Source organism: Oncorhynchus mykiss, chromosome 8 (assembly GCF_013265735.2).
Source record: "Oncorhynchus mykiss isolate Arlee chromosome 8, USDA_OmykA_1.1, whole genome shotgun sequence".
Taxonomy (NCBI): Eukaryota; Metazoa; Chordata; class Actinopteri; order Salmoniformes; family Salmonidae; genus Oncorhynchus; species Oncorhynchus mykiss.
The window spans coordinates 68236629-68308717 of NC_048572.1; the positions used below are offsets into that span (position 1 = coordinate 68236629).

A 72089-nucleotide genomic window follows, 5' to 3' on the forward strand; every position below is an offset into this window, starting at 1 on the left:
GGTCTGCAGTTGTGAGGCCGGTTGGACGTACTGCCAAATTCTCTAAAACAACGTTGAGGGCGGCTTATGGTAGAGAAATAATCATTCAATTCTTTGGCAACAGCTCTGGTGGACATTCCTGCAGTCAACATGCCAAATGCATGCTCCCTTAAAACTTGAGACATATGTGGCATGGTGTTGTGTGACAAAGCGGCACATTTTAGAGTGCCTTTTATTGTCCCCATCACAAGGTGCACCTGTGTAATGATCATGTTGTTTAATAATTTAAGAGAAATAAGCTTTTGGTGCGTACGGAATATTTCTGGGATCTTTTATTTCAGCCCATGAAACATGGGACCAACACATTACATGTTGCGTTTATATTTTTGTTCAGTGTAGTGATGAATAAATTGGCAAAATGTCTTTAAATGGACAATTCTGTGAATTGTGTTTTGCAAGTTTTAAATTGACACAATACCTGTTATCAAAGATGTCAGCTAGAGATGACGTGCAGGAACTTGCAGGGATTTGTAGTCTTGCATGATATCTACTTTGATGCTAACTAGCATTTTCAAATCTGAAATTAAATAGAGACGAATATATTAATAAAAGTCACTTTGTCCGAGTGAGATATACATGGTTATCAAAACGTCATGCCAGGGAAAGCCTAGACGAAACACAGCCCTTATTTGAAGTGTTTCTAAAATCCCCTATGGGAAAAATATATGGTGTAAAAATGATTGGAACCATTTCCCTGTTTGACCGCTTGGTTTTATAGGTATTGTGACACCTCCACTGTGGGGCTGGATACTGTCGCCTAGATCCTTCTAATCCCGCTCCTACCCTCAATCCCATTCCACCTCCCTCTCCTCTCCTCCTCCCCAAACCTTTCCAGCAGTCATTTCCTCCTTGCTGAGGTTCATTATGACCTAAAGAAATGCAGCAAACCGAAGACCACCGGCAGATATGTCGCCAGAGTGATCTAAGATCTCCACTGGGAGTGTTAATGATTGATCAAGAAAACATTACTGTGTACTTTAGGCGTTATAAACTGGCGCCTGAAGTATGTGGCCAAATATCAATAAAAAAAAACTTTGTCTTTTAATTAAAGTGCCAAGCCTGCTCACTGTTGTTGATCTTGTATTTGAAAGCTTGACTGTGGGAAATCGTGTTGTCTTTGTCTTTCCTGTGTCCAGTCCATCAGCTATTGGTGACGGCGTTATTGGAAAGTGCACTTCATCAAATTCTGAGAAGATGTAAGAGCCCAGCAATTAGATTCCACACCGAACATACATACAACCCCCTGCAGATTTAAGGTTCCATTTGGTATATCTTTGTGTTGCTAAGCCCCATTATGATGCCCTCGTCACATGGAATCCAACCCCCACCCCCTCTGTCTCTGTGTATCCCCTCAGGCTCCTCTGTGTGTGACAGGGCTACTGAACCAAGAGGTCATTGTTTTTCTCCACTCAGTTTTTCCATACACACATACAAGTGTAGGTTCGTAATTTGATCACCCTGTTGCAGAGGAACTTTCCGCAATCTAGGAAATGTAAAACTTGTAGTGTATTTGAGGTTTAAAAATGCTTCTGAAGTTTCCACTTAAAAATGTCAGACTTGATTTTTCCTTATGAATAATGTATTAACTCCTACAAAAATGTTCACAAATTACAATCCACTTAATACTTCACATTTCCTGCTGTAGCAAACTTGCTCAAATTAAGATCCTACATCTGTAAAGTCAGATCCCAAATTGTTGGCATCCTTGATAAAGATGAGCAAAAGACTATAAAATAAATAATACAAATACTGAGCTATATTGTATGCTCCAATAAATGTTTGTTATATTGTGGAGTAATACATAATATAGAAATACTTTTTTTTAAAAAAGGTAACATATTTTTCTCTCTCTAAAAGATAGGGATAAAATTATTGGCACCTGTGTTTTCAAAGATCAAATACATTTTATTGGTTGCATACACATATTCAGCAGATGTTATTGCGGCTGTAGCAAAATGCTTGTGTGCTAACTATTCACAACAATACACACATATATAAAAGTAACAGAATGGAATTAAGAAATATATAAATATTAGGACGAGCAATGTCAGTATGCGATTGACTAGAATCCAGTAAAATACAGTATGTAAACATTATTAAAGTGACCAGTGATCCATCATTAAATTGACCATTGATTCCATATCTATGTACATACTGTAGGGTAGCTGTCCCATATTTGATGCACCTGTACTGACCTCGCCTTCTGGATGATAGCGGGGCGATCAGGCCGTGGCTTGGGTGCTGGATGTCCTTGATTATATTTTGTCCTTCCTGTGACATCGAGTACTGTAGGTGTCTTGGAGGGCAGGCAGTGTGCTCCCGGTGATGCGTTGGGCAGACCGCACCACACTCTAGAGAGCCCTGTGGTTGCGGGCGTTGCAGTTGCAGTACCAGGCGGTGATACAGCCTGGTACCACAGAATGCTCAATGGTGCATCTGTAAAAGTTTGTGAGGGTCTTAGGGGCCAAGCCAAATTTCTTTAGCCTCTGGAGGTTGAAGAAGCACTGTTGCACCTTCTTCACCATACTTTCTGTGTGGGTGGACCATTTCAGATTGTCAGTGATGTATACGCCAGGGAACTTGAAACTTTCACCTTTTCCAATGAGGTCCCGTAAATGTGGATGGGGGCGTGCTCCCTCTGCTGTCTCCTGAACTCCCTAATCAACCCCTTCATTTTGTTGACATTGAGGGAGAGGTTATTTTCCCTGGTACCACTCCGACAGTGCCCTGACCTCCTTGTAGGCTGTCTCGTCATTGTTGGCAATCAGGCCTACTACTGTTGTGTCGTCTCCAAACTTGATGATTGAGTTGGAGGCGTGCTTGGCCATGCAGTCATTGGTGAACAGGGAGGACAGGAAGGGGCTGAGCATGAGTAGTGTTGTTTCCTTCCTTCACCACCTGGCGGTGGACCGTCAGGAAGTCTGGGACTAAGTTGCACAGGTTGGGGTTCAGACTCACAGCCCAGAGCTTAATCATGAGCTTGGAGGGCTTGGAGGGTACTATGGTGTTGATGGCTGAGCTGTCGATGAACAGCATTCTTACATTGGTATTCCTCTTGTCCAGATGGGATTGTGTAGTGCAATGGCGATTGCATGGTCTGTAGATCTATTGGGGCAGTATGCAAATTGAAGTGGGTCTAGGGTGTCAGGTAAGGTGGAGGTGATATGATCCTTAAATTGCCTCTCAAAGCACTTTATGATGACAGAAGTGAGTCGTACGGGGCTATAGTCATTTAGTTCAGTTACCTTTGCCTTTTTGGGTGCAGGAACAATGGTGGACTTCTTGAAGCAAATGGGGACAGCAGACTGGGATAGGGAGAGATTGATTATGTACGTAAACACTCCAGCCAGCTGGTCTGCACATGCCCTGAGGACCAAGCTAGGGATGCCATCTGGGCCAGCAGCCTTGCGAGTGTTATACCTCTTAAATGTCTTACTCACGTTGGCCATGGAGAACGAGAGCCCACAGTCCTAGGGGGTGGGCCACGTCAGTGGCACTGTGTTATCCTCAAAGGAGGTGAAGAAGGTGTTTAGCTTGTCCGGGAGCAAGACATCGGTGTTTCCTTTTGTAACGCGTGATTGAGACGTTGAATTGGGAATCCACTTTGTGTCTGACTGATGTTTTGCCTGTTTGATTGCCTTACGGAAGGCATAACTGCCCTATTTATATTCAACCATATTCCCAGGCACCTTGCTGTGGTTAAATGCGATGTTCGTGCATTCAGTCTTGCGCGAATGTTGCCATCCATCCACGGTTTTTAGTTTGGGTAGGTTTTAATAGTCACAGTGGGAACAACATCCCCTATACACTTCCTGATGAACTCAGTCACCATGTCAGTGTATACGTTAATGTTATTCTCAGAGGCAACCCGGAACATACCCTAGTCCATGTAATCAAAACAATCTTGAAGCATGGATTCTGATTGGTCAGTCCAACATTGAATAGACCTTAGCACGGGTACATCCTGTTTGAGTTTCTCCCCATAGGAAGGGAAGTTCAGAAATCAAATCAAATCACATTTTGTTTGTCACATACACATGGTTAGCAGATGTTAATGCGAGTGTAGTGAAATGCTTGTGCTTCTAGTTCAGACAATGCAGTAATAACCAACGAGTAATCTAACCTAACAATTTCACAACAGCTACCGTATACACACAAGTGTAAAGGGATGAAGAATATGTTCATAAAGATATATGAATGAGTGATGGTACAGAGCGGCATAGGCAAGATGCAGTAGATGGTATCGAGTACAGTACATACATATGAGATGAGTAATGTAGGGTATGTAAACATGATATTAAGTGGCATTGTTTAAAGTGGCTAGTGATATTTTTTCCATGTATGGCAGAAGCCACTCAATGTTAGTGGTGGCTGTTTGACAGTCTGATGGCCTTGAAATAGAAGCTGTTTTTCAGTCTCTCGGTCCCTGCTTTGATGTACCTGTACTGACCTCGCCTTCTGGATGATAGCGGGGTGAACAGGCAGTTGCTCAGGTGGTTGTTGTCCTTAATGATCTTTATGGCCTTCCTGTGACATCGGGTGGTGTAGGTGTCCTGGAGGGCAGGTAGTTTTCCCCCGGTGATGCGTTGTGCAGACCTCACTACCCTCTGGAGAGCCTTACGGTTGTGGGCGGAGCAGTTGCCGTACCAGGCGGTGATACAGCCCGAGAGGATGCTCTCGATTGTGCATCTTGATGATTGGGTTGGGGGTGTGCATGGCCACGCAGTCGTGGGTGAACAGGGAGTACAGGAGAGGGCTCAGAACGCACCCTTGTCGTGCCCCAGTGTTGAGGATCAGCGGGGTGGAGATGTTGTTACCTACCCTCACCACCTGGGGGCGGCCCGTCAGGAAGTCCAGTGCCCAGTTGCACAGGGCGGGGTCAAGACCCAGGGTCTCGAGCTTGATGACGAGTTTGGAGGGTACTATGATGTTAAATGCTGAGCTGTAGTCGATGAACAGCATTCTCACATAGGTATTCCTCTTGTCCAGAGGGGTTAGGGCCGTGTGCAGTGTGGATGCGATTGCGTTGTCTGTGGACCTATTGGGGCGGTAAGCAAATTGGAGTGGGTCTAGGGTATCAGGTAGTGTGGAGGTGATATGATCCTTGACTAGTCTCTCAAAGCACTTAATGATGACGGAAGTGAGTGCTATGGGTCGGTAGTCGTTTAGCTCAGCTACCTTAGCTTTCTTGGGAACAGAAACAATGGTGGCCCTCTTGAAGCATGTGGGAACAGCAGACTGGGATAAGGATTGATTGAATATGTCCGTAAACACACCAGCCAACTGGTCTGCCCATGCTCTGAGGATGCGGCTGGGGATGCCGTCTGGGCCGGCAGCCTTGCGAGGGTTAACACGTTTAAATGTTTTACTCAAGTCGGTTGCAGTGAAGGAGAGTCCACAGGTTTTGGTAGCGGGCCGTGTAAGTGGCACTGTATTGTCCTCAAAGCGAGCAAAGAGGTTGTTTAGTCTGTCTGGGAACAAGACATTCTTGTCCGCGACGGGCCTGGTTTTCTTTTTGTAATCCGTGATAGACTGTAGACCCTGCAAACATTCCTCTCGTGTCTGAGCCGTTGAATTGCGACTCTACTTTGTCTCTATACTGACACTTAGCTTGTTTGATTGCCTTGCGGAGGGAATAGCTACACTGTTTGTATTTGGTCATGTTTTCGGTCACCTTGCCCTGGTTAAAATCAGTGGTTTGCGCTTTCAGTTTCGTGTGAATGCTGCCATCAATCCACGGTTTCTGGTTTGGGAATGTTTTAATAGTTGCTGTGGGTACGACATCGCCAATGCACTTGCTAATGAACTCGCTCACCGAATCAGCGTATTCGTCAATGCTGTTGTTTGACGCAATGCGGAACATATCCCAATCCACGTGATCAAAGCAATCTTGAAGAGTGGAATCAGATTGGTCGGACCCGTGTTGAACAGACCTGAGAGCGGGAGCTTCCTGTTTTAGTATCTGTCTATAGGCTGGAAGCAACAAATTGGAGCCATTATCTGATTTGCCAAAGGGAGGGTGGCGGAGGGCCTTGTAGCCATCCCAAGAGTTTTTGAAGCATAGGTACTACAGGCAACGTGTTGATATAACTTTGGTAGCGTTTGCCTTAAATTTGCTTTGTTAAAGTCCCCAGCTACAATAAATGTTGCCTCAGGATATGCAGTTTATACACAGGATATAAGTCCAGTGTAGTTCCTTGAGGGCCGTCATGGTATCGTCTTGAAGGGGAATATACACGGCTGTGACTATAACCGAAGATAATTATCTTGGGAGGTAAAACGGTCAGCATTTGTTTGTGAAATCTTCTAGGTCGGGTGAACAAAAGGACTTGAGTTCCTGTACGTTATCACAATCACACCATGAGTAGTTAATCATAAAACACACCTCCACCTTTCTTCTTCCCGGAGAGTTCTTTATTCCTGTCTGCGTGATGTACTGAGAACCCAGCTGGCTGTATGGACGGGGATAGTATATCCGGAGAGAACCATGATTCCGTGAGTACCTTTCAATACCTCACCTTGCGAGGATAACAGCACTGAGCCTTTTTCTAAAATGTTTTATGAGATTGAAGAACACATTAGGAGGGATCTTAGACCATTCCTCCTTACAATTCCAAATCCTTGATAATCTTCATCTGCACATATGGACTGCTGTCTTCAATTCAATCCACAGGTTTAAAATAGGGTTCAAATACGGAAACTGAGGTGTCCATTGCATATGTTGATTTTGTGGTCAATTAACAATTTCTTTGTGGATTTTAATGTGTGCTTGGGGTTATTGTCCTGGTGGAAGATCCACTTGTGGAAAAGATTCAGCCTCCTGGCAGAGGCAATCAGGTTTTTGGCTAAAATGTCCTGGTATTAGGTAAAGTTCATGATGCCATTGACCTTAACACGGGCCCTAGGACAAGCAGAAGCAAAATAGCCCCATAAGGTCAAAGATCCCCCACCAGATTTTACAGTAGGTATGTGGTTCTTTCCTATTTATGCATATTTCTTTCAACACCAAACACACCACTCGTGTTTGTGGCCAAAGAGCTCTATTTTCATGTCATCCAACAAATGTCAGTGCCTGGAATTTGCTAAAAGGCATTGGCACTTGGATTGGAACCGGTGCTATGGTCAGATGACATGAAAATAGAGTTCTTTGGCCACAAACACGAGTGGTGTGTTTGGTGTTGAAAGAAATATGCATAAATAGGAAAGAACCACATTGGTTTGGCAATGAATCCTGTTGTCATGTACCAGATATACAGTATCATGCTTCACTCAGTACAGCAGGGGGGTTTTCTCATACATTTTAGACATTTATCAGATGCTCTTATATAGAGCGAATTACAGTAGTGAGTGTATACATTTTTCATACTAGTTCCCTGTGGGAATCAAACCCACAACCCTGGCATTGCAAGTGCCATGCTCCACCAACTGAGGCACATGGGACCAGCAGTAAGCTGTATGGCTCCTTAATGCAAAGCCATTCATATCAAAGTAGATAAAATGCTAATATTTTGATTGGGCACTCTCCACAGGAGGTGTAGACAGAAGTCATGCTGCATTATTGCAGTGTGTGTGTGTGTGTGTGCATGTGTGTGTCTTTGTGTATGCGTACAGTATGTGGGTTTCTACATGCGTCTGCGTGCGTGCTTGTCTGTCAGTGCATTCGTGTGTGTGTGTGTGCATCTGTGTGTTTATTGGTATGTGTGTGTGTTCCTTAGCAAGTTGCACATGTGAGTGAAGAGGGGAGGAGAAAAGACAGCGGGCAGCAGGGACAGACCCGTCAGCCACTCAGATCACATCAGGTCTGTCGGGACACATTGAAGCACAGCAAGCCTGATGGGAGATGCCCCCCAGGGGTGCGAGGCAGGGAAGCAGGCAGGCCGCAAGATGACATACAGTCGAAGGAGCAGGGAGAAAAGAGGGAGAGAAAGGAGGGAGAGCAGAGAGGGAGGCAGATCGTCCCCATACACACTCAAACATACTACAGTTGCACAGTTTACATAATATGCAGATGCGAACACATATATTAGCATACACATTTATTTCTCTATTTTAATTATACACGTAGATACATACACAAACAGCAAACCCACAATGCCTTGAACAATCCATCCATCCACAATAACACTGATAACACCACAATCACACACGCACACGCACACGCACAAGCACAAGCACACGCACACTTGCACACACACACACACACACACACACACACACACACACACACACACACACACACACACACACACACACACACACAAACACACACCATATCCTCACAAACATATAGCCTGGATCTAGCACCAGATAACCTACATCACAAGCAAGGCACATATGCTAATGTGAAACGTGAAGGCATGATGTTTACGAGCTGCACACGATGCATATGCTCCTGCACAGACACGCTTGGGTACATATATCCGCAGGGCTCTAACAGGAAATAGACACTTCTCTTCATGTCTGTTCTTTAATTGGGGCATTTATTGTTTTGTGGCGGTGTTTACTTCATTAAATTAAGGCACATTTTAGAAATGCAGTGTTTCAAGGTTTATATAAGCAGAATTCGGCTTTCAGCTATAAAGTAGCAAATTAACATATCGTTATGACTGTGAGATATGCCGGTTGAAGACATTTTAGCATTTTCCTACTAATCAATTTGACGTTCACGTGTTGGATTTCTGTTTGATTTGCTTTCATCGGAAATATTGTTTTACTATCATGGCTGAATTTGTGTGTGTGTGTGTGTTTGTGTGGATGCAGTTAGTTTCTCCACATAGCTTCCATGTTTCTCCGACTGTTCTTCTCTTTAATAAATCAGAAAGTATACACAGGGTTTGGGGAGCATGTGGGGAGGATTACAAGGAACAAAATGCAACTAGTGTTGAATATTCTGTATTGGTTTTAGTGTAATTCTTTTCTAATTCTTGGTTTATTCAATTTTGTCTCCTTGAGGCTGGTAGGTATGGAAATTAGGTCTGAGTTTTATTTTTTTTTGCCTGTGTAAATTGCAGCGATCACCTCAAGCCTTCTGAACAAGATTACCCAGATGGCCTTGCATGTTGTGCCTGAAGTTCTATTTTTCTTCTCTCCCTGCTTTTCCTTCTTGGCTGCAGGGGGAGAGAGAGGGAGGCAGGGAAGCCTCCTGAAGCCTGGGGGCTAGGCCAGGGGGAGACAGCTGTGGCGGGGAGAGATCTGGAGTAAGGCGAAGAGGGAGATGGGGGAGGAGTGGGGGAGAAGGAGGAGGGTGGTGGGGGAAAGGGATGGAGGAGAAATGGGTGTAAACTTACATCCGTCCAATGCCAGCCAATGTCATCCCTCTATCCCCTACCTGGCTCTGCTGTCAAGTGTATGGAGAGGAGTGGGTGTTGGGTTTGGAGGGGAATGGGTAGGATTTGGGGTGTAAATGTGGGGGTACAGACTACAGAGTAGAGTACGTAAAGCATGAGCTGCACATATGGGGTGAGGTTAGTGCCACATGCCTGGATCACTTCAGCAATGTTGACAGTTCAAACCCAACACAGCTCCTGGTCAAATCAACAATGTTAGGGCTGAGTCTGTGAAAACATCCCATACCTGGTCAGTCAGGCTATCACTGTTGTTGTGTTGAATAGTGGGAGTTTCTGTCATTGAGTTTCCACTCACCACATGCTGGAGATAATCATAATCTGCCACTGGTTTCCATCCCTGAGGGGGAATAACATTTTAATACATTAGGATAGCTAACAGATAGATAGCAACTTATGCAGGGTTAAAATGCACAACTGTTTATTATTCTAACATGTGACAGCCCACCACTAATCTCCCTGCTAGCTAACAGCACAGCCCCCTCCCGGATCGCTGATCTTCACTGGGTGGTAACAGTGTTGGTGTCGGTGGGTAGAGATTCTCACCTGAGATGATTCTCATCAAAGCTGAGGAGAGGAGCAGCAGGCAATAGCAGTAAAGCATGATGAGATGCATATGTATCACAGTATCACCAAAAACATATCTCAAACAGGGGAAATAGACAGGAGGAAGTGTTATTCAACTGTTTCCTGTGTTTAAATACCCCTTTACAACAACTGAAACCATGTTATTACAGTTGATGCACACTCACAGGTGCAGAAATATGTATTCAGAGTCTTGGACACATCTTAACATCTTCCACATCAATGATAAGCTAGGGGGTCTGCAAACCATGTCTTCCACTTCAGAAGATGTTTCCTTAGTCTTTGCATTTTTAGTCTTCAGTAAACAACCTGTCACTCCTATGACCTTTATTGGTTTGGTAACTCAACATACTATAATACTCTTTGGATGTACCTCAAAAGTGTCAATTGTATTTATTTTTTATGTTTCTACTCCATTTGTTTGTTTTGTTAAGGTTCCGCTACTCTCCTCCATGATAATTAATTATTTCTTTCATCTTGTTCTTACTTATTCTTGTTGCTGGAGGTAGAATGCACTTGATGGTTGATGAGGGGGCTGAAATGAACTAAGCCTCATCCCGGGGCTAGCGCATATCTTAGCATAAGTGATGGCTGACCGGAGGGCTGGAGCCTGGCTGAGAGCGCCCCCAGGACAGCGGCTCTGACAGATCATGTATTTATAGGTCTGTTGAAAGACCTCTTATTGTGTCCCACATAGCCCCAGAGCACGTCTGTCCTCTGTATTATAATAAAGCCCCTGGCCTTACCACAATGATGGATGGGTGGCCCTCGAATGGCAAGCTCTCCCGAATCATTAGAGCACAACTGCTAACATGCAGGTCTGCCCATGTGGAAGGCAGGAAGGTAAGGGTAGGATTAGAGGGCTGGTGAGCAACGCAGTACGGTTTAGACCATTTAATCAAAGGCAGGGTATAGCTCTTATTAACTCTCAACTGAGAGAGAGGAAATGGAGTAAGTGAATGAGAGTGTGAGAGAGTAAGTGTGTGAGAGATAATTTTTACAATTATAAAATCCCCTTTATTTGGTCAAGACCTACAGTACATAAACATTCAACCCTCAGGAACTATGCACCACCGTTTAAGGGTTTAAGAGGACACCTCCAGATCCCCCTTGTCATCAACAGAGCACAATGACTCCTGGACACCCCATGTATGGATGAAAAGCCTAAGGTCTGCCACCAATCTGTAGTAAGCAAATACCACCTTCAGTCTTGCTGCCACTAAACACTTGCGCATGCCCACCACATACACAGATGCATGTCCCTGTATACAGTTTGGTCATTTATCACATACTCTTATCCAGAGCAACTTACAGAAGCAATTAGGGTTAAGTGCCTTGCTCAAAGACACAGACAGAGTTTTCACCTAGTCGGCTTGGGGAAAAAAGGCCTTCGGACTATTTCAATACAGGTTTGAGAGATACACCTGTAGTAACTATTCTCTGTTGTTCACACTTAACAACGCAATTAACTGCTTGGCTACCTGCCGCCAGTTCTTCCTGGTCCTCCAGATGGCTAGCTTGGCTACTCCTGACAGAAAGTTTAGCAGGACTACCACACCCCTCCCACTGGGCACAGACATCAGTTCAACATCTAGTTTTGATTTGGTTGTCAACTAATCTTAAATTCAATGTGAAATCAACAATGTCAAATAGACACATCACCATGTCATTGGATTTGGGAGAAAAAATGACAAAATTCCCTTACGTTGATTACTTTTTTCAAATCTAATCAGTTTTCCTCATTGATTCAACATTATCACATTGAGAGAGAAAAAACTGATGTGGAAAGAATGTTGATTCAACCCATCAACCCGTGCCTGAAACTGTACTTTGGTACTAGAATTATTAACAGCATGGAAGAATAAAACCACAGCCGAAAACCAGCTGGCAAGCAGAGTAAACATCCTAACCAGTCTTGGATTCAGAACAAAATGGACAACCCACCCCAATGCTTGGATCTATGTGCACCACATGTATGATCCTCCATTGGAGGTTAGCTGTCAGTTTGTCAATTGGCGGCTTGTACGGCGACCGCCAGCAGGCTTTTGGAGAAGTGCCTGGACCAAACAACTCAGCCCACCTCATTGACTTCACCTCTTCCAGAGAACGTACATGCGACACCTTCACAAATGTTGTGTACATTGCCTTCTTTCCAACTGCCTGCCAGTTCTTGGGCCTTGAATGACACAGCAGCAACGGTGACATTGAGAGTCGGGAGGACATATTCTTGGCCCTTAACATGTACTGCTGCTTTTCAACTTTAACACCAGTTTTCCACTAGTGTATACAGCCTTATGTTATACTAGGGAAATTGTGTTTCCATAGCTAGGACTGATAGTGAGGATTTGTGAAGAGCAGAATAAACAATGCTTTGTGAGAAGATGTTAAAGATCACAGTTAGCCAGTGTTATGTAAATGACACCTGAAAAGTACCAGTGACGCTTTGGCCCCAAGTAAGAGCAGGTCCGCCATGGACCAGTGAGACATGGGTGCCGGCCTGAGTAGATGGAAACAGAAAGGTCTGAGTCATTTGGGTAAAACACTGAGGTAAATCCTGTATGGAAATGCACTAGTCTGCTGGTTAGTCCACTGGTCAGAGTGTGTGTTGTGGGACAAAAAAAGCTTGATAGGTTGCTGGCAGGGACTCACAGACCATTTCATTTGCTTCAACAGATGTGATTTTTTATTTAACAATGAAGGCCTACCCCGACCAAACCCTAACCCGGACAATGCTGGGCCAATTGTGTGCTGCCCTATGGGACTCCCAGCCTGGAATCAAACCAAGGTCTGTAGTGACTCCTTTAGCGCTGAGATGTAGTGTCTTAGACCACTGCGCCACTCAGGATGACCAGATCCCCGCTCTCTCACTCCTCCTTCACTGATCTGCATGTGCTCTGCATCAGGTGGCCCAGCTTTGCACACCCTGCAGTCAGCGAGAGAGAGACGATTGTAAATACAACCCATATTTTTCTCTTTATTTATTTTCACTTTTGTACTTCAACTATTTACACATTGTTACAACACTGCACATAGCCATAATATAACATTTGAAATGGCTTGCAAGTATAATGTTTACTGTTCATTTCTCATAGTTAATTTTTTTATTATCTACTTCACTTGCTTTGGTAATGTAAACATATGTTTTGAGAGAGAGAGAGAGAGAGAGAGAGAGACTTGTTGGTGTCACGCCCTGATCTGTTTCACCTGTCCTTGTGATTGTCTCCACCCCCTCCGGGTGTCACTTATTTTACCGTCTATTTATCCCTGTGTTTCCTGTCTTTCTGTGTCAGGTTGTCTTGTATGTTTCCAAGTGAATCAGTGTTTTTTCCATTCGTCTTCTTTTTTGCATTCTCCTTTTTCTAGTCCTCCTGGTTTTCACCCTTGCCTTTTTCTGGACTTTGTACCTGCCCATGACCATTTTTGCCTGTCCATGACCATTCTCTTGCCTACCCCTTTGGATTAATAAACATTGTAAGACTCCGACCATCTGCCTCCTGTGTCTGCATTTGGATCTCGCCTTGTGCCTTGATAGTTGGTGGGGTTTTTTTGTTGCCAAAGGATACATTTGTAATTACTCAGTGGCTTAAAAAGGCCTGGGGGCTTTTTCAATACAGGTTTGGATCTCAGTGGCTCTCAATACATTGTTGAGGGAGGAGAGAGGTATCTCTAGTCAGGTCTGTTGGTCGGACTTCACCACTGGAAAAATACATCCAAAGTGAACATTCCAATACATAATAATCCAACCATATACCTTTCATTTAGTATGTGTGTCAGAATGAGAGGTGAGTGATTGTACCATACATATGGGTAGATTTGAGAAACCATACAAATTGAGAACAGAAAACTGCGTGAATATGCTCCTGCAACCTTAAATCTGCATGGCTTTTCTATGCCCTGAGCCACACACAGGCAGAGTGGAGTTTGGAGCTATTTCCCAATCTCATGTTCCTCTATTACCTCTGGAGTAGAACATAAATGATTCCCTCTCGGTGTTTAGTGGATGCCAAGCGGCCCGCAGCGACCATAGTCCAGCCTAAAATTCCTCACCGCAAATGCACCATAACTCAAGGCTAGACTGATATATAAACAATACCGAGCTCAGGCTAGTCACATCAAAGGGGTTTTCAAATATCATGAAAAACACTTAACTTTATCTTAAAAATCAAGGGACAAGATGTGTTATATGTACCAATTTTTAAGAATTATGGGCCTCTTATTCAATATTTCAGATGTAGTGACACGTCTCCTTTCAATAGGAGACGTAAGATTTGTCTTTCTGTAGTTCAAGTGAGGGCTAAGTCTGGGTCACATTATTATACTTCTTCTGAATGTTCAGTCGAGGACATTTAAGGCCCGAAAATACTATACCAGCATTCATCAAGTAAACGAACCACCACTTTTCCTGCTAGCAAAAAATGGATCGAAATGTGGCCATTATATTCTAATAAAGCTATTTATGAGACTTCAATCTCCCCTCTCAGTATGAATTTATTTCCTCAGGCTGAGAGAGAGAATGTGTGAGAGAGAGAGAGAGGCCGAGAGACATGCTTGTTTTTGCCAAAGGCTCCGTTTGTAATTATCATCGCACTGGCTTAATTAAAAAGCCTTCAAGGTTTTTTCAAAACAGGTTTAAGGCACCTGTACTATGTAAAGTAAGGGTCATACCGTTTCCAGAGAGAGAGAGGGAGAGGAGGGGAGAAATGAGAGGAGAGACAATAGAGACAATTATTAGGACAAAGTACATCCTCTCATTAGTGAGATACAGTATGCCAGGGCACTCATTAGCTGCCCGTCACAGTAGCTTGTATTACTGGCCACTGTAAGCAGCCGAGCCAGCGATGATTTGGAGGCGAGGTGAGAGAGTCCATACACTGACCTTCACTAGTTGTAAATAAGCAAGGCCTGGGGAGGGCCTGTGCCCTTAGCGGAGTGTCTACCGGCCACATTGCCCTTCCTTTGATGACTGGGAGTAATCACTAGAGTTAGAGACATGATCACAGATAGAGGAGACACCACGAGAGAGGACAAGCATCTCTCAAAATAGCCCCATCTTCCTTTTCAAAACCTGTCCTTCAGAAGATTAGGAGTCTAGTTTCTTAATTCCATTCATCTTTGTCCTCCAACAGGCAGTGTTTTGAGAGGAGGCCATCTGCAATTCCTTTTCAACTTAGTGTGAATTCAGAAAATTAAGAGATAGAGCTGGACAGGGTCTGATTACCAAGTCTAACGCCCCACAGGTACAAACTAAAAATCACATAGGGGTGAACTTAAAGTACCTCTGTCTGCCCAATGCTAGTTTGGAGTAGACTTCTGAAGTGAAAATTCACAACCTGAAATTTTGTCTCAGAAAGCCATCATTAATTCAGTAAGTCAGCTACCCCCATGGCAGCACTTCAGGTAGACTTAACATGGATTAGTTGATCGAGCATGGCGCTTGCAATGCCATTGTTCTGCGTTCGATTCCCACGGGGGACCAGTATGAAAATGTATGCACTCACTACTGTAAATCGCTCTGGATAAGAGCATCTGCTAAATGACTAAATTGTTACTTATGGAGCAAAACTGAATTTGTGATATGAACTTGGGGATGTGTGGTGGTATTTCCGTGACACTGGCAATTTCCTTAAACACATAGAACGTAATTACAATTTATTAACGAACCTGAAAATGACTAGAGTTGAAAGCATGAGGTGTGCCTGTTGTGCACAATAGGAGCAATTCATAGTATTACAACAATCACTCAGGAGAAAATCTGAAGACATACATTTAATTCGGAAAGTATTTAGAATCGTTTTTCCACATTTTATTACCATACAGATTTACAGCCTTATAAAATGTATTTTTTCCCCCTTCATCAATCTACACGCAATACCCCATAATGACAAAGCAAAAACAGGTTTTTAGAAATGTTTGCAAACATAACAAAAAAATAAAAAACTGAAATATTACATTTACATAAGTATTCAGAACCTTTAGTCAGTACTTTGTTGAAGCACCTTTGGCGGCGATTACAGCCATGAGTCTTGGGTATGACACTACAAGCTTAGCTCACCTGTATTTGGGGAGTTTATCCCATTCTTCTCTGTAGATCCTCTCAAGCTCTGTCAAGTTGGATGGGGAGCGTTGCTGCACAGCTATTTTCAGGTCTCTCCAGAGATGTTTGATCGGGTTCAAGTCCGGGCTCTGGCTGGGCCACTCAAAGACATTCAGAGACTTGTCCCAAAGCCACTCCTGCGTTATCTTGAATGTGTGCTTAGGATCATTGTCCTGTTGGAAGGTGAACCTTCACCCCAGTCTGAGGTCCTGAGAACTCTGGAGCAGGTTTTCATCAAGGATCTCTCTGTCCTCTGCTCCGTTCATCTTTCCCTCGATCCTGACTAGTCTCCCAGTCCCTGCCGCTGAAAACATCCCCACAGCATGATGCTGCCACCAGAATGCTGCACCGTAGGAATGGTGCCAGGTTTCCTCCAGATGTGACATTGGCATTCAGGGAAAAGAGTTCAATCTTGTTTGGTCTGAGAGTCTTTAGGTGCCTTTTGGCAAGCTCGAAGCGGGCTGTGATGTGCCTTTTCACGAGGAGTGGCTTCAGTCTGGCCACTATACCAATAAGGAGTGCTGCAGAGATGGTTGTCCTTCTGGAAGGTTCTCCCATCTCCACAGAAGAACTCAAGAGCTCTGTCAGAGTGACCATTGGGTTCTTGGTCACCTCCCTGACCAAGGCCCTTCTCCCCCATTGCTCTGTTTGGCCGGGCGACAAGCTCTAGGAAGAGTCTTCTTCCATTTAAGAATGATGGCGGCCACTGTGTCCAATCAATGGAATTTACCACAGGTGGACTCCAATCAAGTTGTAGAAACATCAAGGACGATCAATGGAAACAGGATCCACCGAAGCTCAATTGCGAGTATCATAGCAAAAGGTCTGAATACTGTAAGTAAAGGTATTTCAGTTTTTTCTAAAAACCTGTTTTTACTTTGTCATTATGGGGTATTGTGTGTAGATTGCTGAGGACATTTTTTTCATACAATCCATTTTAGAATAAGGTTGTTATGTAAACAAAATGTGGAAAAATCAAGGGGTCTGAATACTTTCCGAATGCACTGTACTCTAGCTACTGTCCCAAATGACACCCTATTATAGTGCACTACTTTTGACCAGAACCCTACAGGCCTGGGTAAAAAAAATAGGGTAAAAAGTAGGGAATAAGATGCCATTTAGAATGCAGATATACAAAGAAAGGCATAGAAAAAGTGGAGATTGTGCCAAGAGGAATGAAGACAGTATGACAGCACTCTGTGTGGGATTTCACTTTATATTGTGATCCTGGAGAGATATGTGGAAACACAACTGTCAGGACGTGTCTGGAGCTGTCGTTTTTATTCAATATATCGAAGGTAAAGACCAATTTAGCCACCAATCTACCCAAAACAAATCCTTGAGCAGGTATTGCCTCGGAGTCTGAAGCAAAGCATTACCTTTGTAGCTCACACTTCTCACAACACCATGATGTAAAGCAAAGTCAATTTATGTGCCACTACAATTTGCATTCCGCCCCAACAGAGCCACGGACAATGCAATCGCCATTGCACTGCACACTGCCCTATCCCACCTGGACAAGAGAAATAGCCATGTAAGAATGCTGTTTCTTGACTACAGCTCAGTCTTCAACATCATAGTGCCCTCCAAGCTCATCACTGAGCTTAGGGCCCTGGGTCTGAACCCCTTCCATGACTGCATGGCCACACAAGTCTCCAACTCAATCATCAAATTTGCTGATGGCACAACAGAGGCAGGCCTCATTACCAACAATGACGAGACAGCCTACAGGGAGGAGGTGAGAGCCCTGGCGGAGTGGTGCCAGGAAAATAACCTCTCGCTCCATGTCAACAAAATGAAGGAGCTGATCATGGACAACAGGAGACAGCAGAGAGAGTATGCCCCCATCCACATCGACGTGGTCGCAGTAGAGAAAGCTTCAAGTTCCTCGGCATGCACATCACTGAGGACCGGAAATGGTCCCTCCACACAGACACCGTGGTAAAGAAGGCACAACAGTGGAGGTTAAAGACATTCAGCTTGGCCCATAAGACCCTCATAAACTTATACAGATGCACCATTGAGAGCATTCTGTCTGTCTGTATCGTTGCCTGGTATGGCAACTGTACCACCCGCAACAGCAGGGCTCTCCAGAGGGTGGTGCGGTCAGCCGAATGCATCACCCGGGGCACACTGCCTGCCCTACATGAAATCTACAGCACCGGGTATCACAGGAAGGCCAAGAAGATCATCAAGTACCTCAGCCACCTGAGTCAGGCCAGTTCATCCCGCTACCATCTAGCAGGTGGAGACTGTACATGTGGGATAGAGCGTCTGAAAAACAGCTTCTATTTACATTTTTCAAAATATTCTACATGTAAAATTGGTGCGCACACAGTGTGCAAATTACATTCAGAGGTGGCAAATGCTATTGGTGTCTGAGTCCTTAGAGACTGCTGCCTTATGTTTTGTACATAGTCATTGAACACTGGTCACTTTAATAATGGTTCCAAAATGAATTATTTATGTTGTTAGAAACAGATAAGATTATCCTGCAACATTATTTTGTTGAATTTTTTTTTGATCTGAGAAATTAATCTGATTACGCACTTTATATGTCTATGCTGTATTCTTAACATATCTCATCCTATATAACTACTGCTGTACATACATTTTCCTGCTTAAATATTGTCCATACTGTCCATACACACCACGTATTTATATTCCTGGACTCTGACATTTCTTCATTTCTTGGGGGTGGGGAATTATTAATGTTAGTACTGTACTGTTAGATGCTTACTGCTCTGCTGGAGCTAGACACGAACATTTTGTGACACCTGCTTTAACATCTGCTAATTTGTGTATGCAACGAATAAACTTTCAATTGATTTGAAAGCATTGGAGATGAAATTTACTTGATACCTACTAACATTCTCATAACCACTCAAAGGAAAGGTACACATTTTGAATGTTATATTGTTTTTGTGCATCTGAGTGATGTTCTATCGATTCCCTGGATCATTTCATGTTTCACTTGTATCTGAGTTATTGGCGTTCAAGCAGGCAGCGATCCGTCCGGAATGACGTAGCAGCGTGATAAAGTCGCCTTCACTACACTGGAAGTTAATAGGAATACGACTTTTAGATCGCGAAAACGTCTAACATACATGTCAGATTTCAATACTGGCCGATGTCATTACTCGGCAGGATGTTCTCTCAAATGAGCCATTGATCATATTTTTGCAATGTTCCTTCCTCGAGAAATGTATAATTTAACGGAGGGTCTTGCACATTTTCCACCTCTTTAGTCCAGGGTGCATTGCATGGCGTCGTTGCCAGAGATATTATAGAAAGGATATAGGAATCCAATGAATGAAGGGACATAAAAACGCACCACCCAGCAGACTGTCAACCAATCGTGTTCACGTGGTCATGCCGGTTGCTAAACTTATCGTCACGCAATCCCTTCTCTAAATAAGTGTATGTCGAGAAAAGTGCCTATTTTAATCGAAAGTATACAACGTCACGATTTTAAAGCTATACAATATTACGACTTTAAAGCTATACAATATTACAGATAGCAAGTTAATCTCACATGTCGGAAAAGATTTGTGATGTTGAACTTCTTGACGAAATGTGTGCTCATTTTGGGTATTTTAGCTAGCGCCCAATCACTCCTGGAAGGAGAGCCCTCCTTGTCCTAGAATCGTCCAGAATGCACCATTGACGTAGCATGGGCAGCGTTTCCCCATCTCCTCAAAAGTATATCTGCCATTGCAAATGTCAGACTCCAGTCTGTTAATCACGTCGATCTGCAGGTTGAACATGGTGAGATTGTAGACACATAAATTGATAGTTTGTTTAGGCAATTTTACAGCTAACTAGCTACTTTACATGCTGATATGGTCTTTGGTATTATTGTGTTAAGCTACGTTTGCTAGCTACCTCGCTAGCCAGCCTTTCGAGCCCATTGACAGAGCATTGCATTGTGGATTATTTAGTTGATTTGAGCTGCAACATAATTCTACAATTATTTTCCATGTAGCTACCAAACTTAAAACACAAATTAAACACGTTAAGAAAAAAATGTTCTCAGTGTTATTCAACACTATATTAAAGGGATATCCTTTAAGGGTGTGTGAAATTGATGAAATGCAAAGCAACAATCAATTTTTGTGGGCCTGCTTGTGTTGAACATACAACGAGAACCAACACCTGTTCCATGATATCATGTACAATGATAAACACTCTACTCTCTGTTAGCACCATAACAACACACAATGGATCAGCCACCAGTACAACTTCAGTTGAAGATTTATTTCACATTTTAGTACTACATTCCTCTTTACTCAAATCTAGGGAGCGTAGGTAGATCACGTTAGAAATAGTTTATGATAATCAAACTTCACATCATCAATGTCCTAAGAATAAATCTTAAGATTTGGGTCTTCTACTATTAGCCTGATCTGTTCAGTCATTTATGAGGCAACATTATGCCGGTTAAAAAGGTGTCCATTTCAATGTATAAAAACAAAACATACAATGGCAAATATCATTTACAGTAGGTCACTCAATAGGAACTTGAGGCTCCTCTGAATTAGTCACCTCTGTTCTCTGGGTTTAGTACCCAAAATAGAGGCAATGCAGGGACATTTATAATTTACTTAATTTTCATTTAGTGAGTATAGAATGGTCTATGACATAAAATATTGATAATACTAATGTGAACTATATTTCATATTATAAAATCCAATAAGGTAACTTTGATTAAAGTAAAAACACTTCATTTGTATTATCACGATACTTAACATCCTGTGTGAATAAGAGTGTGGATAATGTTTCATTCAGTTATGTTAAAAAGAATGGTGTTTATGCTAACCAAGATCTTCTCACAACACCATGATGTATAGCACTGTTTGTCTGCCGCTAGCAACACAGTGAACGTTCTTATAGTATGGGAGAACAATTCGACTTGGTAAATATGCCAATGGGTAAATAAAAACTGCAAATCACTAGTGAATGGCCGCCGTGCACTACATGTGCAATCAAACCATTTACATGTTGTATGGTCTTAATCATGGAAATCATATCTAACCTAATGTAGGTTCAAAGTTTTAAAACAAACTTTATTTGGGGACCCTGGGAAAGTATTAATCCTTTTTTATATATTTTGATGGGGGCGGGGCATGAACAATCACAAATATCCTTGAGATATCAACTTATCAAAATGTTCTGTATCTTCTTATGGCAAAAAAAAAAAAAAAAAACTCCTGTCGCACCTTGGTCACTCTTTCTCTGTGGTTCTTCTCAAGTAAAAACAAAGTTTAATGACAAACAAAACAATAAAGCGGCATTCACGTGCTAGTCGGAGCTAGGAAACTCAGACATTTCCGACATGCAAAGTGGTTGTAATTATACACGTGCCACGTTAAACCAGTTAGCAAGTAGTACATTTCAGAGTTTCCTAGTACAAATTAGCACATGAGCGCAGCATTATACCCAGAATCCACAGAGCTCTGCTGCGTCCCATCTAGTGCTTGGCTGCCACCGAAAAAAAGTCTAGCACCCCAGGTGTCTGGGAGGTCTAGTCCAGCTGCTCCTGTTTTATACGGTTTGAGTTAGGCCCTCCTCGCTGGCCTGCCCTCCTCAGTTCCCTCCTCAGGACGTACTCGCTGAACTGGGATGAGTCCACGCCCCCACCGCAGGATCCGGCGATCTCAAAGCCACGCTGCTGCAGACGCTCCAAGACCTGGTGGACACAAGGAGAGAAGGGGTGTTGAGGTAACATGATAGCTAACACGGTTTAGATATTACACACAGAAACATTTAGCTGTCCTGAAGAGAAATGAGAAACAAGTGTTTTCCCATCACACAGAGAACCAATGCTCTGAATATCATGTTAGAGTAGGTAGTATTAAATAGTTATAAAAACAAACTCATTGACAACATGTGCCCAAGTCTAGCACAAGAGAAAGGGAGTGGCATTAGAGATGGTAGAACCGAGAGGAACAGATAATATAGAAAAATAATGACAAGATAAATGAAGGGATATACATTACCATTCAAAAGTTTGGGGTCACTTAGAAATGTCCTTGTTTTTGAAAGGTAAGCATATTTTTGGGGGTCCATTAAAATAACATCAAATTGATAGAAATACAGTGGAGACATTTAATGTTGTAAATGACTATTGTAGCTGGACACAGCAGATTTTTTTTATGGAATATCTAAACTCAGCAAAAAAATAAAACGCCCCTTTTTCAGGACCCTGTCTGTCTTTAAAAGATAATTCGTAAAAATCCAAATACCTTCACAGATCTTCATTGTAAAGTGTTTAAACACTGTTTCCCATGCTTGTTCAATAAAGCATAAAAAAATTAATGAACATGCACCTGTGGAACGGTCGTTAAGACACTTAGACGGTAGGCAATTAAGGTCACAGTTATGAAAACTTAGAACACTGAAGAGGCCTTTCAACTGACTCTGAAAAACACCAAAAGAAAGATGCCCAGGGTCCCTGCCCATCTGTGTGAACGTGCCTGAGGCATGCTGCAAGGAGGCATGAGGACTGCAGATGTGGCCAGGGCAATAAATTGTAATGTCCGTACTGTGAGACACCTAAGACAGCGCTACAGGGAGACAGGACAGACAGCTGATCGTCCTCGCAGTGGCAGACCATGTGTAACACCTCCACAGGATCGGTACATCCGAACATCACACCTGCGGGACAGGTACAGAATGGCAACAACAACTGCCCGACTTACACCAGGAATGCACAATCCTTCCATCAGTGCTCAGACTGTCCGCAATAGGCTGAGAGAGGCTGGACTAAGGGCTTGTAGGCCTGTTGTCAGGCAGGTCCTCACCAGACAGACATCACCGGCAATGTTGTCACCTATGGCACAAACCCATCATCAGCTGGACCAGACAGGACTGGCAAACAGTGCCCTTTACTGATGAGTCACGGTTGTCTCACCAGAGGTGATGGTCGGATTCGGGTTCATCATTGAAGGAATGAGCGTTACACCGAGGCCTGTACTCTGGAGCAGGATCGGTTTGGAGGTGGAGGGTCCATCATGTTCTGGGGTGGTGTGTCACAGCATCAGACTGAGCTTGTCGTCATTGCAGGCAATCTCAACGCTATGCGTTACAGGGAAGACATCCTCCCCTCATGTGGCACCCTTCCTGCAGGCTCATCCTGACATGACCCTCCAGTATGACAATGTCACCAGCCATACTGCTCGTTCTGTGCGTGATTTCCTGCAAGACAGGAATGTCAGTGTTCTGCCATGGCCAGCGAAGAGCCCGGACCTCAATCCCATTGAGCACGTCTGGGACCTGTTGAATCAGAGGGTGAGGGCTAGGCCATTCCCCCAGAAATGTCCAGGTACTTGCAGGTGCCTTGGTGGAAGAGTGGGGTAACATCTCACAGCAAGAACTGGCAAATCTGGTGCAGTCCATGAGGAGCTGCACTGCATTACTTAATGCAGCTGGTGGCCACACCAGATACTGAATGTTACTTTTGATTTTGACTCCCCCTTTGTTCTGGGACACATTATTACATTTCTGTTCATCACATGTCTGTGGAACTTGTTCAGTTTATGTCTCAGTTGTTGAATATTATGGACATATGTAAATATTTGTATGTTAAGTTTGCTGAAAATAAACGCAGTTGCCAGTGAGAGGACGCTTTTTTTTGTTGCCGAGTTTACATAGGCGTACAGGGGCTCATTATCAGCAACCATCACTCTTGTGTTCCAATGGCACGTTTTGTTAGCTAATCCAAGTTTATCATTTTAAAAAGGCTAATTGATCATTAGAAAACCCATCTGCAATTATGTTAGCACAGCTGAAAACTGTTGTTCTGATTAAAGAAGCAGTAAAACCTGCCTTCTTTAGACTAGTTGAGTATCTGGAGCATCAGCATTTGTGGGTTCGATTACAGGCTCAAAAAGGCCAGAAACAAAGGCCTTTCTTCTGAAACTCATCAGTCTATTCTTGTTCTGTGAAAAGAAGGCTATGCCATGTGAGAAAGTGCCAAGAAACTGAAGATCTGTGCGTCTCTGTGCGGGTGTGCATCTGCTCGTGCGCGCGTGCGTAGATTTGTTCCTGATCCTGCAGGCTTGCAGACATCTACAGACGTGTCCGGAGGGCAGCAGGATCACATTCCATCAAAGAGGCCCCAGGGAGCAGTAGGGCTTTTCTTTCTCTCGGTGCCACTTGGTTCAGTGTGGGCTGCTCAGCACGCCCTTCTCTCCCTCTGCCCCAGGCCAGAGCCCCACCAGAACTACAAAGGTCCCAACACTGCTGGCAGTCCCCCCCACACACACACCCTGCCTCCATTAGGCCCAGATACAGCACCCACCGCCAGCGTGCTTTAATAACCAAACAGAATTATGGGCCCTGCCTCAGGACAACCTGCCAGGGAGCTGAATGGAGCTCGCTCTCCCCTCTCTCTCTCTCTGTGTCTATCCCTCTCTGTCTTGGTCCCTCTCTCCACGGCATCCACTTGAGTGGTTTGTGTATGAGAGAGAGAAAAGCTTCCTGCAATATACAGTAAGGATGAGGAAACGTTGTCCTACATATTTAATGTCTCTGTGCTTTCATTTATTGATGCATCTCTGACTGAGACAATGGTTTCATCATAACTGATGAACATTTGTATCTAGCCTACTAAACAACATCCATGTTGGGTGAACATGGAGTCTCCTTATCAAATCAAAAGTTTATTTGTCACGTGCGCCGAATACAACAGGTAGTGGCCATGCCACGCGTGTCTGGTGTCTTCGGCCCTCACCTGGACGGAGTTGAGGTGGCAGTATCCATTGAGCGGGAAGCGGATTACATGTGTGGAGTCGTGGTTCCAGCCGGCGTTGACAGAGTTGCACATGACGTCGCCAATCTCTGGGAACACGTCCTCGATGAGGGCTTTGTCTCCGCTCAGCGTGATCCTCTCTCCCAGGTCGGGTGCCACGCGTACCACCAGGCACTCGCAAGGGCGTGACACCCGGGCCAGGTCACGGTCCTGGCGCCATCGCTCCAGCTCGGCCAGCATGGGCTGCAGCTGGAAGTACCGGGCCTCCTCGTACAGCAGGCTGTAGTCCTGCAGGGGGCAGGCAGCACAGAGGAGATGGGTCAGTGAGGATAGGACAATTCAAGCTGAGGCAAAGGATGTCTCAATATTGTATTATGGCTTTCAATTTGGCCTTGGTCTGAACTTGGGATAGTCTTTAGTCTTTGCTTATTTTAGCTGATATCCTTTCCCCCTGATTGAGTCACTGTGTGGACAGTCCATCAGATATTGTGATTTGTTTTCTCTGGGGGCAAGTTTGTAATTAAGGGCTAAATGACGCAAAAAGCTAGCAAACAGAATACAAATGTGTCACAGTGAGGATGAGTGATTCTTCTGGACACTCAGTTTTGCAGTAGTATATTCTGTACTAAGGTCTCTAACACCTGATGTTTTAAGATGACTTTATCTAGAAACACAGGTATACATTTGTATTTTTAAATACTTTCAGAACTTGTAACTCCACACAGTATGTAAACTGTCAGCACCAATCCTAGGGAAAACAAGTACTGAGGGTTGCCCATGACTAAGGTGTCCACTTTGTTCCCCTGAACGTTTGGGGACTAGTGATGGCTTGCTGATTGATTGCAGTGGACGGGACACTCACTTTGAAGTCATCTGGGATGAGGAGCTTCGAGATCCTGAGGAAGTTGAGGATGTAGCGGAACATGTGTCCATCCCTGTCTATGAAGTAGTGCTGCTTCAGACTGTCCAACACTATGGGCTCTGTGCCATCGAAGAGACGTCCAATTCTAGAGGGAGAGAAAGAAAAGCCAGAGACAGTTATTTGTTTTCCGTCAATATAGCATTTGTTATATGGCCAAACAAACTACGGCTACTGTTGAGTTGAGCTATACATTTTGAATTGACAGTACACCAGGTGTGGTTTTGAGCACAGAGAAATATCACCTAATATGGCTACAGGACAGTGACTCATGTGCAGATTCTATGACTCACTGGATGTGGGTGAGCTCAGGAGTGTTTGATTTCTTTCACACCTTTGTTGAGTGATGCACACATTACTCTGCTCCATGCAAAGAAAGAGAGTGGGAGAGATATAGGGAGGGGAGGGAGAAAAACAGTGAGAGAGCACATGGAAGAAACAGACAGAAAGGGAGGAAGAGGGACAGACAGAGAATGAGGGAAATAGAATGGGGAAAATAAATAAATATAGAAATGAAGCGGCATGGATGAGATGAGAGCTATGCTGTGGTCTGATGGAGGGGTCAGGGCCAGCTGGTAGAGAGGTGCCCGAGGCAGGATGGCGCCCTGGGGGCCCGGCCTGAGGCTGCAGTGGCCCTCCTGCCTCCAGATGGCCCCGTGCCCTTTGGCCCTTTACTGCTGCTGGGACATCTGTCAGAATAACTGAGATGCTTTTGTCTGCAGTTTGGACTTTTGAGCCCTGCAAATGTTTACTGCTCAAAATAACTCTGGGGCGGTCTTGAAAAAAGGTGGCCATTTTGTATTTGGTATTGAGTGGAAATATTGTGATGATGCATAGTAATCAGGGTATTGTAGAATAGCCTTAATAATCATATGAGTTTGAATGTGAAAAAGTATAATAATCAAGCCCTGTGTTCAAATCCAATCTTTCCCACCTCATTCATCCATTTGAGTGCTGAATCATTGTGATTGGGTAAACTGACTTCTGAGCTGTCAAATGATGACATTATGCAGTCAGAGCTAATCCAGATAAACACGGCTGACATAATGGGCTAGGCTCATCATCTCACTTTCAACCTCTGAATTATCCCAAACCCCCTCTAGAGCCACATAAAGGTCATAGATGAAAACACTTGCGTTTTGTACCTATAGGTACCAAAACAAAGACATGCGTTTAGTAATTTGCAATTGAGAAACTGCATTAATAGGAGTGGTCACATGCGCTTACCTGGATTCTGGGTACTTGGTTAACGTGGCCAGACTGCTGGTGTACATGTGTCCGCCCACGTCAATGTGCACAGGGGCATTGGACTTGGTGAGCTGGGCAGCCGTCGGGATGCCCTGGTTACTCAAGGGGGATGCTGGTGATCTGGTGATCATGGGCCTGGACATGCTGGAACGGTTATCCTAGCACAAATGAATGATTTTCAACAAATGACTATCAATATGGTGGACAGCACAGACTGAAAAGTCAAGCCATGAAAATTCTGTTTATTATATGGATGTAAATATGTATGTTCCATTGGTAAATGTGCACCAGTTAAAAACATTGCAGGACTCTGATTGGCCAGACAATACTCTCATCTTTCTGAAAAAATGATGGTTAAATAGTTGGCTGAGGTCCAACTCTTCAGTTGTCAGGACTGAGAGAATAGAGGTATCTGAGTTACACTAGCATAGTATTTCCTGACCTTGACTTGATTGTTACCAACCACACCCCCCCCCCCCATATCTGTTGGGCATAATCATCTCCCCAAAGCCAAATTCATTTGGAACAGCAATTTCACACACACACACACACACACACAACTAAAAGAGCAATAGTCGGTCTAGATTTGAATAATGTAATAAGATTTAGAAGAAACGTTCCCTGCTAATCTAAAAACACAATTAGCTGGCAATATCTCTAATGGCACATAACAAATTGAGTTTCTCAACCACAAGTTCAAGACCCTCCTCTGAGCCAATAAGAAAACAAAACAGGTCCCTCTTGGATGGAAAAATGTTATGTTATAATTTTTTTAAGTAGTAATTACACTTTTTTCTAAATAGAAAAAAAATCTGGTTTAAATGTAAAATTATATTTGCTCTGTTGAATTGATTTTATCAATGTGGGAAATATATACAAGACAATTTGGCATTGATGATATTCACATCAAATAAATATCCAACAACTTCCACTATTGGTGGGTAGGCACTAGGAAGTAGACATCAAATAAAGCCCCTACAATGAAGTGCAACCATGCCACGTCGCAGGTAACTTGACCATAGTTTGCTGAAACGAATTGGACAAAATCTCCGTTAGCCTACCTGCGCGGACAAAACTGTGGCTGGTGAGGAAGACACAGAATGATCATTCTGCTTCAGTGATGCTGCAGGTAAGGGGTCGCCTCTTGAGTACATGAACGGAGCGTCCCCGCATTCCGCCGTTCGCATTGAGATTCGTTTCAGGGACGCGTGTACTACGGACTCATCCAAAGAACTGATTGGACGCGGGCGCTTTCTCGTTTTCTGATGCGTTAAATCCATGATATCCGTTGCGTCCATTATCAAACCTGGCGCACGAAAAACAGTCTTCAAGTTGGAAATGCTGTCTTTTTCCACCTGCAGACTCCGGAGATGCGTTAATGGTGTCAGCAGTACACACGAGCGATGCTGTGGCAGTCACTGCCACTTTTGCAATGGTGTATGGATAAGTCAAAGCCCCGGACAACATTAGCATTCTAGTGCCTCGGGGTTTCTTAAGGTTGTCGCTGTTTTAAAAGCAGGTATTGTCGCATTTGCTGCATGTCTGCTAAAAGGTGTAGCATATCCTATAAATCGGACTCCAGATTCAACATTGGACCTCCCCAAAACCACGACGCATACCTGGATTTGCGCTGTCGCCTTTGCCCTTTCTATCCCTCACCCTCCATTTCCTCCAGTCATCATTTGTTCCAGTTGCCTCTCAAGCACTAACAAAGGCTGAATATTACTTTTCCATCTAACCTGAAATCAGAAACTAAACCTTCTCCAGAAGTCTGGCAACAAGTCCTTGGTGAAAATACAATGCTCACAGTAACACTAACAGTGCAGAATATTCAGTGACTAACCAAATGACATCAAAACACAGCAGATACCAGTTTGTTTTTGTTCAAGACAGATATATTTATAAATAGGCGCATACACTAGCCCCCAGGGTGTTTTGGCGACCCTGGATGAACGCTTGACCTTTCCACAGACCCTTTTAGTCTGTAGCACACCATCTAAAGACCTGTTTACTCACATAGTATTCTCCTAGAACAATGGGTCATATTCAAGAGGGCTGTTAAGATTGTGGTGGAGATTAAGAGCAAATTAAAACAGTGACCCTCCCACCCATTTTACATAAACTAGCAGGATCCCGATGTGTCACTGTTGTGGATACATTTCTACTTTGTTTCACAATGGCGTGTCTGTGATGGGCTTTTCTTTAGTCTCATCTCATTAATACTTATGTGCAGGTGCCCTTCGTGCAAGTAGTCAGGTACCTACCCTTCTCACACAGCCCAGAAAACAGCTCCCCGTATAAAGCATTATGGTTTTGGTATATACCAGAAAAATGCAGACTTCAAAGTCACTTCTAGACCTAATCTAAATGGCCAATCAGAGAGACACAGGCAATGACAATTTCAAAAAGAGGTATAAAACATGTCCAAAGATTAACAGATCATACGATACCTTTGAATTCACAACATCAGACCTCTTATTGTAGTGTACATCAAACAGAATCTCAAAAACCAACATTGCATGTTAGATTCATGTTGGAAGTATTGGTGTTTACTACTACACTCTCCTGGGTTAGTTTCCACAAAACATTCAGGAAATCCAATCCACTCATTTTAAATAAGTTAAAATGGAATAAATTAATTAAAAACAACCGCAACTGGCATTAAAACATCCATGTTTTTACTTCTCAGTTTTGGCAGTGTGGGTGTCACACCTAGATACCCAATTAGCAATTAAGCCTGCTTTTGAGTGCAGGCCTCCACTGTGGTGTGTGATCCTGCCCTGATTTGCATGCAGTTCATTTGTGCACGAGCTGATAAGCGCAGGCAGCCAGCCGCCATGCATAGTTTTAAAATTCAACTCCAGAATCCCTCTCGCAGAAGGCAGAGGGGCCCGCAGGGTGAACAAAGAGGAAGAAATCACACGGCCGCTCTTCAAAAGGGGGACCTGTGTAAGGCAGCCAGCAAAGTGCGTGGGATCACACTCAGAATGCAGGTAATTTGTTCCCCGACTAATTTGTGGGAGATGGTGTGTGTGGAGAAAGTAAGTCCTGTAAACCAGCTCACTGGAATTGGCTTTCCTCAAAGCCTTGTCATCATGAAAGTGGATGGAGTGGAGAATCTGCTAACAATCATGAATGTGTGTATGTGCACGCCATGGAGCGAGGGAGATAGAAAGGGAGCATAGAACGGAGTACTTGTAGCACAACCACTTCATCCCAACTCAAATTAAAACCATGTCCTGTGGATTATTTTTCAGGTTGACTACTCCTACCTTCAAACAGTCAGAGCACCCTTCAACCCATACAGTACAAATCTAAAACTCATGTCTACCGTGGCATGGACCACCAGTAGGATTATGCATAGCTATAACCCAGAATACTGAGGTGGTAAGATCATCAGTAGAACCTGACAAGCAACACAATGCAAAGCACCGCAATAACACGGATCCCATGATGGCACAATGCTATGTGTGGCCTGACATACTACACTCATTCCCTTCATCCCTTTCAGAACTGCTGCAGTCAGTCTTCCCACTTGTTGCCATTTTGAATGATCTAGGCCGACCACATAGCTATGTGTATACAAAACACATGCGCTACCCTTTGTCAGGGGTTCAATGTTCCCTTGCTACACAAGTTCCTACATTTATACTGCAAGAACACGCTAAACAAATTTAGAATTGCTGTCGCAAGTAACTTCCTTGTTTATCCTAGACTGGTGTTATTGTGCTGACCGCATCCACACCCCATGTTCAAACAAATCTGTAGTTGGCACAATGGAGCAACGCTTTTGTTGTCGGACTGCACTCCGTTTTGGTGTTCAGATTTCAGCAAATACTTTGCATGGTGTGTGTGGAAGAATCATTGTCAACGATGTAATAAGGCTAAATGCACAAGAAGGAATACCGTAGGATCCTAAGTCCTAAAAATGTTAAACATGTAATAATCCAATAAGGGGTGTAGCATCAGCCCTTTAAGAAGCCCTTCATTTCCCATAGTGCAACTGTACCTTGGAACACTTTATGCACTTGGTGTAAATGGCCTGATTGGAAATGCCAAGTCACAGGTAGTCACTAGTCATGTGTTTACAGGATGGCAGTTGTGTCCACTTTTTTGCCTATGGCCATTTTTTAAATATATTTTTTTAAAGGTGCCCATTGTACATTTGGAGCTCCTCTCTCTCGGGTGTGACAAGAAGTGAAGCACATTACTCAAGTTGTAACTGAATGGAAATGTATTTAATTTACTATAAGAGGAAAAATGGTGCTAACATGACTTATTGATATACTTCTAATTGGGGATCCAAATCATAACCATGTCTGTTTACTTCTAAATTCTGTAAATAAGTGGACACTAAAATGCAATGTGAGACATGGTGCCCTTTTAAGCACAGATGCCAATGTTGCTCGTCATAACAGCGCCCTCCAGTGAACGCTCCTACAGCCACGCATTTTACTCAAAAGTAAGAAATAGGAACTGTTCCAACATCTGCGCGCGTTTTACTTTATGGCATTAAAAGGTTGAGAATATTATGTTGTTACGTAATCACATGCATTGCACCAGTGTGTCTTGGTTAGAATTAGATAATTACATAGCGGGTGTCATAAAGGAGCACATAAACATCGGTGTAAACTTGTAGGATAGCCGTACAAATCTGTTACCAGCAGCCAGTATAGTTGGATTTAGATTGGCAAATGGCAAGTAGAGGTTCAAAGTTGCGTTAGTGTATTCATTGTGTCCATATCATACTAGCAGGCTAATTTATTACAAAACCATGTAAAATATGAATTTGTACACTGATAATACTAACCATATATATCATGTTTTGTCTCCATAACATCACAGCTACAAAGATGCAAACATAGATCCAGACTTCCGCCCGGGAGTTTAATTATTTGCAGTGGCGCGTCTGTACCGTGGAATTCCCTGCGCACGGGTATAGGTCAGCCCCGCAAGAGATCTATATGGGAAGCAAAAGGAAAATACTGTAGCCTACATTTTGTCTTGGCTTACATAGATAGGGTTCTCGTTACAAAATGATGGTGAATACAATGAGATTATTCACAGAATCTGCATTGACGTGTGTTGAATAGGTACGTCCTGTCTTACAAAATAAGAAATCCCCTCCGGCAAAATTACTCCACAATGGCGTCTTTCATTAGCCAGATCTGGGGCACTCAGGAAATGAAACTGGTTTAGGACAAACGAATATAGGAAAAGCCTGTATCGAAATGCTGAACTCGATTCGTAATAAGAGTGTGACAAGTAGTCCGACGGGGAAAACGGAGACGATAATGTGTTTGGGGCTGAAGTAGGCGAATGCGCCAGGAGCGAATTCACACGGGCGGATAGCTACGGTGTTTGCTCAACGAAGGTCGTACAATTCGGTGAAAATACAAATAAACATTTGAAGCCAGTCGTCGGCACTTTAACAAACATACAGTTGTTAAACACCGAACAATATCCAGGAAGTGGTTAAATATTTTTTGTTAGAACTATGGTGCTCATCGCCTGGCACATGCGTAAAAGCGACTGCGCCTTGAATGTCCCAGTCAAACCAGCCTCGGATATATTAGCAAACCAAATAATTCTCTGCTTACCTGAAACATGGATGGGCATAAAGTATCTTTTTGAGAACCCTTTCCCTCCGATTTGGCCTGCGAGCTGCTTCCCTTCCTACACCGGTGAGAAATGCAATAGCTTGGCTAAGGTAGACAGAACAAAATACAGAGAGTACTTGCTCCAGGGCTCCGAAACCCCTCAAGGCAAAGATCAGGATACAATTAGCTCATGTCTCTACCCCAGTCTAAACCAATCTCCACAATAAAACTCCGAGCTAAAGAGCAGATCACTTACAGCACTGCGTCGGCCTTTCTGGAAATTGCATTTTATATTTCTTCATAAAATCGTATAAAGATATCTTGCTATTTTTTTCGGCATACAACATCCTCGCCCATTGCCTTCCTCTCGCACAGAAAAGCAGATTTTAATCGTTATGATTAGTTTTGATGTAACATTCCCGCGGGCGATTTCTGCAAATGGATGAAGTGTTTCTTTGCCAGGGAGGAAAAGCAGCAGCAGATGATAATTATATAGATTGTTGGTTGAGTCTTTTTTTCTTTTTTTTTTCTTCCAAACGTGTCGTCTAAGATATGGAGCTCAAACATAAATGGACACAGCATGTGCATCACACAACTAGTTGATTACAATCAACTTTTTTAAATCGATGGATTCTAATGGAAAATCGACACTTCCTTTTATTATTATTTCTTTGGCCAACCTCCCAAATGACGTAGTTATATAAATAAGCACTTGCAGCCTGCTTTGCCCCAATCAAGTATGAATCAACGCCTGGGGCTGATGCACGAGCTCATTTCAAACGTTCAACCATGCATAATTTCAGGACGATTGAGGCTCTTAAGCTTTTAGTATCAAACTGCGGGATATTGACAGCAAAGGGCATTGTGCCATCTGAGTGAAGTTCTTGCTTTCATTGATTTATATATATAATGCAGACCATGACATTTTTACATTACCTGGATGCACAATAATTTTAATTATATCCTTTTACATGGCTTTTCCCTATAACAGAGGCACATGCCAGATATAACTTATTCATCCTACATTTTAGTATGAGAGAACTATATTCAACAGTGAACCCCATCTACTGCATAGACATTAACACCAGTGTTGACCCCCCTTTACAAATAAGCACAATAATAAAATAAAAATGATTCCATCTTCTCTCTCTCGCCCCCTGCTGTTAAAAGCACTAGTTGCTCTGAATGGGGAATACAAGGATCTCACGCTTATGCAAATATATTCACCATCGTAGGTTTCAGAATAATATGCGGTTAATTTCTCCATAACCGCAGCAGACATTTCTAATGATGTTGATGTTCATCTGCTGTGTCTGTCCTTCCTGGACTAAGCTATTCAAAACTCTAATGAGAAGAAAGGATGAATACAGTTGTTTAGCTAGTGCTTGACACATGGCTGAAAGTCAGAAGAATAGTATTGCTTGAAGATAGATATATTTCTGTTAAAGCAGGTGCCTTTTAAGTAAACGTTTTCCATGTACTCAAACATGCTAGATGTGAGCATCATACCATTGGGTTGTTCCACCTCAAAAGCACAAAAAATAGGATTTGACACCCACCATCTCAGATTGTTCTGAAATCGTTTCTGTAGTTATTAACAAATACGACTAGCATTCCTGAAACATAGTTTTTTTTAAATATAATTTGATCTCTGAGAATTAAACTAATTGATTGCACCCAAATTGGCCATTTTTAATTTATAGGATTCAGATAATATTCAATAAATATAGTACCCAGCATCCGAAATGCATTAACATAATGTAGTGTGAAAGTAGCAGGTTTTGACCAGTAGATGCCGCTGTTCCTGCTATTCTACTTATTAATCAAATGGCCACCCAGACTATTAATCAGATTTTACACTGCTGCTACTCGCTATTTATTATCTATGCATAGTCACTTTACCGCTACCGACATGTACAAATTACCTTGACTAACCTGTACCCCTGTATATAGCCTCGGTATTGTTATGTATTTTATTGTGTTACTTTTTACATTTATTTTTACTTGAGTTTATTAGTAAATCTTTTCTTAACTCTATTTCTTGAAATTCATTGTTGGTTAAGGGCTTGTAAGTAAGCATTTCACATTAAGGTCTACACCTGTTGTATTCAGCGCATGCAACAAATACAATTTGATTTGATTTATACAGCCACACTTTTTTAAATCAATTTTGCTGGTTTATTGTGTTTATTAAATATATCACAACATTTATTTTGCAACTTTGGGTAGAAAACCAATAGATTTGGCTCATTATGAAAATAAATTGTGGTGGTATAGCAGAAACAGCTGCATACTTGTCAAACTTAGAGAACTGATACTGTATACTGGTTGTTGGGGTTGGATTGGCGTGGGGTGTCTGTGAGTGGCTTTTGACAATTTTTTGGGGATTCCTCAGGTCTGACTCATTGGTAGGAAGAAGGTTGGTCCAAATCAGATGTTGGGTACTATTAATATTAACTTATCTGAATCATATAAATTAAAATTGCCAATTTGGGTGCAATCAATTAACTTAATTTCTTAAAGATCTAATTATATTTCAACAAAATGTTTCTGGAATGCCAATCTTACCTGTTTCTAACTACTGAAACGATTTCAGAACAATATGAGATGGTGTGTGTCATGGCTTTCTGAAATGACATGGAAAACAAAGAATTTAGGAAACAAGAGAACCACATTATCCAGGATCGCTCATAGTAGGACCACTCATAGCCATTCCCTTAGGCTGTACCAAGGGTAAATTACCGACTGTAGCAAGTTGGCCACTGACCAACTCTGAGGGTCGAATTCTCAGACAAAGACCCCACACCCCATAACTGCAACAAAAAAAAGAATTGTAGATCAAACAAGTCACTTCTTCCCATTGCATTCTACAGAGATCATCACCAGAGATTGCTTTTGAGGAAGGGCCAGGGCCTGCTATCCTTAGACCTTCCAGAGCACAGTGGCCTTTTTAACTTTCCACTGTTTGACCAATGTATCCCACGGGAAAAAATAAACACAGGATTAAAGTGTTACGATGGAGTTATTTGCCCCGGAGGTTGCCGGCTGGCACACAAACACCAAGCCTTGCATTTGCTATTTTCCCCGTCGTCCTGCATTTAAAAAAAAAAAATCTTTGCCATCAGGCTGACAAACTGTAGCAAACTGAGAGCACCCCAGGCCTCAAAATCGTATATGTTCCCCATTTTCCACACAAATGGAGCCAAGTCATAATGGGGCCCTCACGATTCAGTATTCAAGATATGCATTAGATGTTGTAGAAATGAAAACCAGCTAGCCAGTGGGGATTTTTGAATATGCTTGCTTGGTGTTCGGGGCCCAAAGACAAGTCCATTGTTCTAATACTGTGGTTGTGGGGTGTGTTTAACTTGGAAAGGAACCTAGCTGCTGCAGCAGCAACAGCAGGAGAGCTCTGTCAGAGCTATATTTTGGTGGGCAAATTAGTGAAATGGCTTGCAGATGTGATTCGCCCCAAACAGACCCAGCCAGGCGACAGTGCCTGATGACATCATGCCTGTGGTTATTATACATGCATACACTGTATGGAGGCTTGAGTTACTTTCCAACTCTCTGGAAAACAGGATTAAACTGAGACACAGTTATACAAAGCCATGGTTTCGTTATGTCTGTATATGAATTGTATCTCACAATTAATATATATTTATCAGTTGTTCCCTGTTTGAGACAGATGGCTCTCTTTTTATTATTCTGGTTCTTCGCAAGATTTATTTATCCTTTGTTTACTATAAGTGAATTTACTCGTAGCTTCTGGATGTGTCATCAGTGAGAAGTTCATTTGTGCTTCTTCTTGCATCTTCAGTTCAGACTAGTGTGTACTGAGTAGTGATGGCTTGATATCCATTTCCCTCAGTCAATATGTCCATGGCTCTATCATTCTATGACTTATGATTAGGGCCAGTCTCTCTGTTAGATGCCAGCTCTCCCCATAGTTCTAATGAACTCAATCACACAGTGGCTATAGTTATCCTCATTCAGAACATACTGAGAGATCTTGCTGTTATGTTGCCTCGGACCACGTTAATGACTCTTGCTGTGCACACCACACCCCTGTAATGGCCCGTGGTTATGTAAGGGAGTGGGCTGGAAAGGGAGAGGGTTGAGATTGTTCCAGAATCTGACTCAATCTGTCCTACGGCCATGTATAGTTTAGGGCTGCCTGCAGTTTATCATCACATAGTATTTTTGGCACTGGGATATATAACTTTTGAAGGAAGGCTTTGTAGCAGCTAGCTTGTTTTGGTAAAGCGAACTGTGCAGTTGGCTTATGTTGGGATTGGTACCATCGATGGTAATACCTATAATGAAGAACAAATGAAATATCTTTATGACTTGCATCTGTATGAAAATGTTCTCTTTTGTTTAGCCCTCATTATGGTTTCGATTAGATGTTGACCGATTATGATTTTTCAACGCCGATACCGATACAGATTATTGGAGGACCAAAAAAAGCCGATACCGATTAATCGGACGATTTGTTTTATTTATTTGTAATAATTACAACATTACTGAATGAACACTTATTTTAACTTAATATAATACATCAATAAAATCAATTTAGCCTGAAATAAATAATGAAACATGTTCAATTTGGTTTAAATAATGCAAAAACAAAGTGTTGGAGAAGAAAGTAAAAGTGCAATATGTGCAATGTAACAAAGCTAATGTTTAAGTTCCTTAATCAGAACATGAGAACATATGAAAGCTGGTGGTTCCTTTTAACATGAGTCTTCAATATTCCCAGGTAAGAAGTTTTAGATTATAGGAATTATATTACTATTTCTCTCTATACCATTTGTATTTCATTAACCTTTGACTACTGGATGTTCTTATAGGCACTTTAGTATTGCAAGTGTAACAGTATAGCTTCCGTCCCTCTCCTCGCCCCTACCTGGGCTCGAACCAGGAACACATCGACAACGGCCACCCTCGAAGCAGCGTTACCCATGCAGAGCAAGGGGAATAATTACTCCAAGTCTCAGAACGAGTGACATTTGAAACACTATTAGCGCACCCCGCTAACTAGCTAGCCATTTCACATGGTTACACCAGCCTAATCTCGGGAGTTGATGGGCTTGAAGTCATAAACAGCGCAATGCTTGAAGCACAGCAAAGAGCTGCTGGCAAAACGCACGAAAGTGCTGTTTGAATGAATGCTTACGAGCCTGCTGCTGCCTACTACCGCTCAGTCAGACTGCTCTATCAAATCATAGACTTAATTATAACATAATAACACACAGAAATACCAGCCTAAGGTCATTAATATGGTCGAAAATAAGACGTTTATTCTTTCAGTGAAATACGGAACCGTTCCGTATTTTATCTAATGGTTGGCATCCATAAGTCTAAATATTCCTGTTACACTGCACAACCTTCAATGTTATTTCATAATTATGTAAAATTCTGTCAAATTAGGCAGCCCAAACTGTTGCATACACCCTGACTCTGCGTGCAATGAACACAATTTCACCTGGTTAATATTGCCTGCTAACCTGGATTTCTTTTAGCTAAATATGCACGTTTAAAAATATATACTTCTGTGTATTGATTTTAAGAAATGCATTGATGTTTATGGTTAGGTACACATTGGAGCAAGGACAGTCCCTTTTTCCGAATACGCACCGCATCTATTATATGCAACGCAGGACACGCTAGATAAACTAGTAATATCATCAACCATGTGTAGTTAACTATTGATTATGATTGACTGATTGATTGCTTTTTAAAAGATACTGTATGTTTAATGCTAGCTAGCAACTTACCTTGGCTTAAGGCATTCGCGTAACAGACAGGCTCCTCATGGAGTGCAATGAGAGACAGGTGTTTAGAGCGTTGGACTAGTAACCGTAAGGTTGCAAGATTGAATCCCCGAGCTGGCAAGGTAAAAATCTGTCGTTCTGCCCCTGAACAAGGCAGTTAACCCACCGTTCCTAGGCCGTCATTGAAAATAAGAATGTGTTCTTAACGGACTTGCCTAGTTAAATAAAGATTAAATTAAAGGTGTAAAAAAAATAAAATAAAAAATCGGCAAGTCGGTGTCCAAAAATACAGATTTCCGAATGTTATGATAACTTGAAATCGGCCCTAATTAATCGGCCACACTTCTAGTTTCGATAGTGGAATATACAAGATGTATCATAGTAAAAGAATACACATAGCAGCATACCACCATTCAATGAGGTAGCCCTCAGATAGATGCTAGGCAGGTGCTCACTGCTCAGACAGACTGAACAACTTTGTGAAGATAGAACCCCTCCTATCTTCACGAATACTCTTATCTCATCACAACTACATCCATACATCCGTTCCTTCCCATCCCAAAACCAACCATACACCCACCCCACCCACAGTGGACAGAAGACGTAATGACACTGCAATAAGAGGAAGAGAGGAGAGACGAGGAGAAGGGAGGCTGGTTGGGTAATGCTGGGAGGCTTCAATAAAATGTAATCCTATTATGTTTCCCACTAGAGGGCAACAATCATACAGGTTTCCCTAATAACATGGCAGTGCAGGCCAGACCCAAATAGAAAGCTCCTCCGGTGAAGTCCCATAGTCCTACATATATCGTCTCATTAGCTAAATGGCTGATGGGCCACGTTTCACCTCTGAGGCCTCCGAGATTTGGCCGTAGTAATGGCAATGGAAGAGTTAAGCCAAACAAATGTGTTTCATCAAACTAGAGTTTGGGCTGTTCTGCATAGAGGGAATGGGGGATGAAGGAGGAAGGGCTGAGGGAGAGAAGGAGTGAGGGAATGTGGGGGTGAGAACTGAGAGAAACCAAGCCCTGAGGAAACCAATCAGAGCTTCTCCACCCTCTTCCTGTCGCTAAGCCACCGGGGTCTCAGGTGTGCACTACACAGGCTAATAGTGCTTAAACTTGATTGTTTGTGTGTTAGTGTAGTCTGGGTTTTGTAAATTACCATTTTGGAAAATGAAAGTCCAATCACTGACAAATCAACAAAATTGCAATGCAAGAGACGTATAACAACACAACAACAACAAGGATAACTGTAGCAAAACTGTAAGGATCACAAATCTCGCTATGATTATTCTGTAAGTTGCTGTATGAGCTACAAAATAAACATGAGATGTACTCTCTGTACTAGACATGTGAGGTGTACGCTCTATCCTAGATGTGAGGTGTACTCTGTATCCTAGACATGTGAGGTGTACTTTCTATGCTAGACCATGTGAAGAGTACTCTCCGTGGGCAGATTGGCCATCTGGCAATTCTGGCAAATGCCAGATGGGCAGGTCCATGTTTTTGTTCCGGGAGTATGTGTATTTTAATTGTTTTATCAACGTTTATTCGATTCTCAGTCTCTTCAGCCTGCTAGTGGGTCTTAGTTTATGAGCTGTAGTAACGAATGACTCTGGTGTCGGATTACATTACATAGCCACTGCCACTGGAGGCTGGAAAGTCCCACCAATTTCCCACTTATTTCATTTGCTGAAAGGCTTGTCACTTCTCTGCAGCAAGATATGCATACTGTCAAACGTAGCACAACGCTGGAAATCTATCCACATCAACTAGTGCCAGCTTTTTTCTATGACAAACACAGAAGGTTTTATATTGAATTCAATAGAACAGAGAAAGAGAGGGAGAGAGACGGCCAGTTCCTTAATGTAGCCATTGGCTGTATTATACAACCAAAACATTAAGGAACTGGCCGGCTCTCTCTTCTCTCTGTTTTTTATTATATTTTCATTATATGTAGCCTAATATTTAAACACTTAGCTAAGTGGGCAGGGGGGAACACATAACATGCACTGATTTGAAATACACTCACTGGCCAGTCTAGTATCGGGTCGGATCCCCCTTTGTCTCCAGAACAACCTGAATTCTTCAGGGTATTCTACAAGGTGTCGGAAAAGTTCCACAGGGATGTTGGTCCATGCTGACGTGATGGCATCACACAGTTGCTGCAGATTGGATGGTGGTACTGTCTGGTAAGCCATTAAACCTTAGGATATGAAATCTAGGCACTTATATTTGCAATATAAGTAGTTAGGCTTTTCTAAGGTATTATGAGCTAATGATAATCAATTAGGCATTTATTTAGTATTTTTCCCTTGTTTGTCTGGTATCAGTGCTGTGGGAAAGGATTAGCAGAGACAGCTCAGAGGTCAGTGCAGTGGAGGTAGGAAGAAAACAGAGACACAGATGTACTGCTACTTCCTTAATTTGTTGGCTCTATATGTAATAGCAATTAACACTTTGGAGTGACAGACAGACAGACAACAGAGGAGAATCAAGGAAAAGCACAGACAGAGTGACACCAGAGAAGATGCAGAGACAGGCTGCACAACAGGGAGGCAACAGTGGCACGGTTACAGTGGTGTGTTGTATCTCCAGTGGTGTTTTTACATGTTGTATTAGTCTTAAACATGAACTGGTTAAAATGTGATGTGGGCTGGGGTGGTTAAAATGTGATGTGGGCTGGGGTGGTTAAAATGCCAGGGCTGAATTTTTGTCCTATCCTAGGCATGTGAGGTGTACTCTGTATCCTAGGCATGTGAGGTGTACTCTGTATCCTAGGCATGTGAGGTGTACTCTGTATCCTAGGCATGTGAGGTGTACTCTGTATCCTAGGCATGTGAGGTGTACTCTGTATCCTAGGCATGTGAGGTGTACTCTGTATCCTAGGCATGTGAGGAGTACTCTGTATCCTAGGCATGTGAGGTGTACTCTGTATCCTAGGCATGTGAGGTGTACTCTGTATCCTAGGCATGTGAGGTGTACTCTGTATCCTAGGCATGTGAGGTGTACTCTGTATCCTAGACATGTGAGGTGTACTCTGTATCCTAGGCATGTGACGTGTACTCTGTATCCTAGGCATGTGAGGTGTACTCTGTATCCTAGGCATGTGAGGAGTACTCTGTATCCTAGGCATGTGAGGAGTACTCTGTATCCTAGGCATGTGAGGAGTACTCTGTATCCTAGGCATGTGAGGAGTACTCTGTATCCTAGGCATGTGAGGTGTACTCTGTATCCTAGGCATGTGAGGTGTACTCTGTATCCTAGGCATGTGAGGAGTACTCTGTATCCTAGACATGTGAGGTGTACTCTGTATCCTAGACGTGAGGTGTACTCTCTAACCTAGGAATGTATTCTAGAAACCTGTATCCTAGAATGACTGACAATGGTTGAACTTGATCAATTCTGGGGCCAATGTTAACTGAAAATGGCAAAGTATGTGTTCAAATAGTGCACCAACACAAAACCTAATTTCGGCGTTATTTGATAAATCTGATAAATGCCAATTGTACTCAGTCTCCCATTTCTCTCATGCAAATATAGCACAATATTTATCATAAGCGACAAGGTGAGTGAGGATATCAATCATATTCTCCAGACAGATGTAGTTATTAAGTGAGCCAGTGTAACAGTATTATGAAGCCCCAAATAACAAAGGGTTATTTATGTGTGTGTGTGTGTGTGTGAGTGTGTGTGTATATGTGTTAGACAGAGAGAGGGAGGTAGAGAAACAGAGATGGAAAGAGAGAGAGAGTGTGTCGCATTCCTTCCTGTTCCTGTACCACCCTCCAACCCCAGAGCTGCAGACTCAAGGCGGTTTCCAGAATCAAACAATTTCACGCAGCTACTGGAGGAGGAAATGAACTGAGCCCAGAGCAATAATAAAATTATACAAATGTTATTACAGACTCGCCTGCTACTGTCCTACTTTAATTCAAATTTGGGCACTCCAGGCAGTGCTGGTGGCAGAGACCTTCCTGAATAAATCAACATTAGCTTACGTCTAAATTATTAAGGAAGTGAGAGACTTTCTTGTTTATAGTATGAATTATTAAACAAGTGTTTAACGCTGTTTTTCTTCATGAATCCCCAAATATTAATTGCTAATGATCTTTAAGGTGTGTGTTTTATCTTTGTGCCCCCCTAAGCTGTATCGGCTGCTGAGAGGCATTTTGCATCAGAAGCTTTAAGTTTAGAAAATTCTACATACAGTAAATGTGTTGAATGTTAGATGAGGGAATTAGATAATGTGTTTCCTTCTGTATAATATGCATGATATGGTAATTGGTTCGGTATAGCACAAATAAACTTCTCTTTCAGTCGGGTCTACTATAGGACAGACATTTTTGTGAATTTTCACAAATGTTACACTATTTTTTACTTTGTTGTTTATTACATTTTATCAATGCCTATAGCCTTGTCACGTAGAGTTAATAAAAGCCTCGTTCAGGCCATCCTTGCCTCATCAAATAGGCATCAATGTAAAAAATAAATACAGTTATTTTGCCAAACCAAACACTGCATTTTTTTGTGTAAGAACCGTCATCTTAAAGAGACCCGTCATCGCTCATTAGGCATTTCATCACCTGAGCAGCTGAACAGAAGAAGCATGAACCCATTATTCAAAGTAATTTTGTATTTGCTTGGTCCTGAAATACTGTTGGTGTCTGGCGCAAGCTTGGTGTCAATCTGGAACATCAAACAGTGTATGTAATACAGCAGCAGAGGCAGGAGGAATACAGGGAGATGTTTCTATCTAACTATGTGTGTGGAAAGGTGATTGGATACAAAACCCTGCAGTGGAATCTAATTATTCAGGGGTTGAACAGAACATAGGTCGTCATGCATTACACTCACAAACATGGACAATGTAATACTGTTCCTTAGTGCAATAAAGTGTGATACATCATCTATTTTTTTCTTATCTATATTAAACCTGTAGTTACTAATTATATTAGGGACTGATCTGAGCTCTCTTCCTGTCCACTCCCTTCCCTTCGGCCTAGTCCTATGATGAGCTAGATCTGTAAATCAGTACTTGTGGCAGACAGAGCTTTCCCTGTACCCTATTACATGAGGAAATAGTTGATGGTCGCCCTCAGATGCTAATTTATTTGGGCCATAAAGAGGATATAGGGCGAACTGAGAGTGTTGGACTGTGGCCTTAAGGCCCTGAAGGGAAGCCTGTAGGCTGGGGAAAGAGGAGTGGAGAGGGAAGGGGGGTTGTAGTACTATGACCTGTCCAGCCTACTTGGGGACTCTATATATATCAAATATCTATTTGAGCAGAGCTTTAAGATCCTTTTCAAATCAGCTACAGAGTAAATTAAATTCTGTAGCGCCATGAAGTCACTTATGGTAGTTGTACAAGTGTTAGATGGGATTTAATGTTATTTTCAGTTTTCTTTTGCTAGAACATTACAATTTACAACAATAATCAATTCATGAACAGGCATTGGAATCAAGTTGCCTTTGGAGATTCTCAATTAGCTTTGCTAACCCCTACGTGCTCTGTACTCCCCTTGCCTCTTTTTGATAAAATGTTAAAGGTAATCGAGGAGAGGAGGCGAGGAGAGGAAATGTGGAAACAAATGCGCTTGTATGTAATGAGCCTCTCCTCCACTCATGCGTCATCAGGAAAATTACGTTTACAGGGTTGGATCCCAAAATAAATGAAGCTATAAAAACAAATGTAACTACTGTGCAAGACATTTAATAGATAAAAGGATAACAGCTGATTCAAAGGGGAGTGTAGCGGATCTCAAAACTCTTCCGTGATGGTAGGATACACATGACTATCCTTGATGAAAGGTGGCTATCGAGGAGGGGAGGACACTCTTCCGTTTTCCTACTAACGAATTGACACTCTCCTTGACCCCTCGACTACTTTTCAGTTTTCGGGTCATGGAGGAGAGAGGACGGTCCTTTGCTCAAATGATAATCTCCCTTTGAGTCCCCCTCACCTCCTTAGCCCTGACAGTCTATTGTGAGGCTTGTGACTGCCCTCCTCTGGTTAACAGTCTAATAGCAGATGCATTTACATTTTAGTCATTTAGCACAGGGGTTCTCAAACCTTTTCACGCAGGTTCCACTTCCATCACTAGGGAACATCCCGCGTCTAATGTGTATTCATGTGATATTTGAGTGACTCAAATATTACAACAAAATCTATGGGCTAACAAATGTTAGCTGACATAGGGTAGTTGATCTGGACATTTATGACAAGTTGGAAATATTTCTCTACGGTATGCAATGACTTACATGACAAGAGGAAAACTGATGAACTACCACTACCCAATTTCAAAATTGCACCTTGTGCATTCTACTATTCCAACTTTAAAGAATAAGTTGACAAAATGTGGGGTGTGACTTACAGGAGCAATTAGAATTTAGTACCTTGCTCAAGGGCTCATCAACAGATTTTTCACCTTATCGGCTCAGGGATTCAAACCAGCAACTTTTCGGTTACTGGCCCAACATTCTTAACCAGTAGGCTGTCTGCTGCCCCATGAAACCCTGGTGCCCAGGGGGTGGCGCTGTTGACATGTGTAAATATCTTAAACTAAGTTGGGGAGGGAGGTAGGGGAATTAAAACAAAATGGTATACGATTGTCCTTATTGTAATATTGTTAGAGTTAAGCTTTCTATCTTTACCTTTTGAAAAAAAAAATAATCACTTTTGTACGATGTTCACAATTGTGTGGTAAAATTTCACAACTCTTAGTACGAAACTCAAAACAGATCAAAAAGGCTGTTTTTGATTTACTTTAAGCACATTTTCAATTGACTAAGTACAACACACAAAATCACAGAGTAAATGTTTCACCAAACCTAATCAGTGTTTCATCTAGAAATACCTTTCATATAAAGTAATTTCCTTTCACAATGCAATGCTCACAATACTTTTCATTTATTTAAATACATTAACTGTTTGGTAAACCTTTAGATTTTAAACTGGTTTATATGGATTTGGAGAACTACAGAAATAAAATGTGTGTTTGTAAAGTCTAAACATCTAAATAACATGTATGATACATGATAACCACACATAATGACAACTCGTTATTGCTATTTGATTTCCAATAGTGGTAACCACAATTGGTCACCATATAAAAGGGTGTATGAAAACTTGCATTTTCTTTCAACATGGAGCAGGATAGACAGCAAGGGAGAGGAAGAAATCAAAGAGTTTGTGGACAACCGGCCCATCAAAGAGGTGGGCATGGACCCCGTCAAGGAGGTGGACATCAGAGAAGGAGGCAGATGGCAGCGAACTGTTGTGTAATGAAGTCCATGCCGTGGTCATTGACCATGTGGTAAACAGAGGCCTTACTGCGGCAGAGGCTGGCAGAGTAATTCACCCCAATCTGAAAATATCAACTGTCAATTCAATCATGAGGACAAGTCTGCAGGATATGCACAATGCTTTACCCTTATATTTAGTGTCAAATTCACAAAACATGTTAGTATTCTTAAGGTATGATCTATTGACAGTATACTCTGTTCTACCCTCAGAATTGACAGAAGACCCCGTGGTGGTGGCCGTGGCAGTGTGCTGACCGACCAGCAGGAGTGGGCAGTGGTGGAAATGGTGTGTGCCAGGAATGACTTATGGCTGTCTGAAATAAAGCAGAACATTGAGGAGAATGATGACACCTTTGCCAATGTGGCATCCATCAGCCTACCAACATTCACTACTTTTTGAAGAGTCACCAGCTATCTATGAAACACTTTTACTTGGTGCCCTTTGAAAGAAACAATGACCGGGTGAAACAACTGCTGGCCGAGTAATTTCAGGTACAGCACTATATACTGTATTACTGTTACTATTTGATGCATATGCTACTTCACACTACCATATTGGAACTATACTGTAAAAATAACTCACCAAAATATATTTTTAGAGGGTGATGGTGTTTGATGCTGCTGTGACCCATCATAAGCATATATTTGTTGATGAAGCGGTCGTCATATGGAGGAGACCAAGGCGCAGCGTTGTAAGCGTACATACTTATTTTAATGAAGAAAGAACACTGAACAAACTATGCAAAACAACAATATGGCTAGTGCAGACAGGCAACTAAACATAGAATAACAACCCACAAAATACCCAAGAAATATGGCAACCTAAATATGGTCCCCAATCAGAGACAACGATAAACTGCTGCCTCTGATTGAGAACCAATCTAGGCAACCATAGACATAAACCCCTAGACATACAAAACCCCCTAGACATACAAAAACCCGTAGAAAATTCAAAAACTAAACATACCACCCTCGTCACACCCTGACCTAACCAAAATAATAAAGAAAATACAGATAACTAAGGTCAGGGCGTGACATCATGTGCGCGGCTACTGTGGCTTGCGAAAGTATTCACCCCCGTGGCATTTTAAAATCATAAATTGATTTATGGTGGGGTTGTATCATTTGATTTACACAACATGCCTACCACTTTGGAGATGCAAAATATGTTTTATTGTGAAACAAACAAGAAATAAGACAATAAAACTGAAAACTTGAGCATGCATAACTATTCACCACCTCAAAGTCAATACTTTGTAGAGCCACCTTTTGCAGAAATTACAGCTGCAAGTCTCTTGGGGTATGTCTCTATAAGCTTGGTACATCTAGCCATTGGGATTTTTGCCCATTATTCAAGGCAAAACTGCTCCAACTCCTTCAAGTTGGATGGGTTCCGCTGGTGTACAGCAATCTTGAAGTCATACCACAGATTCTCAATTGGATTGAGGTCTGTGCTTTGACTAGGCCATTCCAAGACATTTCAAGACAAGTGTTTCCCCTTAAACCACTCGAGTGTTGCTTTAGCAGTATGCTTAGGGTCATTGTCCTGTTGGAAGGTGAACCTCCATCCCAGTCTCAAATCTCTGGAAGACTGAAACACGTTTCTGATAAAGGAATGCTCTGGGAACCTGGGATAAAACATGTAGGAAATGTTTGACTATTTTTCTTTAATTTGTCTAATATAGTAAGAAACACTTCTTTGAAGGGTGTGTATGACTTATGACCTCTATCATGACTTTCCATTGTGGTTTGATCACCCTCATTGGAAAGCTATTTAGATGGAGAATTTAAGGTCATTTGCAATACTGATTTAAATGTAATAAGTGAAATTGATAATTATGATGAAATTTGAATTTCTTAGACATATTTGTAATTTGGACGAATGTGAAGAAAGAAAGGGCATTGCCTTTGACTAAGTCTATTTTCCTATTTTCCAATCATTTTTAGAGTAGTTTTTCAGAGTAGAGATTTTAATTTGATTATGTTATTTGAAATGTTGTTTTATCTTTTGACCAGTAGTAGTGTTTTTTTTTATACATTACTCTCAAACTACCTGCCCTCCAGGACACCTAAGATCATCAAGGACAACAACCACCCGAGCCACTGCCTGTACACCCCGATATCATCCAGAAGACGAGGTCAGTACAGGTGCATCAAAGCAGGGACCGAGAGACTGAAAAACAGCTTCTATCTCAAGGCCATCAGATTGTTAAACAGCCACCACTAACATTGAGTGGCTGCTGCCAACATACTGACTCAACTCCAGCCACTTTAATAATGGAAAAAATGTATGTAAAAAATGTATCACTTGCCACTTAATATAATGTTTACATAACCTACATTACTCATCTCATATGTACAGTGGGGAGATTAAGTATTTGATACACTGCCGATTTTGCAGGTTTTCCTACTTACAAAGCATGTAAAGGTCTGTAATTTGTATCAAAGGTACACTTCAACTGTGAGAGACGGAATCTAAAACAAAAATCCTGAAAATCACATTGTATGATTTTTAAGTAATTAATTTGCATTTTATTGTATGACATAAGTATTTGATCACCTACCAACCAGTAAGAATTCCGGCTCTCAAAGACCTGTTAGGTTTTCTTTAAGAAGCCCTCCTGTTCTCCACTCATTACCTGTATTAACTGCACCTGTTTGAACTCGTTACCTGTATAAAAGACACCTGTCCACACACTCGATCAAACAGACTCCAACCTCTCCACAATGGCCAAGACCAGAGAGGTGTGTAAGGACATCAGGGTTCAATTATAGGCCTGCACAAGGCTGGGATGGGCTACAGGACAACAGGCAAGCAGCTTGCTGAGAAGGCAACAACTGTTGGCGCAATTATTAGAAAATGGAAGAAGTTCAAGATGACGGTCAATCACCCTCGGTCTAGGGCTCCATGCAAGATCTCACCTCGTGGGGCATCAATGATCATGAGGAAGGTGAGGGATCAGCCCAGAACTACACGGCAGGACCTGGTCAATGACTTAAAGAGAGCTGGGACCACGGTCTCAAAGAAAACCATTAGTAACACACTACGCCGTCATGGATTAAAATCCTGCAGCGCACGCATGCAAGGTCCCCCTCCTCAAGCCAGCGCATGTCCAGGCCCGTCTGAAGTTTGCCAATGACCATCTGGATGATCCAGAGGAGGAATGGGAGAGGGTCATGTGGTCTGAGACAAAAATAGAGCTTTTTGGTCTAAACTCCACTCGCCGTGTTTAGAGGAAGAAGAAGAATGAGTACAACCCCAAGAACACCATCCCAACCATGAAGCATGGAGGTGGAAACATCATTCTTTAGGTATGCTTTTCTGCAAAGGGGACAGGACGACTGCACCGTATTGAGGAGAGGATGGATGGGGCCATGTATCGAGAGATCTTGGCCAACAACCTCCTTCCCTCAGTAAGAGCATTGAAGATGGGTCGTGGCTGGGTCTTCCAGCATGACAACGACCCGAAACACACAGCCAGGGCAACTAAGGAGTGGCTCCGTAAGAAGCATCTCAAGGTCCTGGAGTGGCCTAGCCAGTCTCTTGCAAATTATGGTGGAAAATAAGTATTTGGTCAATAACAAAAGTTTATCTCAATACTTTGTTATATACCCTTTGTTGGCAATGACAGAGGTCAAACGTTTTCTGTAAGTCTTCACAATGTTTTCACACACTGTTGCTGGTATTTTGGCCCATTCCTCCATACAGATCTCCTGTAGAGCAGTGATGTTTTGGGGCTGTTGCTGGGCAACACGGACTTTCAACTCCCTCCAAAGATTTTCTATGGGGTTGAGATCTGGAGACTGGCTAGGCCACTCCAGGACCTTGAAATGCTTCTTATGAAGCCACTCCTTCGTTGCCCGGGCGGTGTGTTTGGGATCATTGTCATGCTGAAAGACCCAGCCATGTTTCATCTTCAATGAGGTTTTCACTCAATCTCACGATACATGGCCCCATTCATTCTTTCCTTTACACGGATCAGTCGTCCTGGTCCCTTTGCAGAAAAACAGCCCCAAAGCATGATGTTTCCACCCCCATCCTTCACAGTAGGTATGGTGTTCTTTGGATGCAACTCAGCATTCTTTGTCCTCCAAACACGACGAGTTGAGTTTTTACCAAAAAGTTATATTTTGGTTTCATCTGACCATATGACATTCTCCCAATCTTCTTCTGGATCATCCAAATGCTCTCTAGCAAACTTCAGACGGGCCTGGACATATACTGATAACAAGTTCCATGTGTAACTCTGTGTTGTTGTATGTCGAACTGCTTTGCTTTATCATGGCCAGGTCACAGTTGCAAATGAGAACTTGTTCTCAACTAGCCTACCTGGTTCAATAAAGGTGAAATAAAAATAAAAACAAAAGAATGGACGATCTGACTAGAGAGGATCTCAGCCAACAGGTGCCATTAATACAGGTAACGAGTGGAGGACAGAGGAGCCTCTTAAAGAAGAAGTTACAGGTCTGTGAGAGCCAGAAATCTTGCTTGTTTGTAGGTAACCAAATACTTATTTTCCACCATAATTTGCAAATAAATTCATTAAAAATCCTATAATGTGATTTTCTGGATTTTTCTCATTTTGTCTGTCATAGTTGAAGTGTACCTATGATGAAAATTACAGGCCTCATCTTTTGAAGTGGGAGAACTTGCACAATTGGTGGCTGACTAAATACTTTTTTGCCCCACTTTATATACTGTACTCGATACTATCTACTGCATCTTGCCAATGCCGTTCTGTACCATCACTCATTCATATATCTTTATGTACATATTCTTCATCCCTTTACAATTGTGTGTATAAGGTAGTTGTTGTGAAATTGTTAGGTTAGATTACTCGTTGGTTATTACTGCATTGTCAGAACTAGAAGCACAAGCATTTTGCTACACTCGCATTAACATCTGCTAACCATGTGTATGTGACAAATACAATTTTATTTGATGTGTTAAATGGGGGAGGATACGGTCCTTTGAGGTTTGGATTTTATTTTTGGGGCAAAGGTGGGTTTATAAAAGATTGTTATAAGGTTGTTTTGAAACTCCCACTATTTTTGCTTAAGTAATGTTTTGTAACCTAGCAAAGTTGTATTCTCCCTTAGGTAGTTAGCTGTTGTATGTAGATTATACAGTGCCTTGCGAAAGTATTCGGCCCTCTTGAACTTTGCGACCTTTTGCCACATTTCAGGCTTCAAACATAAAGATATAAAACTGTATTTTTTTGTGAAGAATCAACAACAAGTGGGACACAATCATGAAGTGGAACGACATTTATTGGATATTTCAAACTTTTTTAACAAATCAAAAACTGAAAAATTGGGCGTGCAAAATTATTCAGCCCCTTTACTTTCAGTGCAGCAAACTCTCTCCAGAAGTTCAGTGAGGATCTCTGAATGATCCAATGTTGACCTAAATGACTAATGATGATAAATACAATCCACCTGTGTGTAATCAAGTCTCCGTATAAATGCACCTGCACTGTGATAGTCTCAGAGGTCCGTTAAAAGCGCAGAGAGCATCATGAAGAACAAGGAACACACCAGGCAGGTCCGAAATACTGTTGTGAAGAAGTTTAAAGCCGGATTTGGATACAAAAATATTTCCCAAGCTTTAAACATCCCAAGGAGCACTGTGCAAGCGATAATATTGAAATGTAAGGAGTATCAGACCACTGCAAATCTACCAAGACCTGGCCGTCCCTCTAAACTTTCAGCTCATACAAGGAGAAGACTGATCAAAGATGCAGCCAAGAGGCCCATGATCACTCTGGATGAACTGCAGAGATCTACAGCTGAGGTGGGAGAGTCTGTCCATAGGACAACAATCAGTCGTATATTGCACAAATCTGGCCTTTATGGAAGAGTGGCAAGAAGAAAGACATTTCTTAAAGATATCCATAAAAAGTGTAGTTTAAAGTTTGCCACAAGCCACCTGGGAGACACACCAAACATGTGGAAGAAGGTGTTCTGGTCAGATGAAACCAAAATTGAACTTTTTGGCAACAATGCAAAACGTTATGTTTGGCGTAAAAGCAACACAGCTCATCACCCTGAACACACCATCCCCACTGTCAAACATGGTGGTGGCAGCATCATGGTTTGGGCCTGCTTTTCTTCAGCAGGGACAGGGAAGATGGTTAAAATTGATGGGAAGATGGATGGAGCCAAATACAGGACCATTCTGGAAGAAAACCTGATGGAGTCTGCAAAAGACCTAATACTGGGACGGAGATTTGTCTTCCAACGAGACAATGATCCAAAACATAAAGCAAAATCTACAATGGAATGGTTCAAAAATAAACATATCCAGGTGTTAGAATGGCCAAGTCAAAGTCCAGACCTGAATCCAATTGAGAATCTGTGGAAAGAACTGAAAACTGCTGTTCACAAATGCTCTCCATCCAACCTCACTGAGCTCGAGCTGTTTTGCAAGGAGGAATGGGAAAACATTTCAGTCTCTGGATGTGCAAAACTGATAGAGACATACCCCAAGCGACTTACAGCTGTAATCGCAGCAAAAGGTGGCGCTACAAAGTATTAACTTAAGGGGGCTGAATAATTTTGCACGCCCAATTTTTCAGTTTTTGATTTGTTAAAAAAGTTTGAAATATCCAATAAATGTCGTTCCACTTCATGATTGTGTCCCACTTGTTGTTGATTCTTCACAAAAAAATACAGTTTTATATCTTTATGTTTGAAGCCTGAAATGTGGCAAAAGGTCGCAAAGTTCAAGGGGGCCAAATACTTTCGCAAGGCACTGTATTTTTGTGTGAAATTAATATTATAGTATTATTATATATTTTTGTTTAATAAGGTTATAAAGTTAGCTAGAATAAGTTTTAATTATGGTAGACTCATGTTAAGTATTTAGGACATATTTTAAGCCAACAATATATGGCATCTGTGGTGATCTAGGATCATTGAGAGTATCGAGATAAACTTCATGAACTATGTAATAATCTTAGAAATTACTACCATAGTAGACATGTTGATTTTTCTAAAATCCATGAGTGCAAACAGGGAGACAGTGAGACAGGTAGTCAACATTTGGAAACAGAAACCATACTTGACACTGACTGTTATTGGAAAGAAAAGACACGTAAGAAAGAACAGAGAGAAAGAGCGTAAGACAGATAGTAGGAAAGGCAGACGGAGAAGGGCTCCCCCGCACTATGCTGAGCCCGAAGTGACCTTGATGGTTTGGGAGTAGTAGGAGGAGGAGGGGCCAGGAGGAGAGCAAGATAGAGAGAGAGCAAGGACTTATTGGAACTAGACTGTGAAGTTGTCACGCCCTGACCATAGAAATCCTTTTTATGTCTCTATTTTGGTTTGGTCAGTGTGTGATTTGGGTGGGCATTCTATGTTCTGTTTTCTATGTTTTTTGTATTTCTATGTTTTGGCCGGGTATGGTTCTCAATCAGGGACAGCTGTCTATCGTTGTCTCTGATTGGGAATCATACTTAGGCAGCCTTTTCCCCTTTTGTTATTGTGGGAAGTTGTCTTTGTTAGGGGCACTATAGCCCTTGTAAGCGTCATGGTCGTTTTTGTTGGCGACATTTTAGTAAATAAAAGAAAATGTATGCTCACCATGCTGCACCTTGGTCTTCCTTGAACGACGGCTGTGACAGAAGTGTTTGAAATGGGTACTGTAGATTTAGCACTGCAGCAGGAGCAGACATTATATCTGACGTTAATAGTGTTAGGGAAGAAAATACATTTTTGTTGTGATATTGGGACTTGTCGACTGCCATTTGCGCGACCGATAAGCCTGAAGGAATAAGAATAAATTAATCCTACAGACGAAGAACCATGTCTGTGACAATTTTCCATTTGATGATAATCAGTTATTTTTATATTATTAATTGTGTGTACCACATTAGGTGTTTTATGGTTGACAAATAATTCACCATACCCATATCTTCCAAAAATAATTTATATTTTTTTGTTATTTCAAAATTGTTGCCGTTTTAATTTTTAGAATGTGGAAGAACAGTATATCTCCAGTGATGATTTCAGTTTGTGGAAGAACAGTATATCTCCAGTGATGATTTCAGTTTGTGGAAGAACAGTTTATGTGACATTTTGCATGACTCTTGTAAGATGTCCTTTTTTAACACCTGATATGAGGTTTTAAGTACTTTCAAGTACAGATGCCCTTAATGTAAATAACTTAAATGAAATGTAGCGTAGTTGTGTAGTTAATTCATTTGTATGGAGGTTAATTTAAAGGTGGTCTGAGTCATGAAATCTTAGTCTCATTTAAAATGAAGCCCTCAATGTGAACATACCATAGAATAACTGCAAAAAAATATAATTCAATGAATTTAATTCAATCAAAACAAGCACAACTTCTACATAGCAAATATGGATCAATGTGATGTGCCAATATGCATGTCCATTATGCAGGTCCCTAAGGTCAATATTACAAAACGTTCAGAAAACCATTATCTTTGCATTTAACACTATGATCAGCAATTAAGTTTTGTCTTATTTCTAACCTGTTCTAAGCCAGAGAGAATCAACGCTTGTTGTTTCTCGTATGGGACAGTGTAGAAACTGTTGAACAGATGCAGCTTGCACGTCGTGGAACACGCTCTTCCCTGCAGGATACAGTGTACCTAGCTAGCTACTGTAGCCATGTCGAATCATCCGGTGAAGAAAAAGGAGAAATGGATGGAGAAAAAGTAGCTAGCTATGTTTCTTCTATAATCTAGCAATAACATTTGTAACGATAATGTATAAATTAGTAGCCAACGAACTTTAGCTAATATGTTTTCTCTATTGTTACAAATTAGACAACCCAGAACATCCATGTTAGTTACTGTACTCTATAGCTAGCTAGCTTGATTGTTTTATATGGTTCTTCCACAAACATCTCTTGGACAGCTTTACCCAGTTTTTTCTTGACCCTTACGATTTGTATAGGGTTTTCCCGCATCCCGTCAGATCTTCCTTTGCCTGTCTTTCCATTCTTTTAGTTTTGTTTTACATTTCTTTCCCACATTTCGGCTATTTTCATCAGCAACAGAAAAGTTGTGCGCTTGTCCGTCCATTCCGAGTGGTGCACAAAAACGGTCATTCCACGAGAGCCTATCTTTAAATTTAAAATGATTGTTATTTAGCGCGTGGAAAGCTTGTGAAACCGGTTCACTATAGAAAAAGGGTTGGACCAATAATGATTTTTTTATGTCACATATATGGTTCTTCGTCTGTAGAAATCAAATGAGGAAGAGATTTTGGTTTGCTTAGTTTTAGGATATTAATTTGTGGAAAGACTGTTTGCTCCATTAGTTTTAAAACAATATGAAAGTTAGGAGGACAGGCAGGTATTTTAGTTTTTATTTTAAGTTCATGTTTAGTAAATTTGCTAGGAAGAGATGTGATGATTTTGTTGAACGTAGTTATTACCCCAACTGAAATGGGAATGAAAGCTTATGTGGTTCGGGATAAGATGGTTGTGTGTGGCAAAGGGGAACCAGGTCATTGGTATTGTCAGGATTTATTTTAAGGGGGCCACACAGATGTTTTTAAGATATTGGTGGAATTGGTAGATTAAGTAGTGCCTGGATAGACTAGGATGACGGTGGACATTGTAGACGAAGTACTGCATGGATAGACTAGGATGACGGTGGACATTGTACCTTGTGGTACAACTAAACTTTTGGCCCAGATCCTGGCTGTGAGGAGGCCTTATTTAAAATAACATAAATAATTGGACATGTGGAAAAAGAAAGGAGCAATCCTATAAAATAATGTCTGGCATAAGGATAATTTATCAATCTTACCAAGGTCACTGTTTTGATATGTGGCAATATTGACACATGGGTAAAGCCATGTGTCAAAAGGGGGGATGGTAAAGGTAAAGTAGGTTAGTAAAGTAGGTTAGGAATGGTATAATACCGAGTAGGTTAGGTTAGGAAACACTTTTGTGGCTATGGTATAAGACTTTAAAAAAAAAACACAATTGTTCACGTTGGTTTAATTGAATGCATGAACAGAATGATTAAAAGTAGGTTAAGGAAGATATACATGAGTAATGGAAGAAACTGGGGACAGTGCTTACCAATAGTATTAATGACAATCAGGATAACCCCAGATACAGATGGGTTGTCCCCGTTTGAGAAAGTCTTTGGTAGACCCTATAGAATGCCAGAGTTAGGGAGACCAGAACAGGCAGACATAGAAGTAGAACACACCTTAGCAGAACACATGAGAAGGTTGTTTGTTAACCACACCCGTATGTCAAAGCTTTTGTGTCCTAAAGGCGAGTTACAGAAGAAGGTGATTCCCTCGATCCAACCGGGAGACTGGGTGTGGAATCAACCCTTGAGGGGAAAAGACTGGAAGCAGCCCCGTTGGGAAGGCCCATATCAGGTTCTGTTAACCATCGCCTTTGCCGTTTGAATAGCTGAGAGAGCTACTTGGGTCTACGTTACCCACTGCAAAAAAGGTAGGAACACATACAAGCACTGCTGATCACACACAGAGTTAGGAGAAGAACCGAGCACCAACAGGGTTCGGGGGTTACCTCCTTAAGGCTACACGTGTTGTGAATCCAACCAACATGTCAGATTTCAAAAAGGCTTTTCGGCGAAAGCAACCGATGCTATTATATGAGAGTAGCACCTCCGTAAACAAAGAGAGAAAATATATATCAACCCTGCAGGCGCGACACAAAACGTAGAAATAAAAATATAAATCATGCCTTCCCTTTGAAAAGCTTATTTTGTTGGCACTCCAATATGTCCCATAAATATCACAAATGGTCCTTTCGTTCGATTAATTCCGTCGATATATATACAAAATGTCCATTTATTTGGCGCGTTTGATCCAGAAAAACACCGGTTCCAACTTGCGCAACGTGACTAAAAAAATTCTCAAAAGTTACCTGTAAACTTTGCCAAAACATTTCAAACTACTTTTGTAATACAACTTTAGGTATTTTTTAAAGTAAATAATCGATAACATTGAAGACGGGATGATCTGTGTTCAATACAGGAAGAAAACAAACTGTAGCTAGCTGTCTGGTCACGCGCCTCTATCTAACAGTACACTTGAAGTGACCCTCGTTTTGAACAGGGCTACTTCTTCATTATACAAAGGAAAAACCTCAACCTCAATTTCTAAAAACTGGTGACATCCAGTGGAAGCGGTAGGAACTGCAAGAAGGTCCCTTAGAAATCTGAATTCCCAATGAGAAACCATTGAAAACAGAGTGACCTCGGGGTTTCGCCTGCTACATAAGTTCTGTTCTACTCACAGACATGATTCAAACAGTTTTCGAAACTTCAGAGTGTTTTCTATCCAAATCTCCCAATAATATGCATATCTTATCTTCCGGGGATAAGTAGCAGGCAGTTGTATTTGGGCATGCATTTCATCCGGACGTGAAAATACTGCCCCCTGTCACCAAGAAGTTAACGACGATTCCCTATCCCGACCTTTCATCACTGTGTATGCTCCTAGAGGTGTGAGTATGGGGTGGTACCTAGCAGACCGACTAAGGGCAGGAGAGGGTTGGCGGTTTTGGGGAATATTAGGGACTCTGACCTGCATCATAGTCTTGGTAATCTTTCTGATACATTCAGATCCACCACCTTCCGGTACTAATTATACGATGCCGTTGTCATTGATAAGAAGTAAAAGATAAACTGTATAACACACTGACCATCAAGGATGAGTGACTTACAGAATAGGAGTCAAAGACGGTCAAGATGTAGGATTTAACGTAAACATTAAACAATTCCCTAGGAAAGCAGACAACTGTACAGGGATTGGGTTGGCCAGATTGAAGTACTCGGCCAACCCACCTCGTTTCACTTTAACTCCTGGTGAGTAAAAGTGTTAAAGTGTTTTAGTTAAAGTTAAAGTGTTTTATTATACAGTGTTAAAGACACAAGAATGGCACCAGGAATTTAGGAGATTTTAATGGATGTAAGTCTGATAGTTAATGTGACTGACTTAGGTTTGGAAGCACAGGAGAACATTCTTAAACTCACAGCACCTATAACTCATGTATGGTGGGCTTGTACCAGCAAAGGACGCATACGGCAGACACTACCAAAAGGGTGGTTAGGTACTTGCGGCCCAGTATTATTGGTGCAAACAGTTAGAATTAGTCATCAGAGGCCAGTTATAGGAGGCCAAAGTAGGCATAGGAGGAGTTTTGACCAGGATGGGAGTAGCCCTGTCTAGGTGGATGCTATTGGCATCCCCAGGGGAGTTCCAGATGAATACAAAGCTATGAATCAAATACGTGAAGGCTTTACCTCTACGTTCTTCTGTTGGGTAACGATAAATAAAAATGTGGACTGGATCAATTATATATATTATAATCAACAATGTTTTGTGAAGCAGACTAGAGATGCGGTGAAGGGGATCTCTGACCAATTATCCACCACCTCCCTCATGACCTGGCAAAATAGGCTGGCTCTCGATATGATATTGGCAGAAAAGGGCTGGGTATGTAGAATGATAGGAGTTCATTGCTGCACGTTTGTTCCTAATAACACATCACCAGATGGGATCAGTGTCCAAGGCCCTAGCTGGTTTAACCACATTGGCTAACGAGTTAGCAAAGAACTCTGGGGTGGATACCTCACTGACTGGGTGGTTCGATAGTATGTTTTGAAAATAGAAAAATGTTATAATCACCGTGCTGTGGGCTGCATTCAGTGGTTACTGTTTGATTCCGTGTGTGAGACGTCTAATCACCAGGACTCTGGAGAGGTCGATGACGCAACAAATGGTGAGGTACGGACTGATTCCGAGCTCCGACCAGTGGGATGACAAATACATTCCTCTAAACCTAGTAGATGGCTCTGATTCCTTCAATCACAAGGAGCCCATGCTGGATGAGACTATCTTAAATGTTTAGACAGACTGTTTATTTAATGAAGATTATAATGAAAATCCTAAAAAGAAGAGTTATAAGAAGAGTCAACCCTATTGAGGATTTTTTTCAGCATGGAGGTAGAAGGTGTACAATCGCCATCCCCATGAGTGTGCCACGCTCCTTCTGGCCATAGATGAGACATGCGACGACATCAATGCAGACCAATGTCAAGCTTCGATTCGCCATGCCAAAATGTTTTTCCCACGGTGCGTGAACAATGAGGACATTCACTGATGTGGATGAGAATTTATGGCCAAATGCTCAAGACCGGCAAATTAATGTGTGCTAAATTTTGTTTTATTTTCATTCATGTAATTTCTTATATTTTATTAAATTTAGTTGGGTAATGTAAGTGTATTGCCTAATGTAAAAACTGTAATTTACAGTACTGTATCATATTACTTTCAGCTGTTTTAAGATTCTGAAAATGACTCAGCTATCCAGCTGGGATCAGTGGCCGTAGTGGCAGACCCACACAAGTCTAAACATGGGGCCCGGGCCTATCCTCAAAAGTCAAATATTAACCATCCAAGTCAAAAGAAAGGCCTCTGCAAACACATACTCTGCTATGGAGGCTTCCTTTCAAACTGGAGTCAAATAAAATGAAATTATTTCACTGCCATACTGGGTTCGATCTTGTCTAGCCATCTTGTCTCAAGAGGACCACAATGGAAATAAGTCTCAGACTTTATTGTGTGTTATCCTCAATGATTTTATTCATGTGCATGTATGGCTTTTTCAAGATTTATGTGTGCTTGTTTTTTTAAATGGTCGAATTAATTAACTAAACCTAAGCTGTGCTAACATAATTGCAAAATGGTTTTCTAATGATCAATTAGCCTTTTAAAATGATAAACTTGGATTAGCTAACACAACGTACCATTGCAACATAGGAGCAATGGTTGCTGATAATGGGCCTCTGTACGCCTATGTACAGTTGAAGTCGGAAGCTTACATATGCTTAGGTTGGAGTCATTAAAACTCATTTTTCAACCACTCCACACATTTCGTGTTAACAAATTATATTTCTGGAAAGTCGGAGGACATCTACTTTTTGCATGACACAAGTAATTTTTCCAGCAATTGTTTACAGACAGATTATTTCACTTATAATTCACTGTATCACAATTCTAGCAGGTCAGAAGTTTACATACACTAAGTTGACTGTGCCTTTAAATAGCTTGGAAAATTCCAGAAAATGATGTCATGGCTTTAGAAGCTTCTGATAATTGACATCATTTGAGTCAATTGGAGGTGTACCTGTGGATGTATTTCAAGGCCTACCTTCAAACTCAGTGCCTCTTTGCTTGACATCATGGGAAAATCAAAAGAAATCCTCAGAAGACCTCAGAAAAAAATTGTAGACCTCCACAAGTCTGGTTCACCCTTGGGAGCAATTTCCAAATGCCTAAAGATACCACGGTCATCTGAACAAACAATAGTACGCAAGTATAAACACCATAGTACAACGTCACCATCATACCGCTCAGGAAGGCGACACATTCTGTCTCCTAGAGATGAACGTACTTTGGTGCAAATCAATCCCAGAACAACAGCAAAGGACCTTGTGAAGATGCTCTAGGAAACAGGTATAAAAGTATCTATAGCCACAGTAAAACAAGTCCTATATCGACAAAACCTGAAAGGCCGCTCAGCAAGGAAGAAGCCACTGCTCCAAAATCGCCATTAAAAAGCTGGATTACGGTTTGCAACTGCATATGGGGACAAAGATTGTACTTTTTGGAGAAACGTCCTCTGGTCTGATGAAATAAAAATAAAATATAACTATTTGGCCATAATGACCAGCGTTATGTTTGGAGTAAAAAGAGGGAGGCTTGCAAGCCAAAGAACACCATCCCAACCGTGAAGCACGGGGGTGGTAGCATCTTGTTGTGGGGGTGCTTTGCTGCAGGAGGGACTGGTGCACTTCACAAAATTGATGGCACCATGAGGATGGAAAATTATGTGGATATATTGAAGCAACATCTCAAGAAATCAATCAGGAAGTTAAAGCTTGGTCGCAAATGGGTCATTCAAATGAACAATGACCCCAAGCATACTTCCAAAGTTGCAAAATGTCTTAAGGACAACAAAGTCAAGGTATTGGAGTGGCCATCACAAAGCCCTGACCTCAAACCAATAGAAAATAGGCAGAACTAGGCAGAACTGAAAAAGCGTGTGTGAGCAAGGAGGCCTACAAACCTGACTCAGTTACACCAGCTCTTTCAGGATGAATGGGCCAAAATTCACCCAACTTATTATGGGAAGCTTGTGGAAGGCTACCCAAAACGTTTGACCCAAGTTAAACAATTTAAAGGCAATGCTACCAAATACTAATTGAGTGTATGCAAACTTCTGACAGAAATAAAATAAATAAAAGCTGAAATAAATCATTCTCTCTTCTATTATTCTGACATGTCACATTCTTAAAATAAAATGGTGATCCCAACTGACCTAAGAAAGGGATTTTTTACTCTGATTAAATGTCAGGAATTGTGAAAAACTGAGATCAAATGTATTTGGCTAAGGTGTATGTAAATTTATAACTTCAACTGTACGTGCTTTCAGTTTGTCCCATTCATTTTCCATCGATTTATCGTTAGCTAGCAGGACGGAAGGCAAAGGCAGATTAGCCACTCGTCACCTGATCCTCAGAAGGCACCCCCATCTTTTTCCGCAAAATCTCTGTTTCCTTCTGCAGCGAATGTCTGGGATCTGGGCCTGGTCGGGTGTCTGTAGTATCTCCCTCCCATCCGACTCATTGAAGAAAAACTATGTCTAATCTGAGGTGATTAATCGCAGTTCTGATGTCCAGAAGCTCTTTTCAGTCATAAGAGGTGGTAGCAGCAACATTATGTACAAAACATGTTACAAACAATGCGAAAAACAAACAAAGTAGCATAGTTGGTTAAGAGCCGATAAGACGGCAGCCATCCCCTCCGGCGCCATCTTCATGCACTTCGGGAGGGCGACTGGAGAAGTCTTGGTCTTCAATAGATGCAGGAGGACAAGACTCTTGGTGGGGTTCTTAGTCTGGCAGTCCTTACCCCAGTCTAGTAGGTGTCCTGTGGACCATGAGAATAGTGGGTTATGTAGCTCTAGCCAGAGGTACCCTAGAATAAAGGGGTTCTTGGGAGCAGTGATCAAATATAACTAAGAGTCTGAGTGGTTCACCCCAACCTGCAGTAGAATGGGCTTGGTCTGATATTCCACCAATCGGGGGCTTGAATCTGCAGAGGGATGAGTCACTTCACGCAGGGATTTGTAATTCTCTGGTCGAAGTCCTGATCAATTAAATTATCTTCGGCCCCCGGAGTCCAGGGAAGGCTTGAATCTGGTGCTGACGGTTGTCCCAGTAGAGGGTTGTGGTGACTGGGTAGCCAGGGGGTAACTGCACAGCTCGTCAAGGTCTCTCCTTGTCCTGCTGAGCCCTGGCATTTCCCATCAGCTCTGGGAATGTAGCACAGTGATGGTCAAGACTTCCGCAGTAGAGGCAGCAGCCTTTGCAATACGCCTGTCACGCACCTGTGGGCTCAGACGTGTGCGTCTCAGCTGCATGGGCTCCTCAATGCTGGGTTCGGGTGGCTTGGGGTGCTCAGGAAACCAGAATGGTGTCAAAAAGGCACTGTCTCACGCATTCTCTGAGGCGGTTGTCGATCCTGATTGCCAGCTTTATCAGGGACTCGAGGTTTCCGAGAGTGGAGTTCATCCTTGATAGAGTTAGACAAACCCTGGTGGAAAGCAGTGACCAGGGCCTCTGTATTCCACCCATTCTCGGCAGCGAGTGTGCTGAACTGAATGGCGAGGTCAGCCATTGGTCTGGCCCCTTGGAAGATGTTGAATACTTGGCTGGTCGCTTCTCGTCCTCCGACTGGGTGGACGAGTACTCATCGCAGCTCAGCAATGAAGGCTAATATGGAGCTGCAGGATGGTGGCTGCTGTTCCCACACCGCCGTTGCCCACACCAGGTCCTTGCCCGAGAGTAGAGAGATGATGTAGGCGATCATGGCCTGATTGGTGTGGAACGAGGAGGACTGTAGCTTGAACACCAGAGAACACTGAGTGAGGCACACCTTACATCCTCCTGGGTGGCCGTCATACCGCTCGGTGGCTGGGATCTTGGGTTCCCGGTGCAGGTTCCCTGGAGGAACTACGGCGATGCCTGTAGCACTGGGCGATGAGACCTGGACGTTGGCTCCTCCTGGGTTAGGGTTGACCTGTGGTTGGATGGAGTCGGTAAGTTATAATATTTGGGAGAGTTGTTCTTGCTGCCGCCCCCGCAGTGCTCCTTGGTGGGTTCCAACATTCTTGATCTGGGTGATCTCCGCTGGGTCCATGTTTTGGCAGAAGCTTGCTGTCACGTGGTAAGGTTGGACCCAGGTGCAGAGAAGAGACCAGACAAGGAATCAGTGGTTAATAAGGATGAGCATAATACTTTACTGAGAAACAGTAGCTGCAGGATCACAGCAAAAAAAAACAGCTAACACTAAATCTCGAAAACTTACTCAAGAAACGACCACACACGGTAAACAATTCAAGATTCTACAAAGGACAACAGAAAACACAACTCTTTTAACAGGGAAATCATAATGAGTAAATTGGACACACCTGAGTATCGTTAATGTCTCTAGGACTGTCACGCCCTGACCTTAGTTATCTATGTTTTATGTGTTATTTTGGTCAGGTCAGGGTGTGACGAGGAAGGGTATGTGTGTTTTTGGCCTATCTAGCGTTTTTGTGTATCTATTTTTTTCCGTATGTCTAGGTAATGTAGATCTATGGTGGCCTGAATTGGTTTCCAATCAGAGGCAGCTGTTTATCGTTGTCTCTGATTGGGGATCCTATTTAGGTTGCCATTTTCCATTTTGGTTTTGTGGGTCTATGTGCAGTTGCATGTCAGCACTCGTTATATATAGCTTCACGTTCGTTTTGTTATTTTGTTATTTTGTTTAGTGTTCTTTCTTTATTAAAGAGGAATGTATTCATATAACGCTGCGCCTTGGTCTCATCGTTACGACGAACGTGACTGATTAACCCACCAAACCAAGACCAAGCAGCGTGAAAAGGACGAACAGCGCTTAATGGGGAAATGCACCTGGAAGGAGATATTAGATGAAGCAGGACCCTGGACACAGTCGGGGGTGTTTCGCCGTCCTAATGAGGAGATCAAATCAAATCAAATGTATTTATATAGCCCTTCGTACATCAGCTGATATCTCAAAGTGCTGTACAGAAACCCAGCCTAAAACCCCAAACAGCAAGCAATGCAGGTGTAGAAGCACGGTGGCTAGGAAAAACTCCCTAGAAAGGCCAAAACCTAGGAAGAAACCTAGAGAGGAACCAGGCTATGTGGGGTGGCCAGTCCTCTTCTGGCTGTGCCGGGTGGAGATTATAACAGAACATGGCCAAGATGTTCAAATGTTCATAAATAACCAGCATGGTTCAATAATAATAAGGCAGAACAGTTGAAACTGGAGCAGCAGCACGGCCAGGTGGACTGGGGACAGCAAGGAGTCATCATGTCAGGTAGTCCTGAGGCATGGTCCTAGGGCTCAGGTCCTCCGAGAGAGAGAAAGAAAGAGAGAATTAGAGAGAGCACACTTAAATTCACACAGGACACCGAATAGGACAGGAGAAGTACTCCAGATATAACCCCCGACACATAAACTACTGCAGCATAAATACTGGAGGCTGAGACAGGAGGGGTCAGGAGACACTGTGGCCCCACCCGAGGACACCCCCGGACAGGGCCAAACAGGAAGGATATAACCCCACCCACTTTGCTAAAGCACAGCCCCCACACCACTAGAGGGATATCTTCAACCACCAACTTACCATCCTGAGACAAGGCCGAGTATAGCCCACAAAGATCTCCGCCACGGCACAACCCAAGGGGGGGGTTGTGATTCAACCCACTCAAGTGACGCACCCCTCCCAGGGACGGTATGAAAGAGCCCCAGTAAGCCAGTGACTTAGCCCCTGTAATAGGGTTAGAGACGATATGAAGGTACACGGCTAGCACGGAAGCCCGAGAGACAGCCCCAATGATTTTTTGGGGTGGCACACAAGAAGATTGCACAAGTCAGGTTGGAGACCTGAGCCAACTCCTCATGCTTACTGTGGGGAGCGTGTTACTGGTCAGGCACCGCGTTATGCGGTAGAGCGCAAGGTGTCTCCAGTGCGCTATTCTAGCCCGGTGCGCTCTATTCCAGCTCCTCGCATTGGCCGGAATAGAATAGGCATCCAGCCAGGAAGGAGGGTGCCGGCTCAGCGCTCCTGGTCTCCAGTATACCTCTTTGGACCAGGATATCCTGCGCCGGCTCTGCGTACTGTGTCTCCGGTGAGTCTGCACAGCCCTGTGCGTCCTGTGCCAGCCAGGACGGGTTGTGTCAGCTCTACACTCTAGACCTCCAGTGCGCCTCCACAGTCCAGTACGTCCTGTTCCTCCTCCCCGCACTCGCCCTGAGGTGCGTGTCACCAGCACAGTACCACCAGTGCCTGCACCACGCAACAGGCCTACAGTCGGTCTCGGCAGTCCAGAGCGTCCGGCTACAGTACCCAGTCCAGAGCGTCCGGCGACAGTACCCAGTCCAGAGCGTCCGGGGACAGTACCCAGTCCAGAGCTTCCGGCGACAGTTCACAGTCCGGAACCTCCAACGACGGGCCACAGTCCGGAACCTCCAACTATGGGCCACAGTCCGGAACCTCCAATGACGGTCCCCAGCCCGGAGCCTCCAACGACGGTCCCCAGCCCGGAGCCTCCAACGACGGTCCCCAGCCTGGGGTCTCCAGCGACGGTCCCCAGCCCGGGGTCTCCAGCGACGGTCCCCAGCCTGGTGTCTCCAGCGACGATCCCAAGTCCGGGGTCTCCAGCAACGGTCCCCAGTCCAGAACATCAGGCACTGGTCCACGCAGCGACGGGGCCTACGGCGAGGATCCGCAGTCCAGAGCCTCCAGCGATGATCCACGGGTCAATGCCACAAGAGCGGACTCAGTGTATAGAAGAGGGGCGGCGTCCAGAACCAGAGCCGTCACCGAGGGTAGATGCCCACCAGGACCCTCCCCTATAAAGTCAGGTTTGCGGTCGGGAGTCCGCACCTAGATAATACATAAAACACATAACTATGTTATGTTGGTCAGGTCAGGGTGTGACGAGGGTGGGTATGTGTGTTTTTTCCTGTCTAGGGTTTTTCTATATCTATGGGTTTTTTGTATGTCTATGTAATGTAGGTCCATGGTGGCCTGAATTGGTTCCCAATCAGAGGCAGCTGTTTATCGTTGTCTCTGATTGGGGATCCTATTTTGGTTGCCATTTTCCATTGGTTTTTTGGGTTATTGTCTGTGTAGTTGCATGTCAGCACTCGTTATATATAGCTTCACGTTCATTTTGTTGTTTTGTTAGTTTGTTTAGTGTTCTTTCTTTATTAAAGAGGAATGTATTCATATCACACTGCGCCTTGGTCTCATCGTTACGACGAACATGACAAGGACGGTCTCTGGTGACAGGTGGAACCATGACAGAACCAAAGTGAGAAAAAAATAAACAGTATTAACATAATCAGTCAACCTAAGCCAACCGTTTTTCATCACCTAGCTAGCATTATATGCAGTTCGCTTGGCTTCTCTCCACATTCAATTGTCTGTACTTTTCCAAAGGAAATAAAGCGAGATTGTGACAGATCACCTCTACTCTATATGGCAAAGTGGCCCAGCTTTTCCTGTGGTGTTTCACTGATGGAATGAGATTATGAGCTATAGTCTCAGACTTTACTCAAAGAGAATACACATCATCCCCATCTGTCTGGCTATGAGGAGACACTATCTAGAGGGGAGGAGGCTATCCATCATGGCTGAGATGGGCTTCTGTCGTACTGCTACTGTAAACTGCTACTGCCTTCTACTGTGAGCTGATATAACTCTTCAGGAGCAATTCTCCACCCAGCCTCTGGCTTTAAACTGTAACATTTGTTAAAAGCTGTGTTATGAGAAGAGCTATATATCAGAGACAGAAATACATTTTTATATCTATTTGGTATATCGTACAGTATTATGGTATTGTGTTTTGAGAGGTACTAACAGAAGCCAAACCAAGGCTTGCATGTACTTACAGTATAATAACAAAATTGTTCACACTAAAGATGTGGAAATCACTATTTATTTCATGAAATTCAAAATCAACACAGAAACTGCAGCAAGGTGCAGTTTTCAAGTATTCAATTCTAACATTAAAATCTATGCAATACTCAAATCCAGAGAGGTTGGTATGGAGGCAAGCATTTCCCTCATGGGTCCTTGGTTTTCAAGACCAAGCAATGTAAAGCAGGCACACCACTTCATAAGTAAGTACAAGAATAATTTCAGTATGAAAATACAGTCAATAATAATAATGCAATCATTCCAAATATATCAAAAGAGCTGATTCTATTTTCTGCTTATGGTTATGAAAATCTATATCTATAACTGATATCTGATGGTTTGTCTATTATCTGTTGCTTGGCAATTAAAATCTGTTTTAAGACATATGTTTCTACAAATAAATAAAATTGTAAAGTTTAATAGTTTTTTCACTGACCAATGTGCACTAAAAATGGAAAATAAATACTAACAATATAGGAGTGGGCTGAAGATTGTAAATGTTGGGTAGAACTTTTCCTTCACAACATGAGTTCTATAATGTGCTTAACGACCATATGTAGTTAAGATCTCTTATGCCATCGTGTTCATATTCAATATGTGACACTAATCCAAAAATAATAAGCTTGATGTTTCCTCTCTGGTTTACCAATTCAGTGTCATGACCCCATGTAATTGGTTGACCTGGACATTTTTCCCTGACAGAAATGTAGTCTTTTGTTATCACTCTGCAGTGCAGCAGAGTGCCACAAGCAAACAGAGCTGTGACAGTTAATGATGGGACAAGATTGTGGAGATCAATAGATTTCACATGATGGGTAATTGGTTAGGGTGAGCAGCATGCAACGTTTCACTACCGTTCAAAGTTTGGGGTCACTTAGAAATTGTTTTGAAAGAAAAGGCCATTTTGTCCATTAAAATAACATCAAATTGATTAGAAATACAGTGTAGACATTGTTAATGTTGTAAATGACTATTGTAGCTGGAAACAGCAGATTTCTATGGAATATCTACATAGATGTACAGAGGCCCATAATCAGCAACCATCACTTCTGTGTTCCAATGGCACATTGTGTTAGCTGTACAGGGTACAGGGGTGGAGGACCCAGAATCAAAGTGTCTCTCTCTGGATCTCCCCCTGCTCTATAGGTTGGTCTCCCTCTCCAGTGCCCGTGGTAGTCATACAGAGGACAGCACCTCGGCCGTCGAGTCCAGGAAAGGGTCCTTCTTCTCCCCCTTCTCCAGGTCGATGTGGTGGATGGAGCCTGGCTTGATGATCAGGTCGTCTGGTTCCGTCTGGTACATACTGCCCTCCACCTCCCTGTACTTCCCCGAAGCTGGATCCTTCTGGAAGACTTCGCGGAACATCTTCTTCAGCTCAGGGTCAGGGCAGAACAGGTATTCATAGAGGGCAGCCGCCATGATGCCACCCAGGATTGGACCAACCCAGTACACCTGCAAGACAGGTAAGGTAAAACTCTGTTCAGACAAATAGGAACCTATAACCACAGACAGAGCTAGGGGATACCGCGTTATGACAGAGCTGTCATACATTATTAGACCAGATGTCATGTCTTGTCATGTCTGTAAAGGGGCAGCAATCATTGTTTATGGGCATTCTCATTGGAGCCAGGTACCTTTAGGTTCTGCCAAGTCAAACATTTGTCATGGAGACAGAGAGAACACCTGTCAGATATGACACCACTCTCAGTCCTGAGGAGCTTTCCTAATTATACCCAAGACCCAGATAAACACACACACACACCATGCTGTGCCACGCTACTATGAACACCTCTGTGACAATAATTGTCCTAGATAATTAATTAAAGAAACATATGCTGTGGGTAATGTCCAGAACACCTGTCTTTAGTTGTCTATACCACGGATGTGCTTTTCATTTTATTCTGAAATAGGAAACTGAAATGAATGAATCTATACCTAGTAGCAAGGTCAAGTGAACCATTGATGACGCATGTATTTTAAGAGCATTTCCTGACCATTTCAATGTTTCTCTACCTATGAAGCACTCTGTGTTTCTATGGATTGCTGATGTCAGTCTGTAGCGCTCATGCCCTCTATGGGGGGTTAAGATGTCCTTGGTCAACACTAGATGGGATCCTTCGTAGCTGCTATGGCATGGTGATATGCACTGTGACCTTATTAAGTTTCAGTATGCCCCCCTACCCCAACCGTTGCCCCCCACTTATAATGATATTTACAACATTAGCTACTGGAGGACAGAGATGGCCTGAACACTTATCACACAATTATGCACTAACCTAAACTATATAAACAAAAAGCACACATGGAAGTATACTACAAGCGCTTTATTAATACACTGCTGTAATAACTGGCATCTGTTTACCCCATGTCTTCACAACCAAATAGCTTGTGATTTCTGTGTAATGCTCAGATTATGACATGTCAGTGGAGTGACTTTTTATATTCAAACATGAAAAGTCACTCCACTTTAGGCTTGAAGCTCTCTCTTCATTTGAAGTGTCCAGGCTTTAACAACTGAAACATCAATGGATGGTCAGTGTTTCCAGATAATTTTTTAGCAGTGGTGGCATATTTTCTTTCTTTGTAGAACGACTGTGAGAAGGTCAGTTCTGGTGTCTTTTTAAAAGGACATTCTACTCCAATTCAATTAAATAAAATGATGCTGGCACGATCTAAAATACGATTTGCCCATCCATAAAAGTGTTCAATAACATATTGGTCCATGCCTGGCAGGTGTGCTATTTAGCAAAAAGCATTAGGCTATCACCTGGCTGGCACAGTGGCTAATTAATAAGAATGGGAATGCCCATCTGCTTTTACCCCATTGGGCTAATCATTAGCTAGCTTACAAACTCTAAACATTATCTTGTTGCTAGATAGCATCATATTGATGACTTGAATGTCCCAAAAATATAATGCAGGCCTATCTGTTACACGTTACCCATGTAACATTAGGCCCCGGTCAATGTGAAAAGCAAGAGCTAACTCAACGTGAAAGGCAAGAGCTAAACGCACCTACACCATTCTGTTGATTCTCATGTTTGAAAATGATGCAGTTCACTCATTATTAGGAGTTGAGAAATAAAAAAAAGTAGTAATAATGGAAAGCTGGGATCCTCCTCTTTTAACAATGACCATTAACCCCCTTCAAATGTGTGTATTTCCCGTGACAGTGCAGTGGCTGGGTATATGCATATCAATGCATGTTTTTCTCCCTGTGGCACACACAATTTAAAAGCACCACTTCTTACATAGAACGCAACAAGCTAATTGAAAATGTAAACTATCTTCTATGGGGTTGTTTGATTGTTGGCTGAGGATAAGTAAATGTGGACAATAGCGTCTTCAAAGTGCATCTTGGACCAAAAACAAAATGTAATGTTCCTTTTTCTTGGTGTGTCTGCAGCAATTGTATAGTAGTGGCAAAGCCTGTGTGAGCAGTCAGAGAAGTAGGTGCACAAGAGTCTCTTATGCCTTGACGATACGGGGCGGGCGACACAGGGTACAATACCAGTATTCTGATTAGATTTTCATTAGATATTGTTGTAGACAAAATTCACACAACCTAATCTAATCCTGGCTCTCATTTGGCTCATACAGTAGGTGCCTGCAGGCCCCAGCCCAATGTAATCCCTGCCCTTCACCCACAACTGTGTATGAGTATGCCAGCTAGCACATAATGTTCTGAGAACCATATGTTTCTTGGAGCTTGGTGAGAGCATGGTTGTCCTATATTTATTTTGCATATAACCTTCCCACAACATTCTGTTCTGGGAATGGAACATTCTCAGCACATTTAAGCAACGTTATTTTCTTGGTATTTCATTACTTTAAGAGAATGTTTCCTAAAAGTTCAAACATGGTTACATTTAATTACTTTTTGGTAATGTTCTAGGAACATTCTCCAACTGGTTTAACATTGGGAATGTTCTCAAAACGTTCAGAGAATATTAAGAAAAATTTTTCTGTGGGAATTTCATTACTTCAGCATAACGTTTCCTACAGGTTTCCTCATGGTTCTATTTAAAATAATGTTCACAAATTGTTCTGAGAACGATAAGAAACATCTCTCTGAGAATTTCATTACTTCAGCATAATGTTTCCTACAGGTTTTCTCATGGTTCTATTTAAAATAATGTTCACAAATTGTTCTGAGAACGATAAGAAACATCTCTCTGAGAATTTCATTACTTCAGCATAATGTTTCCTACAGGTTTTCTCATGGTTCTATTTAAAATAATGTTCTCAAATTGTTCAGATATCATTAAGAAAATAAATTATTCTGTGGGAATTTCAATACTTCAGCATTGTTCTCAGATCATGAAAAAAACTTTCCATAAAAAACACAAGAACTTTAGTAACGTTCAAATAACATTCTAAGAATGTTATTTATAACCATATAGTTTATCCTTCAAATACCATCTCCCAATGCGCCCTGTGTGTCTGTGGGAAAGGGCGATTTTACAGCTAACTAGCCACTTCACATGATGATATTATCTTTGGTATTATTGTATGTAGCTACGCTTGCGAGCCCAGAGAGAGCATTTCCACGTGTCCTATCTGTACTTGTCTATGAAACATTCAATTAAAGTTAAGGAAGTTATTCAAAAACCTCCATATAACCTAGAATGTCCGTTCTCAGTTAATAAAACCTTAAAAGAAAACTTTCAGCGAACCGTAGAAAAACATTCTCAGATCCTCCTTGCAATATAAAAATGTACGTTCCCAGAACAGGCAACATTTTTACTTCTGTTCTCAGAAAAAAATGTCCAGTTTTGCCATTTGGGAAACTTATGGCTTCATTCCCAGAACCAATGGGAAACCAAAAATGTACTGTATGTTTCCACAACTTCCAAGGATCCAAATATGCTATCTTGGATGGGCCTTTGAGGGTGAGAAGGCTGCAGCAGTTTCTTTCTTACCCAGTGGTTCTCAAAGTTCATGGTGACGACTGCAGGTCCAAAGGAGCGAGCGGGGTTCATACTGGCTCCTGTGTATGGAATCTAGAACAAAGCAGGGCATAGAGATGCTAACATGAGGGGACTGTGGAGAGAGAGACATGGAGCAAGACCTAGCCAGAGCTGCCACAACATCTACAGTAGCGTATTGTTCCACATGAATTCATAAAGTAGATCATAATAAAATGAAACCTATATAATTGTGGGAATGGTAGTTTAAATGCAGGTATTCCATAGGTATACAAGGTACTAGTTTAGCAGGGATAATCTAGTGGCATGTAAGCAGCACATTGAAATCAAGCTGTGCTGTGAAGAGAGGTAGGTAGCATGTCGCATTCAGGAGCATTCATTTGCTCAGTGTGGTTTAGGTAGTTCCCTAGTGATTGGTTGCCATGGAGTTGCAACAGCGGTACCCATTGAGGATGTGTATGTGAGAGC

At 42.4% G+C, this 72089-nt stretch overlaps 2 protein-coding genes and 1 long non-coding RNA gene across 11 annotated transcripts in view; all 3 read right to left on the reverse strand.

Annotated features, from left to right (window-relative positions):
• Window positions 1–20304: 20304 nt before the first annotated feature.
• Window positions 20305–33215, reverse strand: LOC110530419 (BTB/POZ domain-containing protein KCTD1). 8 transcript variants are annotated; one of them, XM_021613471.2, is made up of 7 exons: window positions 32838–33213; window positions 32582–32657; window positions 31792–31941; window positions 26961–27139; window positions 25677–25821; window positions 24797–25102; window positions 20305–21751 (listed from the first exon to the last, which is right to left on the reverse strand). In XM_021613471.2, the coding sequence occupies exons 3-7, from the start codon at window positions 31819–31821 to the stop codon at window positions 21587–21589; spliced, it is 825 nt and encodes a 274-aa protein (XP_021469146.2). In that variant the 5' UTR covers window positions 31822–31941; window positions 32582–32657; window positions 32838–33213; the 3' UTR covers window positions 20305–21586. The 8 variants fall into 8 exon arrangements, with proteins under 8 accessions (XP_021469146.2, XP_036841949.1, XP_036841950.1 ...); XM_036986054.1 differs by having other exon boundaries at window positions 32582–32686; XM_036986055.1 differs by lacking the exon at window positions 31792–31941 and having other exon boundaries at window positions 32838–33215.
• Window positions 33216–43847: 10632 nt separating this feature from the next.
• LOC118965617 lies at window positions 43848–46444 on the reverse strand. The gene is made up of 3 exons (XR_005053025.1): window positions 46249–46444; window positions 45870–45979; window positions 43848–45727 (listed from the first exon to the last, which is right to left on the reverse strand). It is a non-coding gene; the product is annotated as an uncharacterized LOC118965617 (long non-coding RNA).
• A 20668-nt stretch (window positions 46445–67112) lies between these two features.
• Window positions 67113–72089, reverse strand: part of LOC110530421 (aquaporin-4) — a 7297-nt gene continuing 2320 nt past the window's right edge. For both annotated transcript variants that reach the window (XM_021613475.2, XM_021613476.2), the window contains 2 exons: window positions 71616–71696; window positions 67113–68145 (listed from right to left, as the gene is read on the reverse strand). In XM_021613475.2, coding sequence (XP_021469150.2) covers window positions 67870–68145; window positions 71616–71696 — 357 coding nt within the window. In that variant the 3' untranslated portion in view covers window positions 67113–67869. The remainder of the gene's footprint in view (window positions 68146–71615; window positions 71697–72089) is intronic.

Bases quoted from the DNA above. Each gene is read 5' to 3' on its own strand.
- LOC110530419 (XM_021613469.2), bottom strand. From the start codon at position 28,279: ATGGACGCAACGGATATCATGGATTTAACGCATCAGAAAACGAGAAAG. The intron at 27,140-28,042 runs GTAGGCTAACGG...CATTTGTGCTAG, and splicing joins CCACAGTTTTGTCCGCGCAG to GATAACCGTTCCAGCATGTC. The intron at 25,103-25,676 runs GTGAGTGTCCCG...TGCCCCCTGCAG, and splicing joins TCATCCCAGATGACTTCAAA to GACTACAGCCTGCTGTACGA.